A 72,089-nucleotide genomic window follows, 5' to 3' on the forward strand; every position below is an offset into this window, starting at 1 on the left:
TGATCATCGTAAGTGGTCTTCCTGGCGCGGCAAACTCCCGTAATGAGTTCATCATCCAGTTGGATAATTCTGCAACACTACCCGTAGCATTTCGATCGAAAGGCTACGAATGGGTGGTTGCCGAAGCATTGACAGGGTCAAACAGTTTTATTGGTGTTTCCATTGAATGAAGTATCTCGTAACTTCATTTCTTTTAAAAATATTTCAAAGATTGAATATATTCAAGTTTTAATTTATGGTCTCATCTATGGGATGACCTCTTGAATCTTATTATACTTTGAGCAGTAGTAGTTCAAATAGATTTCTAAAAATGGTATAAGTATAGTGAAGTAATTGGTAACTTCATCTTCTTTTAAACTTATATCCAGTAAGTAATTACCTTACACATGATAAAGGATTCTAGTAAGTATCCATTCAGATACTTGTATCATTGTTAACACTATATATTATCTTGCGAGCTGTAATGCTCACTCTTGCTTCATTTCTTCTTCACACAACAACAGTTAGGAAAATGGCCAGGCTCAAGCAGACTCAGCGCAAGAGCGTTGGAAGCACCCCGCGCCTTCCCGTTGAGATCGTAGCTGCTATAGCTGCAGAGGTAGATCTACCTGTAGATCAGACGTTCTACTTTTGGGAACCAAATATTGTATAATTATAACTTGTGGCAGATAATGGTAATTAACTATAAATTTATCAAGTAATCATTTTGGGTTGTAATAACTTTTAATTGTGGATTCAAGGACTTGTACCTATTTCAATTTCATCTCTGAGACTATGACGTGTGGTGGTGTGTGTTAGTGTGGGGTCACAGCTTGAGGTTGTTTATTATTAATTAAGTTAAGTGATAATTGTGGAAAGAAAGACCGTGACGACCCGGATCCCTGACCCCGGATCTGAGGGTGTTACAGAAATGGTATCAGAGCGAAGCATTATAAACCTCAGAGATGATGCGACGATATAATAACAAACTCACAAAGATAATAAGAACTCTTGCCAAGTTCATGGTCGGACTACTTAAAGTAGCGCTGACAGTTAAAACCCTTACGGGAACCCTTATAAGTATCATGAAAGTAACTTAGCTCGTTTAATGTGTAGGCGCATGAGATAGAGGACCCTGAGATGTTCGAGCGTGAGCATGATGAGGCACTGCTAGATGTTGAGGATCAGGAGGAGCCTGAGATGGAGGAGGATGAGGAGGACCCCTCAGAGGAGTCAGAGACAGAGGTCATTGCTATTTCAGATGAAGAGGACCCGGATGAGGTCCCAGTGGCTGAGGAGCATGTCGGAGCTATGGTAGTGTACACTGGTACCCCTTTACCCACACTTCCGGTGGTCAGAGCTCCTACCCCTCCACTACCATCCTGGAGCACCTATGATGACAGCTCAGAGACCCATACTCCCGAGCTTAGGCAGACCGAGGAGGCACCCCCAGCGGCTCCGGATTCACCACCTCTCGACCCTGCCCATAGGCAGTCTTTGTTAGCCCATGGCTATGTTCAGGATGTACTGAGGACCCGATTGGCTGTTACTGAGGCCCGGCTGGATGAGGCCAGGAGGGAGTTGGATGCGGAGAGGGCGGGTAGGCGTACCCGAGCTTATGAGACTAGGGCTGCTATACCCCGATCCTTGAGGAGGGAGCTGACGGGGATAGAGCTCACATCCCGAGCGAGACTCAGATCTCTCCAGGGGGACAGGCATGGTAGGATCTCCAAGCGGCAGGCTGACTATATCTTTCATCGTGCGATGGAAAGGGTATGGGAGCTGACCCGCTCCGGTGTGTGATTCAGGATTGACGATGGGATAGTCTAGTTGTCTAGTTAGTCGAGGCCTTAGTAAGAGCCAATTTTCCGGGATAGTTGACTTGTATATAGCATCCCTTTTTCTGACTAGACAGATAGACTCTTGTGTATCACTTTTGGGACAGATGGCTGTAGCACTGTTGTACTTTTGACCAAATCAAACTATGTATTTCTCGCATTATGTATATATTTGTTTCCTTTCAGTTCAGTTCCTTAGTGACGAGATCACTGTTTCTATCATTATTATTACTGCACTTCTTATTAGAACTGTCATAAAATAATAAAATTGCGAGATACATTCTCCCCATTATAGAATTGTGCAAGGCACAATGTTGTGTATGATTGTGGCCTAACGTTGAATTTCCCAATAATTTTTTTATTATTATCAGTATCATGCCGCCAAGAAAGATTGGAACTAGGGCGAACCCTGGATCTGAGGACCAGGGAAGCCATAACCAGGACGATAGGAACCAGGAACACAGTGAAGAGGAAGATGAGGATTATGTGGAACAGGATGACTCCCTGTATGAAGAGGAAGAGGAAACATATGATGTTGAGGGATTTGAGATAGAGACTGAAGAAGGAGAAACTGAGGTTGAGCAACCAGTACCAAACCCAGGCATGGATCCCATGGGCCAGTTCATGCAACTACTAAGGCAGAACTTGGAACGTCAACCCAACCCACCCCCTTAAGGAAATAACAATGATGTGGCAAACTCTTTCAGGGCTTTTAAGTCCCTTAAGCCCCCTGAGTTCCACGGATCAGCTGACCCAGTTGAGGCAAGGGCATGGTAAAAGGATATGGAGAAATCCTTTGAGATTTTGAGTACCGATGAGGCACAAAAGACTGTATTTGCTACCTACCTTCTGAAAGGAGAGGCTAACTACTGGTGGGAGGCCAAGAAAAACATGGAGACAGATGCTATCATAATCTGGGAGAGGTTCAGTCAGTTATTTCTGGGGAAGTATTTCCCGAGGTTTATGGAAAACCATATGGAGCTCAAGTTCTTGGAGCTAAAGCAGAATAACTTATCTGTAGCAGAGTACGAAGCAAAATTTACTGAGTTATCAAGGTTTGTGCCGGAGTTTGTGAGCACCGAGGAAAAGAAAGCTAGGAGTTTTCAGCAGGGACTGAAACCGTGGATTCAGAATAGGGTGGCAATCCTTGAACTTACGGATTATGCCACTCTGGTGCAAAAGGCAACAATTGTAGAAGCCGAAAGTGAACAGATGCAGAAGGAAAGAGAAAAGAAGGGAATAAAGAGGAAAAGTATGAGCATGGGTGGGGATTCAGCAGGAAGGAGCTTCCCAACTAGATTTAATCGAGGAGCAGTGTCCCTACCGGGAAAGAACACTGGGTTTAAGCGGCCAATGAGCGTGAATGTGAGCCAGAGCGGCCAGAAGTCAAGAATGTCCTATTCCAACCAGTCTCAACCCCCATTGCCAGCCTGTAACACTTGTGGAAGAATGCATTCTGGGAAGTGTAAGGGAAAGCCAGTAACCTGCTTTAAGTGTGGGCAAGTGGGCCACTATTCTCACAAATGCCCTTCGTCAGCCCCTGCCGTCATTCCAACCACCACTTGTCATCAGTCTGGACGCCCGGGTCATTGGAAGAGGGAATGCCCAATGAACAAACCAGCAGCTTCAAGAGCCAGCAGGGCTGCCTCCAATAAGCCACCTACTGCGAGGACTTTTAACATGACAGTCCAGGATGCTATGAAAGACTCAGATGTGATAGCAGGTACCCTTTCTCTAAATTCAGTCAGTGCAAACATTTTATTTGATTCAGGAGCAACTAAATCTTTTATATCAAGGGACTTTGCGCGTAAATTAAGACTTAAAGCTGAACCCTTGATAGCACCCTTACAAGTAGAAATAGCCAATCATGAAATTATTCCTGTTAACCAGATTCACTCAGCCTGTGAGATAGGCATAGGGGAACAATCTTTTAGTGTTGATCTGATCCCTTTTAAATTAGGGGAGTTTGATGTAATTTTGGGAATGGACTGGCTATCTAGCAATGATGCTCAGATAGACTGTAAGGGGAAGAAAGTTAAGTTAAATATCCCAGGAAAGAAAGAAGTTATATTTAGAGGAAAGAGGCAGACGCAGAAATTTTTGACTATGGCCCAGGCCAGAAGGATGCTACGAAAAGGAAATGAGGCCTACCTAGCCTATGTGGTGGACACGCAGAAGGAGGTGCCCAACTTATAAGATATTTCGGTAGTTAACGAATTTGAAGACGTATTCCCACAAGACCTTCCGGGATTACCACCCGATAGAGTGATTGAATTTGCTATTGAGTTGGCCCCAGGGACGGCGCCAGTTTCAAAAGCACCTTACCGGTTAGCCCCGTTAGAAATGAAGGAATTAGCTATCCAATTGCAGGAACTCTTGGATAAGGGTATGATAAGACCCAGTGTGTCTCCGTGGGGAGCACCAGTTTTATTTGTTAAGAAGAATGATGGGAGCATGAGGCTGTGCATCGACTATCGAGAGTTGAACAAGCTAACCATAAAGAACAGGTACCCATTACCTAGAATAGACGATCTGTTCGACCAGCTAAAGGATGCTGTTTATTTTTCCAAGATTGACCTGAGAACTGGATATCACCAACTAAAGATTAAACCCGAAGATATTTCCAAGACAGCGTTCCGTACCAGGTATGGGCATTATGAGTTCTTGGTAATGTCCTTTGGATTAACCAACACCCCAGCGGCTTTCATGGATTTAATGAATAGAGTATTTAAGAAGTACTTGGACAAGTGTGTGATAGTTTTTATCGATGATATTTTGATCTACTCAAGGACTGAGGCAGAACATGCAGAGCATTTGAGGATAGCTCTAGGAATACTCAGAGAGGAACAGTTGTATGCCAAATTCTCGAAGTGTGAATTCTGGCGGAATGAAGTACAGTTTTTAGGACATGTGATCAATAAAGAAGGAGTATTGATCGACCCCTCCAAGATAGAGGCGGTCTCAAATTGGGAAAGGCCAACCACACCCACAGAGGTAAGGAGTTTCATAGGATTGGCCGGCTACTATCGTAGATTTGTACAGGACTTTGCGAAGATCGCAGCCCCTTTGACACGACTTACTCGTAAGACAGAGAAGTTTGAATGGACGGAGAAATGCGAGAACAGTTTTCAGGAATTAAAGAAAATGTTGGTAACGGCCTCGGTGTTGGCATTGCCGGACGGAAAATGAGATTTTGTGATATATAGTGACGCGTCGCACAAAGGATTAGGGTGTGTGCTTATACAGCACGGTAAAGTGATTGCGTATGCATCAAGACAACTGAAGGAATATGAGATTAGATATCCTACCCATGATCTTGAGCTAGCGGCAATAGTTTTTGCCTTAAAAATTTGGAGGCACTACTTGTATGGAGAGAAGTGCGAGATTTTCACAGACCATAAGAGCCTCAAGTACATATTTACGCAGAAAGAGCTCAACATGCGCCAGAGGAGATGGTTAGAACTAATCAAGGACTATGATTGTGAGATTCTCTATCATCCGGGGAAAGCCAATGTGGTGGCTGACGCCCTTAGTAGAAAGGAAAGACTCAGAATGATAACGACTTTGGAAGAATTGATAAGGGATTTTGAGAGAATGGAAATAGAAGTAAAGGTAACCGGAACCGGAACTGAAAAGCTTTGTGAGATCTCAATGCAGCCAGAGTTATTGGAAAAGATCAGATTGTGCCAATAAAAAATAATGAATGAAGGCAGAGAGTCAATGACTGGAGAGGAGATCCATACTGAGAAAGATGATAAAGGGATAATGAGGTACTACTACCGGATTTGGGTTCTGAATGTTCAAGAGCTTAAAGATGAGATTTTGGATGAAAGACATAGTTCAAGGTATTCCATTCACCCGGGAAGCACCAAGATGTATAGGGATTTGAAGGAATATTACTGGTGGCCTGTAACTCCTTAGTTTTGATGATCACTACACAGCAAGCCATCATGTTGTTATTTGAGAATGTTTGCAGGATATAACAGCTTGATATCATTGCTGTTTAAGTATCATGACAGCAAGCTATCATAAGACAGTAATCTATTTCAGCAAGCTATGATCACGATTGTCAGAATAACAGCAAGCCAAGATGCACAGTCCAGATTCAACATGGAAGTCGAATTTCATGGAGATTTTATAGGATCTTCATATATATCAGTTGTAAGAACTTCTCTAATATAATAAACGTGCATTATATATATAGAGCTCAATTATAAATCGTTTTTAATCATTCAAATTGATTTCCTAAAGAATAGGAGTTTGTTTCTCTTTCAAACTCTTTCTCCTATCTTCTGATTAAAACGTTTTATCCTCTACAAAATAGAAGAGATAGTTTCTGTACGTTGGACATCTTTCTTTCTCTTCTATCTAACGTATACATGAACGTTGGAAAACCATCCCAATGATCTTACACGGTAGAATTGGATTCTAGCCGTTGTAATTTATTGAGGCTATTTTCAAACGTTAATGTATGGTTATATATATATATGGTTTCTTGCAGTTTTTATAAGAGACGAATTTGCAAGCAAGAACACATACAACTCCTAATCTTTATTGATTTCAAAATACTCTCGAGCTCTAAATATATACACGTGTTTTATCTTAGAGAGAGTCTATAGTTTGAGTTGTAAACTTTATCACTGATTTGTATTGTTCAAGTGTATTGATTAGTTGCTGGATAAGTTGGCTAGGGAAACAAAGGTTTAGTGGTACTTGCTAGAGGAGTTTGTACTACGAGGTAGTATAGTACTTAGAGAGCAGGTTCTTAAACAGGGTTTCAGCAAGCCATTATCAGCAGCTGGGATAAAGGGAGATATATTGTTGTATCTTGTAGTTGTAACCTTCATTGATCAATAATATATTCTCTTACCAAGTTGGTAAGGGACCAGGACGTAGACCATAGGGGCTTAGGGGTCGAACCTGGCTAAAATTCTTGTGTGTTCTATTTACTTTCCTGCACATTATTTTCTGCATTGCATTTAGTCATCTCAGCTTACTATCATTGTCAGATTATAGCTCAGTTGATAAAATCTCAGTAAGCTATTATCGGGTAAATTTTAAAAGTAATCCTAGTTAGTCATTATCACCTATTCACCCCCCCTCTAGGTGCAATTTCAGTTGGTATCAGAGCTTTGGTATACTAATCTTTCTGTAACAGGAATAGTATTTGATCAAAATGGCTGACAAACATCCCGAAGGAACCTCAGATTACCGAGCACCTCTCTTGCTTGGTACAGAAAACTATAACTGGTGGAAAGGTCGCATGGAAGTGTATCTATCCAGGGAGCCACTAGCTTTGAGAGTTGTTCAGAAGGGTCCTTTTGAGTTCAAGGACAAAGAAGGCAAAGTGAAAGACGTTGATGATCTCACAGAGGCTGAACTAATCAAATACAGCTTCAATGGAAAGGCTAGGAATTCTCTCATGAATGGGTTATGTCCTAGTGAATGTGATAAAGTCTTTTCATGCAAATCAGCTAAAGAGATATGGGATACTCTGGAATTGTATCACGAAGGATCCAAGAGTTTAAGAAAGGTGAAATTGAGTAAACTAATGAATGAGTTTGGAAATTTCAAGCTTCAAGACGGAGAAACTATTCGAGGAAGTCAAGCTAGATTCCAGATAAATCTGAATGCCTTAAAGCAGCTTGGCAAACATATCCCACAAGAGGAAATCAACATGAAGATACTTAGTGTTGTGCCATTTATCTATGAACCAAAGGTAACAGCTCTAGAATCCTCTCCAACTATAGATACTATGGATCAATTGGCTGTTTTTTGCAGAATTGGAACAATTTGAAAGCAAAATCAAGGAAAGCCAATCAAGTTCTATGCAAGCTCCAGTTGCTCAAATGAAGCAATTAGCTCTTCACACTAATGATAGCTTACTGGAATCTGAAGATGAGTCAGACGAAGAACTAGCTTTAATATCCAGGAAGATCAGAAAGATGATCGAGAAGAAGAACAAGCTGAAAAGAGATAAAGGCAGATTTTCCAACAACAAGAAGCCCAACAAGGATTCTAAAGAACAGACATGCTTTGAATGTGGAAAGCCAGGCCATTATAAGCGGGACTGCTACAAATTGAAGTCAAAACAGCAAACTGTCTTCAAGGATAAGAAGAAAGCTAAATCTCTAATGACTTGGAGTGATGATGACTCGGTTTCCAGTGATGATTCAAGTGGAGACATGGTCAATCTTGCCCTAGTTGGACTTGATGATGATTCTGTTCGAGGAAATTCAGAAAGTGGATACCTAGAAAGTGATTCAGAAGAAGATCAGAGTGAGGTAAACTCTTGTAAATATAATTTATCTTCTGAAAATATTGTTTTGGAACCACTAACCATGCAGGAATGTAAGAATGTATCTATGGGTGAATATTATTCTCTTAAAGCTGAAAATAGCAAGCTAAAAGAGAAGAATAATTATCTCAAGACTATGGTTCAAGATTTGATGAGCAAAGTAGATACTTGGATTGACAAGAAGGTACCTACACAAGCTGACAAAGTGGCTGAAATCAAGGATCTTCAAGCTAAAGTTAGTCATGTGGAAAACTTCAACAAAATTCTCCTCAAAAGAAACAAGACTCAATTAATGGAGATCACAGAGTTAAAGAAGGAGATTGAAGCAAGGGATGAATGTTTGGAGCTGTTCAAACTCAGAGAATCAATAGATGCAACACCTTCAAATCAAGCAGAAGAACCATCTCAGCAAGCTGAAATCATAAGTCAGCAAGCTGAAAAGATTGATCTGCTCACAAAGGAAGTGGAGGATCTGAAAAAGGGCATGGGATCGTTTGTTCAAGGAGAAGAAAGTCTCAAATCTATGATGAACAACACAAATATTCCATTGGTCAGAGAAGGAATTGGAATGAATGCAAACAAGAAGGACAAAGCTCTAAGATATGAAGGAAAACATGGCATACCCTATGATTATGCTATGCCTTGGAAGATATGCAACAGATGTCGAAAGAAAGGGCATCTTGAAAAACATTGCAAAGTTCAGAATGGACAAAAATCATACCATGGAGGAAACAAACAGAAAACAGTTTACTATGATCAGAATGGCAGAACAAAGACAGCTTACCATCATCAGGCTGGCAGAGTTAAATCACCTAGATTTATCCAAAAATGGATAAAGAAATCTGATTTACATGTTTTATATGTTTTATCTGCTAACCATGTCGGACCCAACAAACTTTTGGTACCAAAAGGTTGAGTTATTTTATTTGTTTTGTAGATGTGTCTTGCCGCTCGAGTCAAATCAACTCAATGGATTTTAGATAGCGGATGTACTAGACATATGAGTGGACACAAAGCACAATTATTGAGTCTTCAGATGAAAAAGGGTGGAAGAGTGACAATTGGTGATAGCAAAACTCTTCAAATCCTTGGAAAAGGTAAAATAGGTAATAAACACATTTCAATTGATAAAGTTCAATATGTTAAAGGCCTTAAATATAATCTGCTTAGCATAAGTCAGTTATATGATGATGGTCATACTGTTAACTTTGGTATTGATAAATGTATTATTACTATTGGTACTAACAAAGTCCCCCTAGTTGCTAGAAGGGAAGGAAATATATATATTTTGGACTTTGAGTTGCAGAAAACAGCTTGCTGTCTTGCTGCAATAGACACTGATCCTTATGTTTGGCATAGAAGATTGGGTCATGCTCACATGGACTTACTTAACAAGCTTTCAAAGAAGAAGCTAGTCAGAGGTTTACCCAAAATCAAGTATGTCAAGACTGAGGTGTGTTCGGCATGCCAATTAGGCAAGCAAATTAGAAGTACTCACAAAGCAAAGAAAATGGTATCTACTTCTAAACCCTTAGAACTTTTACATTTAGACTTATTTGGTCCAGAAGCTTATAAAAGTATAGGAGGTAAGCAATATGGTTTTGTAATTATTGATGATTATTCTCGTTTTACATGGGTATTGTTTCTTAGAACTAAAGATACTGCTTTTAATGAGTTTGAGAAACTAATTAAATTACTTGAGAATAAGCTCAATACAAAGCTTGTAGGAATAAGGAGTGATCGAGGTGGTGAATTCCAAAAAGACTTTGTTACTTATTGTGAAGAAAGAGGAATATCACATGAATTCTCGGCTCCAAGGACTCCACAACAAAATGGTGTGGTGGAACGCAAGAATAGGTCACTGCAAGAGACAGCAAGGACTTTGTTGCAAGAAAGCAAGTTACCTAGAAGTTTTTGGGCAGAAGCAGTCAACACAGCATGCTATGTTCTGAATAGAGTATTGATAAGACCTATTTTGGACAAGACTCCATATGAATTGCTCAAGAAAAAGTGGCCCAACATCAGTTACTTCAGAATCTTTGGCTCAAAGTGTTTTGTGCTCAAGACAATTGGTAATGATGGTAAATTTGATGCTAAATCTTATGAAGCTATTTTTCTTGGTTATTCTATGAATAGTAAAACCTATAGAGTTTATAATTTGTCTAAGCATATTGTTGAGGAATCTATAGATGTTATTTTTCAAGAACCTAACAATGATCTTCCAAGAGACGAGGAAGATGATGCAGGTGAAGCTGGACAACAGCAAGCTGAAACAGAGAAGGCTACTCCAAAACAGCAAGCTGAAATAGAGACTGATTCTGGAAAACAGCAAGCTGAAATTGAAACTGCCTCAGGAAATCAGCAAGCAGAACCTTCTACTCCAGTTGATGATGCAATTGTAAAGATGGCAAAGATGACTCTTGATGGTCCTAGAGGAAATAGAGCAAAGGATAAAATACCAATCTATGATGGTGAAGACTTAGCTCCTCCATCTAAGATAAGGAAGACTTCACATGAAGATATTGCAAAGCATTCATTGCCAAAAGCTACACGGACAGTGAAGAATCACCCTCCAGAACAGGTTATTGGTGATATTTCTGATGGTCTCAAGACAAGAAAAGGCACTGCAAACTTTTGTGCTTATGCTGTATTTTTAGCTCAAGAGGAACCCAAGAATGTCAAAGAAGCACTTGAAGATGAAAATTGGATCACGGCTATGCAAGAAGAACTCAATCAATTCGAACGATGTGATGTTTGGGAACTGGTCAAGCCACCAAAGGATGCTTCAATCATTGGTACAAAATGGATTTTCAAGAATAAAGTGGATGAATTTGGTACTGTTACTCGAAATAAAGCAAGGCTTGTAGCACAAGGGTACAACCAACAAGAAGGCATTGACTTTGATCAAACTTATGCTCCAGTAGCTAGATTGGAATCAATTAGGATGCTTCTTGCTTATGCATGCTTCAAGAAGATCAAGCTACATCAAATGGACGTCAAAAGTGCTTTTCTTGATGGATTTCTGGAAGAGGAAGTTTATGTCAAGCAACCCCCTGGTTTTGAACATGAACAACATCCGGACTATGTTTACAAGCTCAAGAAGGCATTATATGGCTTAAAGCAAGCACCAAGGGCTTGGTACAAGAGGCTTAGTAAGTTTTTGATCAAAAATGGCTTCATTCGAGGTAAAATTGATCCTACTTTATTTACTAAGCAAAATGGTAATGATATTTTGATTGTCCAGATATATGTAGATGATATAATCTTTGGATCCACTAATGATTCTATGTGTGAGTGGTTTTCTAAGTGTATGAGCAGTGAATTTGACATGAGCATGATGGGTGAGCTAAATTATTTCTTGGGGCTCCAAATTAAACAATCTAAAGATGGAATTTATGTGCATCAATCAAAATATGTCAAGAATTTGCTGACCAGATTTGGTTTTGACAATGTCAAGCCAAAATCTACTCCAATGAATCAAAATAGCAAGCTGACATCGGATGAAAAAGGTAAAGATGTTGATATCAAGAAGTATAGAGGTATGATTGGTAGTCTTTTATATCTTACTGCTTCTCGGCCATATATTATGTATAGTGTATGTGTTTGTGCTCGTTTTCAAGCTAAACCTAAGGAATCACACTTAAATGCAGTTAAAAGAATATTTCGATATTTAAGTGGGACTATTAATCTTGGGTTATTTTATCCTATTACAAGCATATTTGATCTTGTGGGGTATAGTGATGCTGACTATGCAGGTTGTCAAACTGATAGAAAGAGCACAAGTGGTGTTTGTACATATTTAGGACAAAGTCTCGTATCTTGGCAAAGTAAGAAACAAACTTCAGTTGCATTATCCACAGCAGAAGGTGAGTATTTGGCAGCTGGTAGCTGTTGCTCTCAAATTTTGTGGATGATTCAGACTCTACGAGATTTTGGAATCAAGTGTGGCAAAGTTCCAATCTATTGTGACAACACTAGCACCATCAAAATATCAAAGAATCCAGTTAATCACTCAAGAATAAAGCATATTGATGTTCGTCATCATTTCTTGAGAGATAATGCTGCCAAAGGTAAGATTGAATTAGTTTTTGTACCTACTGAATATCAATTGGCAGATATCTTTACAAAACCCCTTGGCGAAGCAAGATTTTCTACCATTCGAAGGGAACCTGGCATGTGCAGTGTATAATCGCAAGCTATCATTGGAAATTTGGTAATGTTGGCTTACTATCATTTTTAATGTTAGCTTACTATGATGGGTTATTAAAATGGCAATTTTGTGTTTAATGTAATTTTTTTAATTATGATATGTCATTATCTGTTTATTGTCGTTACTTGTTTGTGTGTCTTGATGCTTTATCTTATAATTCTGATCAGCCCTCAACCTGAATCTTTTTGATGCTTTAAGGGGGAGAAATTTAGGAGACTTATTTTATGCTTATGTTTATTTCTGTTTGGTTATTAAGACTATCTTCTGTTGACTTATGGTTAAGACTTTCTGTTGACTAGTTGGCTTATGTTTAATCTGTGGTTTGCTACTTGGTTTAAATTGTTTTGGTTTAAGACTTGGTTATGCTGATGCTTCTAATATTTGAAATATGTTTAATTGTTTTTACATTTAGAAGCTTATTATGCTAATTGTGATATCTTTAGTTTTATTTTATATTTTGAGATATGCATAGATTTAGGGGGAGTTTTATAATTCTCCTAAATGTGTGTAATCATCAAAAAGGGGGAGATTGTAACTCCTTAGTTTTGATGATCACAACACAGCAAGCCATCATGTTGTTATTTGAGAATGTTTGCAGGATATAACAGCTTGATATCATTGCTGTTTAAGTATCATGACAGCAAGCTATCATAAGACAGTAATCTATTTCAGCAAGCTATGATCACGATTGTCAGAATAACAGCAAGCCAAGATGCACAGTCCAGATTCAACAAGGAAGTCGAATTTCATGGAGATTTGATAGGATCTTCATATATATCAGTTGTAAGGACTTCTCTAATATAATAAACGTGCATTATATATATAGAGCTCAATTATAAATCGTTTTTAATCATTCAAATTGATTTCCTAAAGAATAGGAGTTTGTTTCTCTTTCAAACTCTTTCTCCTATCTTCTGATTAAAACATTTTATCCTCTACAAAATAGAAGAGATATTTTCTGTACGTTGGACATCTTTCTTTCTCTTCTATCTAACGTATACATGAACGTTGGAAAACCATCCCAACGATCTTACACGGTAGAATTGGATTCTAGCCGTTGTAATTTGTTGAGGCTGTTTTCAAACGTTAATGTATGGTTATATATATATATGGTTTCTTGCAGTTTTTATAAGAGACGAATTTGCAAGCAAGAACACATACAACTCCTGATCTTTATTGATTTCAAAATACTCTCGAGCTCTAAATATATACACGTGTTTTATCTTAGAGAGAGTCTATAGTTTGAGTTGTAAACTTTATCACTGATTTGTATTGTTCAAGTGTATTGATTAGTTGCTGGATAAGTTGGCTAGGGAAACAAGGGTTTAGTGGTACTTGCTAGAGGAGTTTGTACTACGGGGTAGTATAGTACTTAGAGAGCAGGTTCTTAAACAGGGTTTCAGCAAGCCATTATCAGCAGCTGGGATAAAGGGAGATATATTGTTGTATCTTGTAGTTGTAACCTTCATTGATCAATAATATATTCTCTTACCAAGTTGGTAAGGGACCAGGATGTAGACCATAGGGGCTTAGGGGTCGAACCTGGCTAAAATTCTTGTGTGTTCTATTTACTTTCCTGCACATTATTTTCTGCATTGCATTTAGTCATCTCAGCTTACTATCATTGTCAGATTATAGCTCAGTTGATAAAATCTCAGTAAGCTATTATCGGGTAAATTTTAAAAGTAATCCTAGTTAGCCATTATCACCTATTCACCCCCCCCCTCTAGGTGCAATTTCATGGCCCAACATGAAGAGGGATGCAGCAGAATGGGTAAGCAAATGTTTGACTTGCCAAAGAGTAAAGGCAGAGCACCAGAGACCCAGTGGACTTTTACGACCCCTGGAGATTCCCGAATGGAAATGGGAACAGATAGCGATGGATTTTGTTGTAGGTTTGCCAAGGACGAAAGCCAACCATGACGCCATATGGGTAATTATAGACCGACTGACAAAGTCAGCTCATTTCATTCCTATCAATGAGAGATACACAGTCGATAGACTGGTGGACATTTACCTTAAGGAAATAGTGACGCGACATGGAGTCCCAGCGTCCATTGTCTCAGACCGAGACCCCAGATTCAACTTCAGATTTTGGAGGAGCTTTCAAGAATGTGCGGGGACCAAGTTAAATATGAGTACCGCGTACCATCCCCAGACGGATGGGCAGAGTGAAAGGACCATCCAGACACTAGAGGATATGTTGAGAGTCTGTGCAATAGACTTTAAAGGAAGTTGGGATGATCACTTGCCGTTGATCGAGTTTTCTTATAACAATAGCTTTCATGCTAGCATCGGAATGCCGCCTTATGAGGCCCTGTACGGAAGAAGGTGTCGATCTCCCTTATACTGGGATGAAATAGGGGAGCGGAAGATGCTCGGACCCGAAGTGGTCCAAAGGACCAAAGACATAGTGGATCTTATCAGAGGGCGGCTTGTAGCAGCCCAAGACAGACAGAAGAAATATGCAGACCTAGCCCGAAAGGACAAGGAATATGAAGTAGGGGACTTAGTAATGCTGAAGGTATCCCCTTAGAAGGGATTAATGAGGTTCGGAAAGAAAGGAAAACTAAGCCCAAGGTACATTGGACCTTTTGAGATATTAAGACGGATTGGGAAGTTGGCTTACGAGCTAGCCTTACCCCCAAACCTACACCAAGTTCATAATGTGTTCCATGTGTCAATGCTAAGGAAGTATCATCGGGATGCCAGACACATAGTGGAGTACGAGCAGGTGGATATGCAACCAGATCTGACTTACATGGAGAAGCCAGTAGGGATTATCGATAAGAAGGAGCAGGTGCTTCGGAACAAAGTAATCAAGCTAGTCAGAGTGCTATGGCAGAATCATAATGTGGAAGAATCAACTTGGGAACTAGAGAGCGCAATGCTAGAAAAGTACCCCCATTTGTTTCTATTTGATTCCGGGACGGAATCCTTTTAAGGAGGGGAGACTGTAATAACCCCCAAAATTTTGAACTTTTTATAACCCTTATGAATAGTGTTTTTGCTGATATTGCTGAATAAGAAAACTGTTCATGCCACACTACGTAGGGTTTCTTTTATGGATATTCTGAGATTTTATTAGTACTCTATATGGTATATAAGTGTATGTAAAGATTGTCAGAATCCAATTCCGAACACTTTGATTTTTCCCGGAAATCCACTAGATACGGAAAAAATTGAGCATAAGGTAAAAGGATAAAAAGGATTTAAATTCAAGGATTTTAATAGAGGATCATAAAAAGGAATATAATGTATTGAGAAAGGTTAAGGGAACCTAAGTAATAAGATCTCGGGTATGATCCCTCAAACGATAAACGAAAGCGAAAGTTAAGCGAACTGTATAACAGATCAGCGGTCATTAGGCAAACAATTAGGAAGTTAATCAAAGAGATAAGAGAGGATGATGTCACCCAACCAATGAGAAGAGGACAAAGAGGGGAGGATGACATCACATGATGACATAAGCATGACATAAGGGAAGGAGATGCAGTTGAATTAAAACCACACAAAGTTCAAGGCTAAAAAGGTAATTAACCAAAACAAAAACAAAACTACATCCACCAAGCCAAAACAAATCATTTCATCAAAACAAAAAAAATTCTATTTCTTTTCACCAAGAACTTGCTCTCGGCTTTTTCCCTTTTCAAGAAGCAAGATTTTCAAAATCCAAGTTCCAAGCTTCCTAAATTGGTAAGATAATTCTCTAGTACTCCTTATGCATAGTTATGGCTATCTTATGAGTTTAAGCCTCCAATTCATTCTCAATCTTCTCCAAGAAATCAATGAAGAAGACAATGAATAGTGATTTCAAGGTTTTTAACTTGATTTTTCTTGTTTTTCCTTTAAGATTCAAGCATCCCTAAGACTCCTCAAGGCTTCCTAAGGCTTCCTAGCTACTCACACCACTTCAAGGAAGGTATATCATCTCCAAACCCTAGCTTTACTTGGTATATTAGGATGATTTTGGTTGTTATGGTAATAGAGTAGCTTAATGATGGTTGGTTTAGAGTTGGGTTGGAATGGTGGTGAATGAAATGTTGAAATCTTAAGGTTTGGTTAAAGGATTTAGTATAGTTTAAATTCAAGTTTTAGGAACAAGTATAATTGTTAATAATGAGTTGATTGGGGCTGTTGTAATGTGATATGGATGGAATTTGATTGTATGAATGGATTGGGGTTGTTTGATGATTGAATTGGAATGGTATAAAATTTAGAAATCGCGTAAACATAGCCGTCGTAATGTCCGATTTACTTTAGACTGCTTTTGTACATAACATTAGGACCCGAGAACTCCCTGCTAGGTTTTGACCATTGCCATGTTTAGATAGCTCATGTTACGAGCTTCGTTTTGATATGTGGTTCATTTGATTCCGATGTACGGTTTAGGAGAAACGGCCGTTTAAGTAACGACGTTTCGCGAACGGACCATTACCCCTCGCCTTACTTTGAAACATAGGTTAAAGACCTTAAAGGGTTAATTAATGTATGAAACAATTATGTTAAGTGTGTTAGGCAGTTGGTAAGACACTCGCGAAGGAATTGCCTTAAAACTCGTAATGGTTAAATTATTAAAAATGGTGGAGCCGAGGGTACTCGAGTGACTTAAGAGAATCAGTAAGCGCAAAGCGAGCGTTAGAGTCTAATTTGGTTAAAGTATAGATTTACAAGTGACTTTGGTTTAATTCCAACTCACATTTTGTTTATAGGTTACCAGACTCGTCCCAAGCCATTAATCACCCCCAGTCGCTCAGGCAAGTTTTCTATCCGTTATACTGTTGTTGTGATGTATACACTTGTATATGCATTATCTTGTGATAGATGCATGATGGTTAAATTAGCAAATTCTTGCGATATATTGTAGCATGTGATATGGTACATATGCATGCCTGTTTCGTATTCTTTTCATATATATCTGTTGGTTCAGTTGATAATACATATGCTAGAGAATAGCGGTAATTTGCATATACCCTTAGTATAGGGACCCAAAGGTGAAAACATTTTCTAAAACCGGGAGTCGAGGATCCCGAGTAGATTTTATATATATATATATTTATATATATATGGTTATAGTTTTCAAAACTATTAATCGAATAAGGTTTATTCGATAACTTTATATTATTTAATGAATATTATTTCGAATATTCATTCGAGGGCTTATGACTCAGCTTATTTATTTATTGAATATTATTTCGAATATTCATTCGAGGGCTTATGACTCAGCTTATTTTATTTATTGAATATTATTTGAATATTCATTTGAGGATCTATGACTCCGATTATTTGCTGAGATATATTCTTTATTTTATTAAAGAATAAGGTGTCGATAATCAAACTCACTTTTGATTATTCAAATAAAGATAGTACTTTCGTATAGGTATATCTTTGGTTATTTAATATTCATTCCAAGTATAAGTTTTAAAACTTCTACTTCAATTATTTTTATAAAGATTATTCTTTATGGGAATATTATTTAAATAATAATATTCAGATATTTTCTAATATATTGGGACTGAATTATTTTGTTAAATCAGCATCACTCCAAACATTCTTAAAAATATTTTCGAGTCTTCAAAATGATTTTAAAGGTTAGGGCGGATCCCAAAACTCATTTTTATATTTAAGATCCTCCTTTCGAAGGGGATTTAAATACTCGCTCAAAACCTGAGGGATCCGGCTCTGTGGTGTGTTTTATATTCGCAACAAGGTTGCTGTCTTGATAAAAGAATTTTGATTACTTACCCAACACTCGGGAAGTAAAAATTCTTGGAACAAGTTAATCCATTAACAGGCGATAATATCGGTGAGTTTTCCTTTCCAACTAGATACGACTTCTTAGTGGAGCCGTATCAACAAGTTTCTACTTGGGGAAAGTGGGAACGAGCTTTACGTTTCAGAGTCATGGATTTCATCTGAACTAGGAGTGGCGTAAGTGGTCGAGTAGCGCCGGCCCAGCCTTATTATATTGGCCCAAATGGCCTGGAAGTTCCGCTGAGGCGGTCCATTCCTTAGGAGTTCAATGTTCGGTTGACAAGTAAATCCGACAGGTTCTCCTCTACATGTAGAAAATGGTAGGGTTGTACTACTACGACTGATCATCGTAAGTGGTCTTCCAGGCGCGGCAAACTCCCGTAATGAGTTCATCATCCAGTTGGATAATTCTGCAACACTACCCGTAGCATTTCGATCGAAAGGCTACGAATGGGTGGTTGCCGAAGCATTGACAGGGTCAAACAGTTTTATTGGTGTTTCCATTGAATAAAGTATCTCGTAACTTCATTTTTTTTAAAAATATTTCAAAGATTGAATATATTCAAGTTTTAATTTATGGTCTCATCTATGGGATGACCTCTTGAATCTTATTATACTTTGAGCAGTAGTAGTTCAAATAGAATTCTAAAAATGGTATAAGTATAGTGAAGTAATTGGTAACTTCATCTTCTTTTAAACTTATATCCAGTAAGTAATTACCTTACACATGATAAAGGATTCTAGTAAGTATCCATTCAGATACTTGTATCATTGTTAACACTATATATTATCTTGCGAGCTGTAATGCTCACTCTTGCTTCATTTCTTCTTCACACAACAACAGTTAGGAAAAATGGTCAGGCTCAAGCAGACCCAGCGCAAGAGCGTGGGAAGCACCCCGCGCCTTCCCGTTGAGATCGTAGCTGCTATAGCTGCAGAGGTAGATCTACCTGTAGATCAGACGTTCTACTTTTGGGAACCAAATATTGTATAATTATAACTTGTGGCAGATAATGGCAATTAACTGTAAATTTATCAAGTAATCATTTTGGGTTGTAATAACTTTTAATTGTGGATTCAAGGACTTGTACCTATTTCAATTTCATCTCTGAGACTATGACGTGTGGTAGTGTGTGTTAGTGTGGGGTCACAGCTTGAGGTTGTTTATTATTAATTAAGTTAAGTGATAATTGTGGAAAGAAAGACCGTGACGACCCGGATCCCTGACCCCGGATCTGGGGGTGTTACATCCTCCCTTCTTCGGGGTTGAGTCATTGTTTTGCTCAGTTCTAGGATATTTGTCATTTGCAATATATTCCAGATCGGTTTTCTGCTTATTGCCACAGCGTGCTCGTTACTTACTACGGTCTTCCTCATGCTCTCTTCTACCTTGATGTACTTCCCGACTCTATCTTGGAGTTGTAACATGCTTTCAGGGGGGCGCTTGGCCAAGGACATCTTGAAGAACTCATCCCTAGTTCCCTGTTGAAGTGCTATCATGGCTACCTTGTCATCAAGGTCTGGGACTTTTAAAGCTTCCTTTGTAAAATGATTCAAGTAGTCTCTCAAGGATTCCTTCGCTCTCTGCACAATGCTCATGAGGGATGCTGAACTTTTCTCATGCACTCTCCCGCTGATGAACTACTTAATAAAAGCCTGACTTAATTCTATGAAGGACCCAATAGAGTTTGGGGGCAAACGACTATACCATCTTTGAGCCATACCCGACAGGGTTTGAGGAAAAGCCCGACACTTAATAGCGTCATTCACGGGTTGCAACAACAGTGCATTGGAGAAGGTTTTGACTTGATTAGCGGGATCTCTTGCTCCATCATAAGCTTTGATAGTGGGCATCTTGAACTTTCTTGAGATGTGGGCATTCATTATCTCTTCAGTGAATGGTGGAGTGGGATCATCAGGATCTCCAAGGGGAAGAAGATTGCTTGGATCAGCTCTTGGGACTACAGTACTTCTTTGTGACGGACCATCCAGGTCTATGATTGGAGGAGGATTTCTCCCCCTAGGTGGTAATGGGAGTCTGGGAGCCTGGTGTGCCTCCAAGTCGCGCTTCAACCTTTGAATCTCTACCTCGTGCGCCTTAATTCTCTCCTGCACCTCTTGGGGATTCACCCCTCGGGTACTCCTAGGGCGTTGGTTGCTATCAGCCATTGGTTCTTTGCCAGCACGTCTCCTTCTTGGGGCCACTACATCGTCCGAAGATTCAGAATCTCTCTCAGTATAAGGATCAGAAAATTCCTGATCTTCCGGGATAGGAGCCAAACCTTGAATGTAAGGGGGTATTTGCCTCCGTGCTTCACTCCGTCCAGCATGCCCACTTCCTCCAACCTCGGGGTAAAGGGGAATCCCATAAGGGGGGGTTAGTAGTCACAATAGTTGAATACTCATACCCAATGGGTCGAGAATTCACAGGTGCGTGCAACTGCTGAAGTTGGGAATTCGTCCCTTGAGTAGCCGAGGGAATCGTCCCTTGTGGCTGAGGTTCGGTTGCCCCTACCTGGGCTCCTCCTTGGATAGTGGCATAGGTTGAATGCGGAGGTACCTCCATGGTTGACGAAATCGTTTGGGTTGTCCCCGCGGGTGTTCCTCCTTCAAGGGTGCTGCTTGTTCTCCGTATTCTCGCCATAGTTGTTGTTGCGTGTTCCCACAGACGGCGCCAAATGTTATGGATAAAAAACTTGAGTATATTAACTATTGTGTTTATTGCTAAGGTTCGGGAGCTCAAGGCCTTTAATGGCTTCTCTCGTGTTTCATGACTTAACTCTGCCTTTACGAGATGCCTACGTATCTCTGTGAATTAGAGAATCAAGCCAAAAAATGTAGTTCTGATTAGTGGGGTGAGACCCCTTATAGAGATGTTGGGAGTCCTTGAATTGGACTTGGGTTAGGAGACTTGGTGGACAAGTCTCTGAATTAGAATGGACTTTGGAAACCTAGGAAGTAGGAAGCTGATTTCTTATCTCATGAGGTTCTTTGGAGGCCAATCTACAAGGATTTATATCCCCATCAGAACTCATCTTAATAGCTGTTTTTCTCCCTTATTAATTAGTTACGAAATTAATTGATATTCAGGGTTTTGGGCCTTCTTTGTTCCATCAGGCCTGATCTGGTCCATCAGGCCTGATCAATGTGTTAACCTTTTTGGTCTGAATGTCATACATCTTCTTATTGGGTCTTGCAGCCCCAATCATGTGTAATTAATGCAATACTAATTACATAATCAGTATTTATTTACTCCCTATTAACTGCTTCAAATAGAAGGGACAAATATTGGACAAAAACTCAGGATAAATGCCCAAGATAATGTTGGACCACAGACTCAAAGCAAAGGCCCAAGATGTCTTAATTATAAATAATTAGATAGTATTTAGACAGCTCATTTGTAAAAGTTGGACAATTGAATAAAGAAAAAGATTTTCTTAAATATTATTCTTGTATATTTGATAGATATTCGAGTATATCAGTTTAATTGACAGGTTAAGTTAATTGTGTGCTATTTTTTATCAGTGCGTGTAAAGTTGAAATTTGATGATGATTGTGTTTTAACAAAAGGAGCAATGTGTTTGGTTTAATCGAGGAAATTGATAAAGGATTGAGGAATTATTGAATTAAAATGCGATATTACCTTGATTGTGTGCTACTATACACACTTTTCCAGTGAGCTTATATTTTGGATAGCAAGCGCAAGTCCAACAACTCCCTTAAACATGCTCTTAACTCCAAATATAAGAAATGTGACAAAAAAATGCACTCCAACAGTGTCTTAGTGGTTCCTTATATCACTAAGACAACTTTCTCATGCCTTATCTTTAAGGAATAACAAGTTATCCCTTATTTCATTTTTGTCAATAAAAAGTTATTTCTCTCTCTTCTTTTAAGTTCTTTTCTCTCTCTTCCTTTCATATCTCATTCAAATTTATTATTATTATAATAATAAGGAATGAAAATAAGAATCATTGTTGGAATTCAAATTCAAAACCATGTCTTAAATCACTAAGAATTAATATTTTATAATATTTATAAGGAACTTGTTAAGATAGTGTATGTTTAGCGTAAAATAAAAAGGATGAAAAGCCCAGGCCCACGTGAAAGTATGTTTAAAATAAAACCCAACGCATTTTGAGCCCAAAACAAAACAAAACATAAGAAAAAAACCAAAAGAATCACCCCTCTGATCCTCTTTTGTAAATCTCAAGTAAGAATATTATACAGTCACACTGTAATTCACACACAATCACAATCAGAGATGGCCGAACAATCAGAGAAAGTTGAACAATCGGAATCAGAAAAGAAATGGTGCGTAGTAACAGGAGGCAGAGGCTTCGCAGCACGACACTTGGTAGAAATGCTCATCCGTTTCGATATGTTCTGTGTTCGTATCGCTGATTTAGGTCCTCAGATTAGTCTAGATCCTTCTGAACACACCGGTGTCCTAGGTCAAGCGTTTCAATCTGGCCGCGCTACTTATATCTCCTGTGATCTTCGCCATAAATCGCAGGTCTCTAAAGGTCTATCTCTATCCCCCATTCCCTTCTTCATTTTTCGACTGTTTTATATATGTTTAATTGACAAGTTAAATTACTTGCTGTGTTGTTTATTAATGTGCATAATTTTCAAAATTTCATGATGATTGTGGGATACTGGTTTATCGAAAAAGGAATGAGGCAATGTGTTAGCTTATAATCGAGCAAACTCATAAAGGATTGCAAATTATTGAGTTAATGTTATTACTTGATTCTGTGCTATACGCACTTTTACAGTGGCTTATATTTTGGATTGGATTGTATTTCACTTGTTCACGTAGATTATAAAAGGTTACTAAGATTCAAAGTAGTTGCTGATCATAGCTCATGTACGGGTATGATATTGGATGAGGATAATTTGTGTAACCAGTATTATATATATTTTGTCGGATTATAAAAATACATGTTAAGTTTGCCACTTCAACATTAAGCACTGGCTAATGCTTTCTATCTATTAAAGTCTCAATATTAGGAGGTCTTCTTCTGTTTCAGTAGGGCGGGATAATATCTTTTGCTGGATGATTTTGATTTTATGTATTGCTTGTATTAGGAACCTATAAACTATGTTATGCTCACAAATCACAATGAAATTCTTCTCACCAATCAGTTTATCTATTGGCAACTTTTGTAGCATCTCTTTTCATCATTGCATCTAATATTGGTTCAGTTACACATATATGTATGAGATTGATAATTATACTCATTCTTGCGGCTTTTCTAGATAAAAGTTGCCAAAAGTGATATGGATGAGAGAGAATATTTTTTTTTTACAATAGTTCAATGCTTGACACTTGAGAGAATGCTTTTATCCGAGTTGTTATGAAGGACTTTACCTTCGGCCAAACTTTACTTTATCTATATAATTTCATGACCTTATAATTTTTTCCCCCATATTGTCTATATCTCACAAAGTTTGACTATATCTACAGCTTGTGAAGGTGCTGAGGTCGTGTTCCATATGGCTGCTCCTGATTCCTCCATAAATAACCACAAACTCCATCAATCAGTTAATGTACAAGGTTAAACACCAACTTAGCACTTCGTAGGGTGTTTTAAGTATTGATCCTTTTGCAGGCTTTCTCTTTTGACTTTCTCTCATCAAGTTTAGATTTCCCTACTAAATTAAGGTTAACACTTACAGGCACGGTGAACGTAATTGAAGCTTGTGTTGAGTTAAAAGTAAAGAGACTTATTTACACAAGCTCTCCCAGTGTCGTCTTTGATGGAGTACATGGAATTTTTAATGGCGACGAATCACTTCCCTATCCAGTCAAGGTAACTGACTGCATCAAATTTCTTTCTGAAAAGCCTTCACTAGAGAATAATAATATTATATACATATTCTATGTTGTTGGTACTGATTGTTACCAGTTGCAATTTGTTATATTGTATTTTTATTTCCTTTTCTTGCATAATTTTGTAAAATTGTTGGCATAATTGTAACTAATCATATTCTGTGTTTTTTAGTAAGTAGTCTTAATTTCTTTATTTTGATTTGATTGCAACAAATGACAGCAACATAGTATGGTATCAATATCGAAATTTGCTAGTGCTCTTATTTTGATTGGAACTAGATGTATGTATATAATAGTTTCAAGAACATACTAATGTGAATTATACTGTCCAGCACAATGATTCATACTCTGCAACTAAAGCTGATGGAGAGGCACTAGTTATCAAGGCCAATGGTGTTAATGGGCTCCTGACATGCTGTATCCGTCCTAGCAGCATTTTTGGTCCTGGTGACAAGTTACTTGTTCCATCTTTAGTTAATGCTGCAAGGGCTGGGAAATCAAAGGTATTCTTTTTTCCTTTTGGGATGTAATTTCATATCTGATTTATTTTGTGCTTGTTGAGCTAGTTTTCAAATTCTTGATGTAAAGATGTAAAAAATATAGATTTTTTCGTGATGTTATAGTTCTTAAGTGTCCTTTTTGCCCATTTTTATGTTCAAGCCTTTTGGAGTTTTCGGTTGATATCATCAGGTAGGAAGATAATACTTCTTTTTTATTTGTTGCTGAATATCGTAGTCAAGTTGCTAAAATAATAGCTTTGAAAGTGGAAGTTTTATTAACATATGGAGTCTGTATGTTACGGCACTCTGGATAGTAAATTAATTTTGTGCAGCCATAATCAGTATAGCTGTGTAACAAATTAACAATGGCATTAGACTGACTTCTGACATCATATATAACTGGACATCCAAATTTTTTAAGCATCACAAAGGTATGCTTGGCGAGGCTTGACACTTACCGATCAAAATTTACAGAATGTGCAAAGTAAGAGTTTGGGGGGGGAGAGAATTCTCCACAAATGTACAACTGGAAACTATATGGCAAAGTGATTTTTTATTCATACATATGTACACACTATATAATAATGTAATTTCTGTAACTATTTGTACAAATCATTTATATAGAAAATATTTTAATTACGATTTACGTAAGAGTCCCCATCATATTTTGAAAAACTTAAATTTTGGTTGACATCATATTCAACTAACTATTTGGACAACAGTCATTGCTTTTTTAGGCCTGATACTTGCTGATCAAAATATGGTAGTATACAGTGTGTGCGCGTTTCTTGGCCATATATTTGTATGGTGTTTTAGGCAATGGTCTAATAAATGTGTGTTACTTCTGAATGATTTCAGTTACAATCTCACTCTTAATGTTTTTTGGGACCGCATTATGTTAATGCTACCTTTCTTTTGTTGTACATTGCATCAACAGTTCATTATTGGCGATGGCAACAATTTGTATGATTTTACTTATGTTGAAAATGTGGCACATGCACACATATGTGCTGAACGAGCTTTAGCGTCCAATGGACCAGTTGCACATAAAGCTGCAGGCCAGGTAATATTCCTTTTGTATTATCATGTTTATATTTTATAAATCTTCCATGGGGTAATGATTGTAGTATTGGAGTGTTTGTATTAAGCTGTCACATTTCAAGTGCCAGGTAAGATGATGTTTCCATTTTTTTAAATTCAAAATAATGGCTTCTGGTGTTCCTGAATGCCTGATAATATATATCTTGGATATTTATATGCTCATTAGTCCTAAGTCCGATGAGGTAAAACTTGCTTTTCTTTGGTCATTCTGTTTTCTATATCCATCCTATAGTTTCATGCAAGACTGACCATCATCTTCTGATAAGAGTAATTGGTTGAAACTTGGTGAGCTCCTAAAGGAGAATCGACATGCTTATCAAGCTTCAGAAGAAATATTGACATCAGATGCTTGCATTCTGAGTGACTAGTTTGATTGTGTTTTGCAGGCATACTTTATCACCAATATGGAGCCTATCAAGTTTTGGGACTTTTTGTCGCTAATTCTTGTCGGACTGGGCTATGAAAGGTACCATAATTCCCCCTTTTCTTTTTCGTTACTAAATTCTTTTTCGGGTCAGCTCAGCCTACCTCCGATAAGGATACATAACCTATAAATGAAATAGCGGAGGGTTTCTATCTGAGCTGACCCGAGGTCTATGGATGTACACTAGTTAGATAGATGCCAGCCTTTTTGTTGTTAAAAATTACAAATTTGGATTTAACTGCAATAGGATGTTATGTTAACATAACCAATTTTAAGTTAGCAACGGAATGAATCATCCTCAGTGACCGATAAACATAGTTTACATCAATAGGCGTTTTAGCAACTGCCTTTCACTCAGTAATTGAGACTAATCCTTGCCCTTGGCAGCCAAATAGTTTTTCCACCGCAGAGAATGACCTTAAGAACATATTTAGTGTCGTTTTGTTTGAGTATTGTGGAGAATAAATGCACATGAGTTCTTGTCTTTTTTACAAACATTATCCCAACTTATATTTGTTTTACATACAATAAATTCGCTCTAGTTCAAAAAAAACAACGGTGCTTCACATTTTGGCCTTAGCAGCAGCACGATCAATTTTTATTTTGAATTCAAAAGTACCAAGCAAATTTGTAATGTCAAGTAGACACAAAATGACTAACTTATAATATGATTTGCATTAATATATTGAAGTTACTTGTATGAGAAGTCTTAATTCATAGAACTTATACTTATTTGTAGCTATTGATCAAGATGTAATTTTCTTAGCCTAATTTTTTTTTTATCTATTCCGCTATTAAACAAGCTCATCAGACCTATATGATATTCTTGATGGTATATATTTTTTTGTGTTTGATAAAGTATGCTATTGGTGTGCAGCTGTTGTAATTAATTACTCTTGATAAAGTTTAATTTTCATATGTGATTAATGAATATAATTAGCAAATTTAGGATTGAGCCTTCTGTCTCCTTGTGTTGCTTGCTCTTTACAAGAACTTATAGTGTATATGGTGTTTACTTCTTTTCAAGTAAAATAGAATTCCCCTATGAAACATATCTACAGGTTGGTACAGTTTGCATTAGGAAAAGTAACCATATCGTGGTACACCAATGTTTTCCTCATTTCCAATTTAAGAGGCACCCTATGTGTTCCCTTTTTTCTGGCTTTATTCTAATTTCCGATAGTCTTCAGGTCAAGAATTGAAGTTCATATCATGATGCCAATTGCACCTATAGTGGAGGCAATATGTCTTTGTATCTCTGTCCTGATTTTCTGTAGTCTGCAGGCCTAGAATTAAAGTTCCTGTATCTATCATGATGCCAATTGCACATGTAGTGGAGCTAATATATACTGTATTAGCACCCTATGGGATGAAGGTTCCGCAATTGACGCCCTCAAGAGTCAGACTCCTCAGTTGCAACAGGACGTTTGATTGCTCAAAAGCAAATGATCGACTTGGCTACTCACCAGTTGTGCCACTTCAGGTCTCTCCATTTTTTGTAACATAAATTGGTCATCTGACACTAATCATTAATCTTCCTCCAAAAACTTGTTTATTTAGTATTTTCAGTTATGAGAGTTGGTTATTTTTTGATTGGTTTATCTCAAATTTTAGAAGTTTTTAAGAAAGAGTAACTGTCTTGTTTGACCGGAAGAAATACGAAAGATTTTCTTGACCTAAGCACATTTAGTGGATGCTTGTTTCTTCCTTTGAAGAATCTTTTTTGAGTTTTGCTAACATGAAGTTAGTTTTTTGCAGGAGGGTCTTACTAAGACTATTGACTCATACTCTCACTTGCGGGCTGAACTGTATCGTCGTAGGGATGGTCCATCAAAAGCTTCGATATATCTCGGCAGCGGAAGGGGTATATATAATCATATTCTTCTAGTCACCTACTTTCCTACATATGAATTTGGCCCTGCTGTTACCTACAGTATACAGCATCTATGAGTTAAATATTGCAATCTTCTATGACCTGTTTATGGTAGTTGATTTTGGACTATTATTGTTTAATTGGTAAATTTCATTCTGGATTCAGACTTTTATTGTCTGTTGGAGTGGACTGGACTGTCTACCACCTTGTGAGTGGGATGTCTTCCACCTTCTGAGTGGGACCATGTGCCAAACTAAATTACATCAAGTACTATCAGTTCTCTTAGGTAGATATTTAGTTAATAAGACCAGTTAAATTATATGAAGTACTAATTTTACATTTACTTAACTGCTAGTGAAAACTAGATTTGGAGGAAATGTTATTGATGTACATCCAGATTGTTATAAATATATCGGTGGTGGATTTTAGATAGGAAGAATATTTAGCTGCATCGTCACAGAACTCAATGTGTGTAGATTGTGATTGAACTCACTTGTTAAAGTTGTTTCATTCTATGCATAGAATAGTATAAATAGGATCAATGTATAAGCTGTAATTTTATTGAAACCAATAAATTTTTTATAGGCACCCAAATAAATAATAATTATTTGTGACATTGCTATTACAGTTTCTGACATACTTCTGTGGAGGGATAAAAGGCAGACACTCGCAACTATATTAGTTTTGTCTGCCATCTACTTCAACTTTGTAGCATCTGGGTATACCATGATTACTGCAGTTTCCAAATTTCTTGCGATGGCGTCCATCTTATTATTCCTCCATGGGAGATCACCAAGAAAAATGTATGTAGCTGATCTCTCTCTCTCTCTCTCTCTCTCTCTCACACACACACACACACACACACACACACACACAAACACTCAAGCACACTCATGCACACATAAATACACACATTTCTCTCTCTCTCACACACACACAGAGACACATGCACACGCACACGCACACGCGCACACACATTGTAATATATATATTTGTACAGCAACAAGAGGCTACAGCAGAAATACAAATTGCTATTTATTTAAAATTATTAATTAGTCAGGCATAATCTATAGCTTATTGGATTTGGCACTACCTATACGGGTTTGAATCATTCTGCTTGTATCAATCGGATCAGACAAATAAAGATGACTGCTCACTTGGGATTTGTCATAAGCAGTATTGTCTAATGTCAGGTTGGAAGAATTATAACCACAGTTTCAAAATCTAATTCTTGTGGTGCAGATTGGGATATACAATTGAGAAGGTTCCGGATTCAAATTTTAGTTTGTCAAAAGAAACATCACATAAAGTTGCTTTATCAATGGCTTCTTCGTGGAATTATGCAGTGAATGGTTTAAAATCCCTTTGCTGTGGGAATGACTGGTTTTTGTATTTTAAGGTACTTGTGCTTAACTTGCAGTAACTTCTTTGTTTTTCTTGATGATGTGCTCTTTGAACGATTGATTTTGTTTTTAAACATGTCTCCTACCTTGTTAAATAAATTGTTTTCTATGATAACTGGAAAGGTGCCATGTGTTCTTCCATGGCCTTGTTATCTTGTATGGATCTTCTAGTCTCATTCTTTGATGCATTTTTATGGCTGTTGAAACAGGTGGTTTTCTCTCTATTACTACTGGACTGCCTTGGAGCTCTTTCTCTACGAAGATTGTTTACCCTAGGTGTCTCTCTCTCTCCCTCGCGCCCTCCCCCTCCCTCGGTTTGGGTGTTTGTTCCTCTTCTGCTCGACCGCCCCAGATTCATGGACGTCCCAATACATCTCTCCCTCCCTCATCCCTCCCTCCCTCCCCAACCCTCTCTCTCTCTCTCTCTCTCTCTCTCTCTCTCTCTCTCTCCCTCTCTCATCTCCCTCTCCCTCGGTTGGGGTGTTTGTTCCTCCTCTCCTCGGCCCCCCAGAATCATGGACGTCCCAATATATCAAGTTGTCTTACCACCTTCAAACTTAAGAAACACATTGTTCCCAACATATTTTAAACCCCCCCCCCTCCCCGAGTGTGTGTTTTCCTTCCCTCAACCACCCTAGAGTCGTGGACATCCCAATACACATTAACTTGTCTTACCACCTTCAAAATTTAGAAACACTTTTTTTCCAACATTTTTAATCTCTCTCTCTCTGTACCCCTCATTTTGGTTTAAACTTTTTATACTGCTCATTTTGGACAGAGATCATGACCTTTTAATAATTATCAAAAGATTATCGTAAAATGTTCCCTGGTGCTTAATGTTGTTTTGTTTGATTGCAGTACTTCCCTTTATGTTTGTCGCTTTCATCATATATGAGAAAAAGGAGGAAGAAATTGATAGTTTTGTCCTAAGCATAATCTCCATCGGATCCAGATTAAAATCTGATGCTGAGAGAAATATAAATATCAAAACAAACACCAAAAGTGAGTGATCTCCAACAGTCCTGACATAAAATTGAAGAGATTTTCTCAACTTCAAGCAGAGTATTTTTCGGACTATCGACTAGAGCTGGTGGCTTGACTGACTGTAACAGAGATGCTCTTTAAATGAATTCAGAGCACTGATTCGTGCTTTTTTCACCACTAACAGGCAAACGAAATTGTTCAGGACAATGATTTTGTAGCTGCATTATTAGTCAAGCACGAATGTAATCTTGTTTCACAATTTACAAGCCGTGCCATTAAATTTGTTCTATTAATTTGATTTGGGTGTTCGTGACTAAATTGTATGAGCTTTCTAATAGATTTTTTTACTAAACCAAATATTTTTCTGGCAGCACACGAATTTTCCCTTCTTAGATCGGAGGCAGAGGCATAAAATGTTTTTAATTCAATTTTTTTTGTCTTTTAATTCAATTTAGTATATTGGAACTAGCAAGGATTAATCTTCTATTGGTGAAAACTTGACATTTAGGATAATTGGGTTTTACCGTCTAAAAAGTCTATTTTTAATAGGGAAAATGAATTTTTTTGACACTTTTTGTGTGTTCGGAAACTTACCACTTAATTATAATTTTTTTTGTTTTACTAACATTATGGTTCAGATTTTTTTCAGTCACTAACGTTCGGTTTGGTTTGAATTTGATTATTAGTATTTTTTCAATTTTCTACAGCATTATTAAAATATAGTAATAATCAGTACAAAAAGTGTTATTTGTATCTGAGTTTGCTAGATGCATACGAAGGAGTCGTATAATGTCTGAATTATATACATATGATATAGGAAGGACGCGTATTATTTTAAAAATCTGATCAAAACAGATGTATATATACATTGTAAACAGGACACATATTATTTTAAAAATCTGATCAAAACAGATGTATATATATATTGTAAACAGACGCATAAAGTAAGTTCATATACGTCTTTTACTTTTTAGGTGAGTACTAAGCTCAAAACCAAAATTATAAGGAAGAGGCATCCCAATCCGTACTAAAATTATTAGGAAATAAAAAAATAAAAAATTCAATATAATCAAATTAGCAAACTGATCATAAAGTACTAATAACATTAAAATATTAAAATGTACATATCAATATTTTACTAAAAGACACTTTCAAAAACCAAATGAAATCACTAATCACAACTCCTTCATACAACTTTTATCGACCCAAAATCAAAAATATAAACCTATCCACTCTAATAGAATTGTAAAACATGTATATATATAAACACAAAAAAAAAGAATAATATTGTAATAATGTAAATTTGATATTAAATCAAACAGCTCTCACAACATATTTTTCTTACAAATATAGTTTTATAACTTGTTTTTAAGATTTTTTTTTATATATAAAAATTTAAATGTTAAATTATTATTCAGAAGAATTTTTTTTAGAATAATTCATGAAACTACATCTTTTACGAGTTTTAAAATGTTTGTCAAACTCTCATTACCAAGGTAAACGTCTTGGGATACACATGGAGTATTATATATAAAGATATAGACGTATATCAAATTATTAAAATATTACAGACTACCACTATATTTTAATAATCCTACAAAAAATTGGCATGCTAATAATTAAATACGCACCTAACGTTTGTGATTAAAAACAAATATGAACTTATTATTAGTGAGCAAAAGAAAAAAAATAATAGTTGAATGATAACTTCCTAAAAACACGATAAGTTAGGTGACGAAAAAATCCATTTTCTTTTTTTAATAAATATGAACGAGATTGGGGAAATGAAATGAAAGTCTTTTTTTAATAATTGCATGTTTGGTAACACCCGATCTCAACTTAAAGGACTTAAACATCATTTATAATTTTAGTAAATTATGCAGATAGGATGAAACACGCATTTCTCTAAATAAATATTGAAAGGGTTACTTTTCCCGTTTGATTACCATATTATTTCCTTAAGTATTGTAATTCAATATTTTGAATTTTTTAATCATGTCTTTATAATTTATATTCATGTATGAAATTATTAGATTAAAATTTTGAATTTTATATTTAAAAAATTATAATTTATCAATACACCATAAACTTATAAGTAAAAGTAATCAAATAAATCGTGATTGGCAGCACTTATATATATTAGTTTCTAATTTTTTTTATCAAATTTTATAAATTGAAAATCTACGTAAATAATAAAAAAAATAACATATATATATATAGTATAAGTCAAATAAGCCGCGAAGCAACAACCATATGGATCTATTAGAATTTGTTTAATTTGTTTCTTATCTCGATTAGAGATGGCAATGGGGTCGGTCGAAACGGGTTTATCAAAAACCAAACCCGAACCCGATTATTTTTGTCAAACCCGAACCCGAACTCGGAAAAACCCGAACCACCAAACCTGAACCCGAACCCATCGGGTTCTGTTTGGATTCGGGTTTGTAGATCACTATCAAATTGCACATTAATTTGCACAAACTCTAGTGAAAAATTACTAGAATTTGGTTTGAGCAAAGTGCTCATAAATATGATGATATTGAAATTTTTGGGATTGAATTAGAGGGTTTTCAGAAGACAATGGATAATATACCTCTATGAATAAAATTGTTAGTGAAATAATGCAACAATCTTGACCTTTAGTATATTTGTAATGAAAATGCTGCTAAAAAAATATTTAAACAACTTTAATGCAATAGTTTGTAAAAAGTATAATTTTTTAGTACTAATATTAGTAATATATTATATTATATATTATATTATTACTTATAAAATATTATTTATATATTAACACCAGTTTCGGATCGGGTTCGGGTTCGAGTCGGAACGGAACGGGTTTCAGGTTTTCGGGTCGGGTTCGAAACGGTATGCCTTAAAACCAAATACGACCCCGACCCGAAAATGGTTCGGGTTTAAAAATCAAACCCGAACCCGAATCCAAACTCGAAATATTCGAGTTCGGTAAAACCCGATCGGATCGATACAGATGGGGTATCTATCGATTCGGTACAAATTGTCATCCCTAATCTCGATCGGCTGGACTATAGCATTCTAAGCAAGTGTTTTGAAACTCCCCCAGTTAATTGTTTACAAAGTGCCAGTCCAATTCAATTTTTAAAATCTAATTAATCGTATTACATTTTTTTATCGTCGTATATAAAAAATCTTATTAAAATTCAAATACTATATTCCTTTTAATATGAATTATTATAGAATTTATGGTTTAATAAAATATAAAGTATAAGTTAAAATTACCAAACACACCACCAAAAATTATCCAAACACCTAAATGATTTATAAAAATATTTTTAATTTTGTGTAATTTTATTTTAACCAGAGATCATTATAATTTTATTTTTTTAGCCCATATCAATAATATAATTTTATTTTCGTCAAGATTAATATTGTATATTATATAGTTTTATCCCGAAATAATTATTCTTGTTTTTAAATTTTCTCTTTTTAAAAAAAATTGAAATTCATGTATTAAAATTTTTAATTCATGCAATTTATAATTTGCATTTTAATTTTATTTTAATATATATATAACGTATAAATTACCCCCTCCGTTCCCTTTAATTCTTCACGAGGATCGAATCCAGTATCTGAAAAGACAAAGGATAAATTTTTAACCAATCCTCTTGTGCTCGTGTACTATTGATTCATTATAATTGCATTCATTATAATTGCAACTTCTGCGAACATGGCAGAGGACACTGTCAGTCATGTTCATTCTTCTCTTTACAACATTTTTTCGTAAGTAGTTACTCACTGCTTCCGTAAAAATATTTTTTTTATTGAACACGTTTACCAATACACTCTTTTAATTATTAATATCTTTAATTTTATATTAATATTAAATATAAAAATTTCATTATATTAAATTACTTATAAATACAAATCCAATAACAGCCTGTTTGGATAGCCACATTTCATTTAAAATACTGTATTTGACTCAAATTTATTGTTTGGATAGGTGAGGGATTTAGATTTGGATTTGGCCCAAATTCTACCCATTTAAAAATAAAGCCCATATGAGTGAATTTCAAATAACAATTTTAGGTATGTCATTCCAAATGAAAAACAGCCCAAATATTGGATCGGACGACTCAACAGTCACTCAACGGTCTCTCTCGATCGATTGAATCTCTCTCGATCTCTCAACCTCTTATCTCTCTCTTCACACATAATCCATCAACGAACATGAGGTATGGTACAGCCGTTTGTGAATCTATACATATAACAACAAATTGATTCAATATACATACATACAAATATTTATTGATTTCAATTTTTTCTTACACGCAAAAGAATTGATCAGATCTATATATTTTTATTTGGAAAATAATTGATTTTATTGGTTCTTTTTGCAGTTCAAAAGAGAAATCAGCTCAAGGGTTAGTATATTACACATTTTCCTCTTTATATTCACTCTTTATTTGTGCGTGTTATTGCTGCCTTTTTACTGTTGAAATAGTTAGTTTTAATTGAGTACCTCTTTGCTTGTTAGCGTAGCTCGATTAATTTGATAATTGTTTATTTTTTCTAACTGCAAACACAGAAAATTTCATGTCTCTAACGTTTTACAAAAACGTCCAAGGGGTAATGTTGACAATGATGAGGATATGGAATTTATTATGTTGGTCGTAGGTTTTATTCAAGTCGTAGTGACAGCATCTTATGGCCAAAATTATAGGTTAAAGGAGTTAACATGGAATGCTTATGATCGTTCTCAAATTAGAGCTACTTGGATGAACACCTTAAAAATTGACAGGAGATGCCGTGATGAATTGCGTCTTGATATACCTCGATTTGAGAAGTTGTGTCACCTTTTAGAAACTAGGGGAGGGTTAGTAACTACAAAACATGTCACTGTAAAAGAAGTTATGGTTTTATTTCTTCACATCCTTGCCCATGATTTGAAAAATAGAACCATACAAGCTCTTTTTGCACGTTCTGGAGAGACAGTGAGTCGACAATTTCATATAGTACTTGGATCATTACTCAAGCTCGGGAAGGATTACATAAAGAAAGTAGACCATTCCACTAGTTATGTTGATGATAATCAGTGGAAGTGGTTTGAGGTAATCTAAAAGTCAATTTCTATTCATGTAGGTAAAATTTAAGGTGTCCATTATTAAATAAGAACTATATTTAGGGTGCTGTTGGAGCTCTTGATGGGACACATATCAAAATGACTGTCCCTGTCGAGGACCGGCCACGCTATCGAGATAGAAAAGGAGATATTAGCACTAATGTTCTAGCTACTTGTGATCCAGATTTATGTTTCACGTATGTTTTGCCTGGGTGGGAAGGGTCGGCATCAGATCCTCGTGTACTCCGCGATGCACTTCGTAGACCAAATGGTCTAAAAGTGCCTAAAAGTAAGAATTTGTTCATGCTTTGAATTTGGTTAGACACTTTTAGAAAATGTAATATTTAAAATGCTTTAATTATGTGATGCAGATAAGTATTTTCTTGCGGATTTGGGTTTTTCAAATAGTGAAGGATTCCTAACTCCTTACAAACATACTCGATATCATTTGAATTTATGGCATGGAAACACTCCCACAAATTACAAAGAACTTTTTAACTTGAGGCACTCTTCCGCTCGTAATTGCATTGAAAGGGCTTTTGGGTTGTTGAAGAAGCGTTGGGCTATATTGAGGGATGCTAGCTTTTATCCCAAAAAAATTCAAATCAGAATTGTTAGATATATTTGATAATGTCATGGCTAATATGTTTTATGTTTAGATTTCAGATCTTATTTGAACAGAACAAATCAGTACTTAACTGATCAGTACTTATACTGGAAGTCAGAACTTAAGAGATATCAGTACTTATGTTATCAGGAGATAGATATCAGAACTTAAGTGCTGAAGGACGATCAGATAAGGACAGTAGCTGATTAAAGTTAAGAAGATCAAGATAAACATAAGAAGAGATATGCATGAAGAAGGAATTCCGTGAAGAATGGAATACTTGGAATAGAAGATATCTGATTGATATATTTTAGGAAGCAGAATTATATTCCATATCAATTAGCGAATATCTTGTAACTGTGTAGTATATAAACACAGACATAGGGTTTACACTATAAGTGTTATCATTATCGAGAATATTATTTAATATAACTCTAGCAGCTCTCGTGATATTTTGTTCATCACTGAGAGATAACAGTTCCAGATTGTAACAGAGGTTATTGTTTAAATAAAGTTTGTTTTCTGTTACATAAGTTCTTGAAGTTTGATTTGATTGTAATAAACACTGTATTCACCCCCTCTACAGTGAAAGTGTGACCTAACAAGTGGTATCAGAGCTATCTGTTAACACACATACAGTTAAAGATCCAAACACAATCATGTCTGACACAGAAACTCCAACTAAGCCTACCAAAACTGAGGAATCATCAAAGACATCAATTCAGAGTCGATATGAGACTATCAGAGTTCCCATATTGAGACCATCTGAATATCCCATATGGAAGGTAAGGATGACCATGTTTCTGGAAGCAACAGATCCAGAATACCTTGATAGAATCAAGGAAGGGCCTCACAAACCTACCAAGCTCGCTGTTGTAGTTGCAGGTGAAGCAGCAATGACCGTACCAAAGGAAAAGAATGATTACACTGCTGAAGATATATCATCTATTGCTAAGGATGCCAAGGTACGTCACTTATTGCATAGTGCCATTGATAATGTAATGTCAAACAGGGTAATCAACTGCAAGACTGCTAAGGAGATATGGGATGCACTGGAGACAAGGTGTCAAGGAACTGAAACAGTTAAGAAGAACAGGAAGACAATACTCACTCAAGAGTATGAACACTTTGACTCTAGGACTAATGAGTCATTGACTGATGTATATGATAGATTTGTCAAACTCTTGAATGACTTGTCATTAGTAAATAAGGAGTATGATCTTGAAGATACAAACCTCAAATTCCTGTTAGCTCTTCCTGAATGTTGGGATTTGAAGGCAACAACAATAAGAGACAACTACAATCTTGATGAAACAACTCTTGATGAAATCTATGGAATGCTCAAGACTCATGAACTTGAGATGGAACAAAGAAGCAAGAGGAAAGGAGGAAAGTCAAGGACAGTTGCTCTCAAGGTTGAAGAGGAATCCCCCAAACCACCTTCCTCAAAGAAAGATAAGGATTCTGAAAGCTTGCCTGAAACTGATGCTGATGAGGAGATGATGAAGCTGTGTGCTCTTATGGTGAAAGGAATCACAAAGATTGCATACAGGAAGTTCAGGAAGGGAAAGAAGTTTTCCAGGAAAGGCATAAGTTCTGATAAGAAGAATTTCAGAAGATCTGAAGGAAGAGGAGGAAAGTCTGACAGAGGAGATTACGCTAATGTTAAATGTTATAATTGTGGTGAGAAAGGCCACATATCTCCTGATTGCAAGAAGACCAAGAATGACAAAGGCAAAGCTCTTGTCACAAAGCAGAAAAGCTGGACAGACACCTCAGACTCTGAAAGTGAGGAGAACTATGCATTGATGGCAAATGCTGATAAATCAAGTTCTGAGAGCAGTTCTGAAGCTGCTGAAACAAAGGTACCTCAGACTACTTATGCTTTTCATACTGATGATATTAATGAGTTGAGAAGATATCTTAAAACCATGTTTGTTAGTTATAGAGATCAAACTTTAACATGTGAAAGATTAACTTCTGAAAATCTTGCTTTTAGGAAAAGAAATGATTTCTTAGAAAAAGAGTTAGTCATGCTTCATCAAACTCAGCAGGATAGAGATGATGCTTTTTATGTTAGGGATGAAGTGCTAAAAATGAATGAATCTCTAAAAACTGAGTTAGAAAAGGAGAGAGAGATTATCAGAACTTGGACTAACTCTGGCAAAACAACTCAAAATTTGCTAAGCAGTGAAAACTGGAAAGAGGGCTTAGGCTATGGAGAAAATAAAAAAGGAACTGTAGAAATTAAGCCTGTTGATAAGCAAAAGCCGAAGTTAAAACCTGTTAAGTTTGTAACTGAAAAATCCGAAAATGAGAAATCAGAAGTTAAAAAGAAATTAGCTTCTGACAAACTAAAACAGGAAAAGACAGCTGAAGTTAACATAGGCTTAATGACAAAGAAGCAGCTTAAGCATAAGCTGAAAGATGTTAAGAATGCAAACAAGGTAAAATCACCTAAGAAAAACAGGAATGGAAAGGAAGGTGTGAATAAAAGCAATAACTATAAATCTGTTCCTGATGCTCCTAGGAAAGCATGTCATAACTGTGGAAGTTCTAACCATCTGGCTTCTTTTTGCAGGAAGAATAAGAATATTAACTCCTTATCTACAAAGTCAGGAGTTAAGAGTCAGTCTGTTAGATACAAACCACAAAATCCTTGTTTTCATTGTGGTAGTTTATGGCATTCCATTTATACTTGTAAGGAATATCATAGTTTGTACTATGATTATTATCAAATAAAACCTTCTTTAAAGAAAGTTTATGTTGTTCCTTCTAGTATAAGTTCTGATAAGAAAACTGTTAACATAAAATCTGATGTTAAATCCGCTGCAAATGTTAACAAACCTAAAAAGGCCAAAGGATCCAAGCAAGTCTGGGTCCTTAAAACTAATAATTAGTGGTCTTTTTGATTGCAGGGCAACAGGAAAAATATTTTAGTTCTGGACAGTGGATGTTCAGGACATATGACTGGAAATAAAGCCCTGCTATCAGACTTTGTGGAGAAAGCTGGCCCAAGTGTTTCTTATGGAGATGGCAACATTGGAAAAACTTTGGGATATGGCAATATCAATCTTGGGAATGTCATTATTAAAGATGTAGCTCTGGTCTCAGGACTTAAACACAACTTACTGAGTATAAGTCAAATCTGTGACAGAGGTTATCATGTTGATTTCTTTGCAGAACATTGTGAAATAGTTAGTAAATCTAAAGGAAAAATTGTTCTGAAGGGATTCAGGCGTGGTAACATTTATGAAGCTAAGCTTTCAACAAGTTCTGATGGTTCTGCAATCTGTTTAGTGAGTAGAGCCTCAACTGAAGAAAGCTGGAATTGGCACAAGAAACTCTCTCATTTAAACTTCAACAAGATAAATGAACTGATCAAGAAAGATCTTGTGAGAGGACTGCCAAAATCAGTGTTTGTTCCTGATGGTCTTTGTGACTCATGTCAGAAGGCTAAACAAAGAAAATCTTCGTTCAAGAGCAAGACTGAATCATCAATTCTTGAGCCTTATTATCTGCTTCATGTTGATCTATTTGGTCCAGTGAATGTCATGTCTATTGCAAAGAAGAAATATGCGTTGGTCATAGTAGATGAGTTCACCAGATACACATGGGTGTATTTCTTGCACACAAAAAGTGAAACTGCATCTATCCTGATTGATCATGTCAAACATCTGGATAAATTGATCAAAGATTCTGTGAAAATTTTGAGGAGTGATAATGGCACTGAATTCAAGAATTTGATAATGGAAGAGTTCTGCAAAAATCATGGAATAAAGCAGGAATTTTCTGCTCCTGGAACTCCACAGCAAAATGGAGTTGTTGAAAGGAAGAATAGAACTCTAATTGAAGCTGCACGAACAATGCTTGAAGAAGCAAAGCTTCCAACCTATTTCTGGGCTGAAGCTGTGCAGACTGCTTGTTTTACTCAAAATACAACACTCATTAACAAGCATGGAAAAACACCATATGAGATGGTGAAGAACAAGAAGCCAAATCTCAAATACTTTCATGTATTTGGATGTAAGTGTTTTGTTCTCAAGACTCATCCTGAACAGCTATCCAAGTTTGATCTAAAAGCTGATGAGGGAATCTTTGTAGGATATCCACTTTCTACAAAAGCCTTCAGAGTCTATAATTTGAGAACAAAAGTGGTCATGGAATCTATCAATGTCTCTTTTGATGACAAGAAGATCACTGGACTTGAAGATTGCATTGATCATGATAAGCTGAGATTTGAAAATGAAGATTCATATTCTGATATCTCAAGTCCTGACAGTCTAAGTCCTGATACTGTAAATTCTGATGGATTAAACTCTGATGTTATTGAAACTGTGGTGACTACGTCAAAGGAAGATGCACCAATACAGGGGGAGCATACTCAAGATATTATCACATCTCAAGAAGCATCAGAACATACATCTGGCTCTTCAAATTCTGATTCGTCAAGTTCTGATAAGCCAAGTACTGACAGTGCTGAAAATCTAAATACTGAAGGATCCAACTCAGAGAGCATAGTTTCAGGGGGAGCATCAGAAAATGAAACCGAAGACAGCATGAATCATGGGGGAGCATCAGAAAATGAAACCGAAGACAGCATGAATCATGGGGGAGCATCCAGTTCTAGAGAAAATCTTCCATCTGCAAGGAAGTGGACAAAATCACATACACCTGATTTAATAATTGGAAATCCTGAGGCAGGTGTCAGAACTAGAACAGGTACTTCTAATGAATGTCTTTACAATTCTTTTCTCTCTCAGTCTGAGCCAAAGAAAGTGGAAGAAGCTCTTCAAGATGCTGATTGGGTGCAAGCAATGCAGGAAGAGTTGAATGAATTTGAAAGAAACAAAGTCTGGACCTTAGTGCCAAGACCCAAGAATAGATCGGTTGTTGGTACAAAGTGGGTATTCAGAAACAAAACTGACAGTGATGGCATAATTGTAAGGAACAAGGCAAGGCTGGTTGCAAAAGGATATTCTCAACAGGAGGGAATTGACTATGATGAAACATTTGCTCCAGTTGCTAGGTTAGAAGCCATAAGGATATTCATGGCTTATGCTGCTCACAAAAAGTTTACTGTCTTTCAAATGGATGTGAAAAGTGCTTTTCTCAATGGAGAATTGGAAGAGGAAGTATATGTTGAACAACCTCCAGGCTTTGTAGATTCCAAACATCCAGATTATGTCTACAGGCTTGATAAAGCACTTTATGGACTTAAGCAAGCTCCTAGAGCATGGTATGAGACTTTAGCTCAGTTTCTTCTGGAAAGTGGATTCAACAGAGGAACTATTGACAAAACATTGTTCTATCTCAACCATGGCAAGGACTTACTTCTGATCCAGATTTATGTTGATGATATTATTTTTGGGTCTCCAAATGACAAACTTTGCAAAAAGTTTGCCAACCTAATGCAGTCAAGATATCAGATGAGTATGATGGGAGAATTTAGTTATTTTCTGGGCCTTCAAGTCAAGCAGAGTGAAGAAGGAACTTTTATTTGTCAATCTAAGTACACCAGAAACTTGCTGAAGAAATTTGGAATGCAAGACTGTTCAAGTGCATCCACTCCCATGGCCACTGCAACAAAACTGGATAAGGATACTGGTAATTCAGTAGATATTACTGATTACAGAGGTATGATTGGCTCACTTCTCTATCTAACTGCTAGTAGACCAGATATCATGTTTGCTACCTGTCTTTGTGCAAGATTTCAAGCAGATCCAAGAGAACCTCACTTAACAGCTGTAAAAAGAATCTTTAAGTATCTTAAAGGAACAGCTGATCTAGGATTATGGTATCCTAGAGAATCAGATTTTAAATTAATAGGTTACTCAGATGCAGATTTTGCAGGTTGCAAAATTGACAGGAAAAGCACAAGTGGTAGTTGCCAATTTCTTGGAGGCAGGTTGGTTTCTTGGTATAGCAAGAAACAAAAGTTAATTTCCACATCAACTGCAGAAGCAGAGTATATTGCTGCAGGAAGCTGCTGTGCACAGATTCTCTGGATGAAGAATCAGTTACTAGATTATGGGTTAACGTATTTCAAAATCCCTATTTACTGTGATAATCAAAGTGCTATTGCTATGACAGGTAATCCAGTTCAACACTCTATGACAAAGCACATCAGCATCAGGTACCATTTCATCAGGGAACATGTGGATGAAGGTACAGTGGAATTGCATTTTGTTCCCACAGATCAACAAGTAGCAGATATCTTCACAAAACCACTGTGTGAAGCTACCTTTTCAAAATTGGTAAATGAACTTGGAATGATTTCAGGTTCTTTCTCTAAATCTGCTTAAACTTGTTCTATGTTATCAGACTTTATGATCAGTATTTACAGAATTAATCTCTTTGTATATTCTGTGCATTAATTGATAAATGTCTTTAAGTACTGACTGTTGTCTGATATATGTTTCTAAACTCTGATAAGTGATATGTCTGTTTCAGTAACTATTCTATCCTATGAGGATAACTGTGCTAGATACTGACCTACTAGTCTTCAATAAACAAATGATCCCATGAAAGAAGTAATTATTTCTGTGGAAATCTTATGACACAAGCAAATTCTGATAACTGAGCTTAGTTAAGTTTACTTTGTATATCTTATTACTAAGTCCCAAATTAGAATAATGCTACTCATCTGTTTAAGTTCTGATTCTAGTAAAACTGCTGAATGTACTAAGTGCTGATAAACCTCACTTATCAAAAGAAAAAGAAAAGAATCAAAGAATAATATCAGGTACTCCTTTGAGATCTAGAGTAAAAATGTGAATGGGACGACCCAAGTGCATTGCTGGTATTAAGTAAATATGCATTAGAAAAGCAAAATATTTTCTTGGTGACTTTTCACACTCTATGATTACTGGAGAAATACTCTGATAATAGCATAAATTCTGATAAACAGTCGTGACTCACTTACACTGAGAAGCCTCTGTAAAATAGAATTTCAAAAGATGCATAAAATTAGCACAAAAACAGTTGAGGTGGACTCATGCATGAACTCATTTATCAGTAGGTTTCAGGATAATGACAGTTCTTTAGCAAAATTTTAATTATGACTTATTTCTAAGATGTACTGAAGTAGATCAGACTTTACTCTTTGTCTGTTATTTAGCTTAATGCACACACACATCACTCCATATGAATGATGAAATTTCTGTGGTGGTCTATGTTATTTTAGATAAACAGTCATTGTGTCACTTCTGCACAAATTCTGAGGACAAGTTCTAGTTACACGTTCTGATGATTAAGTTCTGACGTTCATAACTAAGAACTTGTATGAGTATTTACTAAGATAGATATTCCTTGTTCGAGTTAAGACATTATGTTCTGATGACTGTTAAGTTCTGGTATAGGTCTAAGTTCTGATTTTTCAGTCTAACCCTTTACTTGACTTATCTGTGAGTAAAATTTGGTAACAGTCTCAGATTAATTTCGAAATGTTGAAGTGGAAGATTAATAGTCTATGGTTAAAACATAATGGCACTCGTCCTTGAACAGTTCACTCTTGTTATATGTGCCCATTCCTTTTCAATGACTGTTATTCTTTTTCAAAGTCTAGGGAGACGAGGTAGAATTAATTCTACCTGTCAGCATTAAATATCTTTGTGTCTCTTGGCATTCTCTTGCCTATATATGCAGCCACTTCACATTAGTCTTCTCATCACACTTGTATCACAAATTCAGTCTTGTTTTTCATTTACTATCACAAATGGCTGAATTTGGCTGGTTCTACAATTACGGTGATGAGACTGTGCATGTCTTTTTGAATGGAATTTCAACTCCCTACCCTATCACCAACATCCCTCACAATCTCTGGATTCAATTTCCAGAGGTTATCAAACGTGATCTGGTGGCCGTTCGAAGAGACCTTCACCTTCGTCGTATCCGTCAGCAAGAGCGAATCATTCGACTCGCTATCTTGTTTGTCGAAGATAGGAAGAGGAGGATGACTTAATCTCATCTTCTTCCTGTTCTTCTTCATCCTCAGCTTTGTCAGGCTTCTTAGCTAGGACTAAAGCTGTTGACGTTAGGATTAGAAGCTTAGGGAAAATCTTGTATTGATGTAATTTCTATTTCATATATGTATTGACTTGATATATTAATGAAAACTGTTTTTACTTCAAGATTTTGTCTCTGAGTTATTTTATCTGTGTTGTTAAATCCTGCTTGATATTCTGATGACCATTTAAATTTTGTCTTTATTTAAGTTCTGATTCTTTGTCAGCACTTATTCATCGAAATTATCTAGGTCATTTTTAACATGATTCATTTTCAGAATATTAATGTTGCAGTGAAAAATAATTCAATCAGTGCTAACGGTTTTAATTTTGAATTAAAACTGTGTCTCTTGATAACTGAAATGGTTTTTCCTTGAAACAAGGCAACTGGGTAAGTAATCATTCCTGTTTTCTCGAGCCCAGTAACTATCCGTTATTACTGCATGTCTGACAGGTGTCCAACGGTAACATTTTTTTCAGAGTATAAGAACAACAGAGAGAAGATTTCCTTAATCTTTTATTTTCTTTATACTTTATCTCTCTTCTTACTTTTACTCTCTTTCTCATTCTTTCTCACGTTGGTTTTTCATACAGACATTATCTCAAACACCTAACAGGCATACTTGAATTTCAATATTTTTTCACATGGCACCAAAGGATTTAATCATTGATGGAGCAAAGTTTGTTCCAAACAACTATGCTGCAATTCTTGATCATGCTGAAGCTCCATCTGAATTGCATTTTGTGCAAGATCTTCTTGCACATAGTGAGGTTGGGTACGCCTTAACTCAGCCTGAATTATTTTCAAGTCAACAAGTTCTGCGGTTCTGGAGGACTGGAGTTTATGATGATGGTGGTAAACGAGGAACTCCCAGTATTATCTTCCAAGTGGGTGATTCTTCCTATGTAGTCACTCCTGGTACAGTACGAAGAGCATTACATCTTCCAGAAGATTGTACTTTCTCTATACCAGAGGAATCAGAACTTCGGGGGTTAATGACTGATTTGGGATATGAAAAGAGTCTGACGAAACTTGGACAGTTGAAACGGGCTAATATCAGAAGAGAATGGAGTTTCTTCTTCGATTGCATCACCAAGGCTTTTGGCAACAAGTGTTCAAATTTTGATGCCATCCCAATTCTGAGTCAGCACATCGGGTATGCTATTATCCATCAAACTCATTTTGATTTTGCAACTGGAATAATTGGTTTTATTGGGGATAGGATGACAGAGGATCGAGATGTTGTTTATTTTGCTAGATTCTGTCAACTTATTTATACGTATTGTACTGCTGAACCCCAGTTAGTCAGCACTCAAACCCCACCTTTTAAGGTTGCAAAAAGGTACTTTAACGACCTGATAAATGCTGACACAAAGAAATCAATGGTGAGACAATTACAGATTCCTCAGTCTGTGAAACAGATTCTGGTAAATGCTGATCCAGCTACTTACAAATCTGTTTACTCAAATGTTAAACCAACTCACCATAACCAAAATCCATCAACCTCAGTTCCTACCTCTCATTCTACTCAACCTACCCTCAGAACTTATCTCAAATCCTATCTCTCCACTTCACAGAATGCTCAACCTTCTTCTTCAGCACCTACTGTGAAGCCTACATCCTCTAAGCCAAAGAGAACAAAGACTGTTCCTCAAACATCTCAGAAGAAGAGGAGGATTACTTTGAGAGATGAATCAGATTCTGAGGTTCAGATTCCATCTTCAGAACCTATGACTGATGAAGCTGATAAGGCAACTTCTCAGAAGGATTCTGCAATTGGGGGTTCTAGGCTTCTCAAGAGGCTTCGACGTATGACGGTTCCTGCAACTCCCAAGGAATCCAAATCAACAAGAAAGTACAAGAAACAGAGGGCACAGAGGCCAGTTTCAGATGATGAGGAGGAAGCAGCTAAGGAAGGGGATCAGGAATCTCTGATCTCACAAGACAAGGAATTTGCTCCAGTCACTTCTTCTCCATCAACTCCATCTCAGGAACCTGTATCTGACAAGGCTAATTCACCTTCTATATCTCTTGTTGATCCAGGCACAAGTGCTGAAATTGATATTCAGAACTTGGTTGTGCCTGAAATACTTTTCTTAGAAGCTCCAACAGCAAATAATCCTTCCACAACACCTGTTACTGATGCTGTTCAAACTCCTGAGTTATCACTAACACCTTCTCTGCATCAAGATGATGATCAGATTTTAGGTGAGCATCAGGATATGGCTGTTGATCAGAACTTAGTATCAGATCAGCAATTAGAGGATGTTGAAGCCTCCATTGCTACTCATACAGTTGTCTTATCAGAAGATACTGATTCTTTAAGTTCTGATGCTGCAAATGTTGGAGATACTGGTGAAGCTGCTACAACTGTAGATGCTGATGCAGCAGGTCCTTCAGGACATACTCCTCCACTGACTCTTCCTAAGTCTGAACTGCTAAAGGAGTTTGTTATCAGGGATACACCAGTACCTTGGAGTGAAACTCCTGCAGGTCAGGAGTGGACTAAGGAATGGAACTCAGTTTCATGTGTTCCAAATGCTTTACATCTTGCTGAGCACTTGACTAAAGCTAATGAAATGTTACATTCTGATGATTTTAAAATTCAGCTTAGAGTCACTGCATTGAGTACTAAACATCTACAAGGTCTTCATTCCAACACTCATGCAGAGCTACACAAGATTCAGGAGAACTTTATTAAACAGGAACAAGTTTGGAAACTTGATAAGAAAAAGTTCTTCCAACCTACCATTGACAGGGTTGCTTATATTGAGAAAACTCAAGAGAAGCAACAAGCTCAGATTGATCAAATTCTGACAAATCAAGCTTCTCAGCAATCGCAACTTACTGAAATCCAGACCTCAGTGGAACTACTTATCTCTCTTTTATTACCTGCTGATGCCAAAAAGGGGGAGAAGGTAATTAAGTCCAAATGCAAAACCAACAAGTCACTGCAAGGAAAGGATGATGGAAAAGATGACCAAGGAAACTCTGGAATGGGTAGTGGTCATAGTCAAGGTAGAAGGTTTACATCAAGACAAGCTAGTCACAGAACAAGTTCTGATACTGGGAAAAGAATAAGTTCTGCTGCTGGTAAAAGGATAAGTTCTGATGAACTTCTAGATCTTGATGAGGAAATGTCAAGACAGTTATTTCTTCAAGAAAATCCAGGGATGGACTTGGAAAGTTTAAAGGAAGAAGAAGCCAGACTTAAATCAGAGAAAGTCACATCTAAATCTGAAGCTTCTGGTAAAAAGTTACTTCCAAAACCTAAAGGCATTGTGATCAAAGAAAGGATACATACTGAAGAAACTTTGGCTAGATCACAACCACAGATAGATCCAAGATCCAAAGGTAAAGAAAAGGTTGGTGAACCTATCAAGCCTTATGTACCTCCTGAGGAAGAAGAAATTACTGATGGAAAAGATAATCTTGCTCTGACTTCAAGAAAAGTTCTTAAAACAACCTCTGACATGGCTCAAGTTGTTCAGAGTCAAGAAATTGTAAGTTCTGATATTCAGAAGAAGCAAGTAACCTCTGACAGTGCTCAAGTTAACTTGATATCAGAAAATAAATCTAAAACACTCCTACCAGGATTCACTAAAGCAAAACAGACTCAATCTTTGAAGACTATTTCAAGTGGTTTTGAAGCAAGAGTAGTTACTGGAAAGGAAGCTAGAGATAAAACTGGATTGGGAAGTGCTGATGAAAGAAGAGTACACAACACTACCGATGATCCAACTTCCTTGAGTGAACCAGGTATTGGAGCAACTCCTGAGAGATTGAATCAACTAGAATCTGTACAGATGGTTTACCATACCTACTTGAAAGAATACATCATGTTGTATTTCATGACAGATGGTAGGGTTTATCATATAAGACAAAATGCCATTCCGTTGAAGTATTTTGAAGAATTGGAGCATGTATTGTTCTTACTTCAAGTGGATGACAGAATAACAGAGACTGCTGCAAACTACTTAAAGGAACAGATTCAGAGACAGAAAAGACTTTATTCTGTTAAGTCTGACAGCAGATATGTTCCAAAGTACAGAAATCACAATGGTGATATTGTTGATATGAAGCCTAATACTGCACAGATCAGAACATATCTTGGTATTAAGGGGCTTGAATTCAATCTAGAGTCTAATAAAGCTTATGTCATAAGACTAGATCGGGAGTTGAGAAAAGCAAAGATTAATGATCTCGGAGCTGCAATATTTCAAACTGGTGAAGATACTGCAGAGCTTAAAGATGTCAAACGGAGAATGATTGATGAACTCAGATATGCTGAGAAATGTTTGTTGAAGAATTATCTCAGAACAACTCCTGACATCAGAGAGATCAGAAAATGATGAAGCCAAGTCGAAGATCTACAACTGCTTAAATTCTGATATTTATACAGATTGAAGTTGTTATCAGAAGTTGAATTGGTAAAAACTTTAAGGACTGTAAGTTGTAGTTATCTTGTCTATTTCTCATGCATTTGTACTTAATGTTTTTGACATCATCAAATATCTGTTAAACTTGTATATTTTGTTAATTTACAAGTTGGGGGAGATTGTTAGATATATTTGATAATGTCATGGCTAATATGTTTTATGTTTAGATTTCAGATCTTATTTGAACAGAACAAATCAGTACTTAACTGATCAGTACTTATACTGGAAGTCAGAACTTAAGAGATATCAGTACTTATGTTATCAGGAGATAGATATCAGAACTTAAGTGCTGAAGGACGATCAGATAAGGACAGTAGCTGATTAAAGTTAAGAAGATCAAGATAAACATAAGAAGAGATATGCATGAAGAAGGAATTCCGTGAAGAATGGAATACTTGGAATAGAAGATATCTGATTGATATATTTTAGGAAGCAGAATTATATTCCATATCAATTAGCGAATATCTTGTAACTGTGTAGTATATAAACACAGACATAGGGTTTACACTATAAGTGTTATCATTATCGAGAATATTATTTAATATAACTCTAGCAGCTCTCGTGATATTTTGTTCATCACTGAGAGATAACAGTTCCAGATTGTAACAGAGGTTATTGTTTAAATAAAGTTTGTTTTCTGTTACATAAGTTCTTGAAGTTTGATTTGATTGTAATAAACACTGTATTCACCCCCTCTACAGTGAAAGTGTGACCTAACAAGAATTATCAATGCTTGTTTTATTCTTCATAACTTTTTTAGGGAAGAAAAAATGGAAGAAAGAAACTTTATGCAAGAAGTAGAAAGAGACTTGTTAAGATCGGAAAACATTGATGAAGAAGACGAGGAAAATGACTACATTTCAACTGCACGATCAACAAATGAATGGAACGAGTTTAGGGATGATCTAGCCAAGAAAATGTTTGAAGAATATGTATCACGAAGGACTTGAGCTATATAAAACTTAGTTTATCTATCTATTCTGCTTTCTTTCTGGACTATAAATAACTTGTTTGTTTAATTTTGTATGAACTTGTGTAGTTTTTAAGAGGTTTCTGAATGGACAAGTTGACGAGTTCGAGATGCTGAAAAGTTTACCGGATGATAAAAAATTGGGATGGATCTTGTTGCTTATTAATGATTAGTTTGTTTAAACATAGATTGTGTTAAAAAAATTCTGTAGATGATTGTTTATTGATGGATTTTAAATATCTAATTTGAAATGAAATTCTAGTTTTTGCCAAACAGGATTATGAATTTGAAATTCAGGATTTGAAATTCTTATAATTACCAAACAAGTTATTTGAATTTAAAATTTCGGAATTCAATTCTAGCAATTGAATTTCAATATTTTAAATGAAATTCGCGTTTCCAAACGCAATCTAAAATCACTCACTCATGGCAAATCCAACAGTGCAAAAAGTCAAAATGGGAAACTCATTTTGGGTCGGAGGGTCAAAATGAGAAACTCATTTTGTGACGGAGGGAGTAACGGTTAACCAGTCCCCGCCTAATGGCAAATCCAACAGTGATCCAAATATCCAAATTTGGGGCAGATTACCCCAAATTTCATTTCAACAGTGATCTAAATGGTGATCCAAATTTGGATCAGTGAACAGTAGTGATCCAAATTTGAATCACTTGGTTTAATATAAAATAATGATTTTGTTATTTGTAGTTTATGAAATTTTAAATTAATTTTTGATTATTTAATTATATAATTAATAATAGAATATAATTAATAGTTAACAAAATTTGTTTTTAAAATAAAACTTAAAATAATGAGAAAATATTATTTCATTAGAATTTAAAAATAACAAATAAAGAAATACATATTACACTTAGAGATGCATTAATTGAATATTTGTGGGAAGAATGTACTAATTCGGAAAATTAGTGTATATTAACTGTATTGTCAGAAATCCGGGTACCTCACTATTAGTCCACGCTTGTAGCCGCATATTGTCAGAAATATAAAATCCAAATTTGGGGCAGATTATATCAATTTTTTTTCCCAACAGTGATCCAAATTTGAATCACTTGGTTTAATATAAAATAATAGTTTTATTATTTATAGTTTTTATTATTTTAAATTAATTTTTGATTTTTAATTATATAACAACAAAATTTATTTTTAAACTAAAACTTGAAATACTGAGAAAACATGATTTTATTAAAATTTAAATAAAAGTATCTGGAAGAGTCAAAATTACCGGACCCAAAAGTTGAGACTATTCCGATTGATGAATTTACTCGATTCCAAGAATTCATAAACCTTTTAAAAAAAATAAAAAATAAAGAGACACATATTACCCTTAGAGATGCATTAATTGATTATTTGTGGGAAGTAGTGTGTATCAATAATATTTTGTATGTTAATTATTGCAATGAATGTGTTTTTCGTGAATTAAATGCATAATTTTAATATTTTTATGTATATTAATTTTTTTTATTTAATTAATTTATGAAATTTTATAAAAATTGTTAATAATGGTTAAACTATAAATTTAAGATAAAATTGTTTAATATGACATTTATATATTATTATATGTGAAAAGTCATTTGAATCAAATATTTAAATCAAAGAATTGTTCAAAAATTTAAATCAGTATTTAATCAGTTGATGATCTAAATTTGAATTTTTGAATAACCGTTGGAGATGACATTATGCCCATACTTCCCATCTCTTAAACTTCTTGCTTTTCACTGTATTTTCTTCTCATTTTTATGGGAACATGTGCTTGATCAATGATCATCATCATCTCCATATTCTTCACCCTCTTTTACACTTTTACTGTGTTGTGCAACTTGTGTTGCACCTTTTCTCTGCCTTTATATTTCGATCTATACAAATACATGAAGTATATCGAAAATCGCAACTGAATTTTAAATCAGAAAATCAAATTTCTTCATTCTTAAATGTAGTATTGCTGATAAGAATCTGTAAAGATTTTAATTTAGATCCTGAATAAAATTGAATTATTGATGAAAGATTTATTGATTACCCTAAATATGAGCCATATTTATTTGAGGAACAATATTTTGTATTGATACTTATTTTTCTAATCTTTTACAAGTAGGTCAAATATGCTCTATTTATAGGGAGTTCCAAGTGGTCTTTTTCCCTTATAATTGGGTCTCTATTGGACTATCTATTACAAACTTATATCCTACAGTCCTATTTATGATCTTTACTTTAATCCTTTATTCTCAGGCCCAATATTTATCCCCCGCGAACATTGTTATAACATTTTTAGATTTACTGCTTCAGTTCCTAATTATGACCTGCACAAGGGTATAAAAAAGTAAACAGAAAAATAAAATGTTAAAATTTTATCTATTTTTTAAATGTCGCGTTTTTGTTAGATATATGCATGTGTTTTTATTCGTTCTTCCCTCTTTTATTATTTTATTATCACTATATAATTATATATGTAGGTAAGGCAGGAGTATGTAAAAATAGTAATGCAAGATGTGTTGATTTAAATATGAGAAGTCTTTTCATCTTCCTTCTCTTTTATCAAACGGGCGCTATAGTGTTTTTAAAAGGTTGTATCTTCTCACCGGCCTCTCCACTTCTCCTGTAAGTTCTTTTCAATCTAATTGTTTTTGTTTTAGTTAAACCTTTAAAGTCATAGATTTAAGTTCTAAATTACATTCTCCATCTTTGAATCTTGAGTGTTTGAGTTGCTTACATGATTGTTTAATCACGCATGCCTTTTTAAAGAAGGTGGAGGCCTCGCTGGTCGAAGGAACAAAAAGATGCGAGGCTCTAGAGGCTGAGGTTACCGCCCTTCGTGAAAAGAGTGAGTCTTTGGAAACAGAAAATTTGAAATTGAAGTTGGAAGTAGGAAATGGGGTCGAGGAGATAACTGGTTATGTAATAATATCGTTATTAATCCAATTTTGTGTATGAAGTGGGAGATTTGGTTTTACTATCTACTTGTTATTTCCTTTTTAGGCTAAGATGTCTCTTCTCCTTCTTTTTATCATCATGTCGTTCTTTGGTGACATAGGATGTTTTGATTCGCTGATCTCTTGTTATTTTCAGACTTAAAACTTACTCATAAGCAATATTTTCCAGTAATAAAATAAAACGGAAAGATTTTTGTTTTGACGGGAATCTCATATCAACTCCTTTTCATTAAAACTAAATTTTATAGTCTACATTGACTTTCTTATTTTCATTCCCCCAACTTAAATAACTTAACTACTGAAAATATTTCTTCAAATGGATAGCGTTCCAAGCTTTCTTGATTGGTGTTCCCTCAAGTGTCTACAGACGATAGGTTCCCGGCGCCACGACCCCCGTTACCTGATAAGGTCCTTCCCATGGGGCTTTAAACTTTCCCGTGATGGCGGGCTGTGAAGCTGCCGACTCTCGAAGAACTAGATCCCCAACAAGAAACTGCTTAACCTTTACTTTTTTGTTGAAATAAGCTGATGTGCGCGCTTGCTGCTGGAGGACTCTCATTGCTGCCTCATCCCTGATTTCTTCCATAAGAACATTGTGAAGTTGGATTCCTTCTTGCGAGGCTTCGGAATCAAAATATTCGACCCTTGGTGAGTTGAGAGACACTTCAACAGGTGAAACTGCTTCCAAGCCAAAAGCCATTTTAAAAGGGGATATGCCTGTTGCACTCCTAGGGGTCGTTCTATAGGACCAGAGAACATTTGGTAACTCATCGACCCATGGCCTTGGAAGTTCATCGACCCTTTTCTTGAGACCTTGTAAAATTATCTGATTAGAAACTTCAACCTATCCATTGGCCTGGGATATGCCACCGAGAATTTGAGGTAATTGATCTTAAGTTGTGAAAGTGTTTCGACAAACTTTTCTCCTACAAATTGGGTTCCATTGTCAGTGACCACGATTCTTGGTACCCCGAACTTGTATACAATGTGCTCCATCCGAAATTCAATCATCTCCTTCTCTCGAATCTTAGCCAGGGGTCGGGCTTCTATCCACTTTGTTGCGTAGTCAACAGCCACGACGATGTATTGAACTTGATTTTTGGATTTTGGGAAGGGACCCACGATGTCTATACCCTATTGATAGAAAGGAGAAGGGTTGACAACCGGGATCATTTTCACCGAAGGCTGATGAGATACTGCTCCATATATTTGACATGATTTATATTTTCGCACAAAATCTTTGCAGTCTCTTCGCATCGTGGGCCAAAACAAACCCTGTCTCATTATTTTAAGAGCTAAGTTCTTTATACCTAAATGATCGCCGCAAATTCATGTATAGACTTTAACTATCGAGGTGTGGGACTCTTCTGGTCCCAAGCATCGGAGTAGCGGCTCCACAAGACCCCGTCGATATAATTTGTTTTCTAGCACACAATAATTTTTTTCTTGTATGATATGGCTCTATCTTCACCCTTTTCTAGTGGCAACTTGTTCTGCAAGATGTATTCCAAAATAGGTTGACGGCAATCTGCAATGTAGGAGATCTCATTAACTTTCAGCATGTCAGGGTGTGGAGTATCCATATCAACAGAGGGAACACTTCGCTCCTCGACCTAAATCGCCTCTGTCGTTGCAACAAAGGACGATGCTAATTTGGACAAGGCGTCGGCCCATTGATTGTCTTCCCTGCAAATGTTCTTGATTGTCCATGACGATATTTTTTTAGCAGAGACATGTCCAGACTTAAATATGTCGACATTTGATCATCGTGTACCTTAAACTCACCTTGTAACTGTTTGGCGACAAGTTGAGAATCGCCAAATATTTCTAAGATTTTCACTTCCAACTCGATCGCTAGGCGTAGCCTGCTAACAAAGCTTCGTACTCGGCAATATTGTTTGTTACCGGAAATGAGAACTTCAAAGCTTGTTGTATTTTGAAGCCCTCTGGACTGATTAAAATCACGCATGTGCCCCCTGATGTTGCTCTTGAGGATCCGTCGATGTAAAGAGTCCAAGCCTTCTGTGGGAATGATGTTTCCTCAGTTATAGGATTGTCAAATTTACATTCTATAACAAAAATCTGATAGGATTTGGGACTTCATTGCACTCCGGGGTAGATATTCGATGTGAAATTGGCTAAGTTCCACCGTCCAAGCGGCGAGACGCCCTGTCATATCCGGCTTGTGCAAGATGCGCTTCGAGGGTTGGTCAGTCATAACCTTTATAAAACGGCCTTGGAAATAGTGACGGAGCTTCCTGCTTGCTATAATGAGGGCATAAACTAGTTTCTCCACATGTGGATAACGAGTTTCTGCATCTTTCAGAGTATGGCTGACATAGTAAACTGGGGCTTCACGCCCCTCGACATCTTTGACCAGAACGAAGGTTACCGACCCATCGGAGGCTGAGATGTATACTTTTAAAGTTTCACGAGGTAGTGCTCTTGCTAAAACCGGTGAGCTTGTTAAGAAAGTTTTCAGCGCTTTAAAGCTTTCTTTATACTGATCATCCCATATTAACTTCTTGTTCTTTGAAGCCTCTTTGATAACCTTGAAAAAATGACTGCATTTTTTAGAGGCCTGTGGTATGAACCGCCGAAGGGCCACTATACATCCAGTGAGATGCTAAACCTCTTTGATGGTCGAAGGGTCTTTCATTTCAAAAATGGCTTTTATTTGCGAGGGGTCAGCCTCGGTCCCCCGTTGGGAGACAAGAAATCCCAAGAATTTTCCAGATGTTAGGCCAAAAGAACACTTTAACGGATTCAATCACATGTTATTACGACGAACATTTTCAAAGGTCTCTCAAACATCGATGGTATGACCGCTTGAAAATTTCGATTTTGTTATCATATCGTCGACATACACCTCGAGGTTCGGACCCAACTGATTTTTAAATATTTCATCCATCATGCGCTGAAATGTTGCACCGACATTGATTAAACCAAAAGGCATGTTCCGATTGCGAAGACACCTTGATGTGTGATAAACGCCGTTTGTTCCCAATCTTGATCATTCATCCTGATTTGGTTGTAACCTGAGAACGCGTCCATGAAAGATAACAGTTCATGACCAACCGTTGCGTCGATAAGTTGATCTATATTCGGCAAATGATAATAATCCTTAGGGCATGCTCTGTTAAGGTCAGAGTAATCGACACACATTCTCCATTACTTTTCTTCACCAGGACAACATTATCAATCTAAGTAGGAAATTTCACAGGCTCGATGAAACGGGCAACTAACAGTTGATCAAGCTCTTCATCGATAGCTCGACGTTTTTCTTCTGAGAATGTGCGCTTCTTTTGTCTGACAAGATTTTTTTGGCAGTCGACATGCAAGGAGTGTCTCGCTACGTCGGTTGGAATTCCAGGCATGTCGGATGCTGACCATGCAAATATGTCTGAGAACTCTCGAAGCAACCTTGTTAATTCATCTTTTATCCGAGGACTCAAATCTTTTCCCATTTTAACTGTTTTTCCAGGGGAATTCTCATATATCGCCACATCGATCGTTTTATCGACAGGTGAGAATGAGGGATCCCTGGGAATGTCGATGATGCTATTGGGGTCTATCTGAACGACTTTGTTGACAGATTGAGAATTGTTATATTGCTTCTTATGCACGACGGTAGTGAAGTAGCATTGTCTTGACACCGTTTGGTCACCACACATCTCTCCCACTCCAAACTCAGTCGGGAATTTCATCTTCAAATGAGGAATCGACGTAGTGGCTTCCAATGCCGAGATTGTCGTTTGACCTAGTATGGCATTGTGGCTTGAGTTTGTACTTATTACGTGAAACTTAACTATCTTCCAAACTTGGCAAGGCATCATGCTGAAAAGCCCCGACAAGTCAATTGTTCCGACCACTTTTACCTCATTACCCTTGAAGCCATAAAGAAGCGAAGGGGTATTTTCTAGCTTTCTATCCTCTGTATCCATTCACGCTAAGGCGTGATGATAGAGGATGTCGATGGAACTACCATTATCGACAAGGATCTTTTTTACTGTGTTACTGCTGATTTTGGCGATGATAACCAGCACATCTTGATGACCTCGTATGATGTTTGGAGCATAATCCTCGTCCAAGAAGGATATGACGAGAGATGGAGATGGTTTGTATCTCCTAGGACATTGAGGATTAACGTTACACACCTCTCGAGCGTATGACTTACGAGAGTTGTTTGACATGCCTCCAGAGGCGTAAACCCCGAAAATTACATCGACTACTATGTCATCTTGTCTTTGATGAGTCTGACCCTGTCCTTCAATATAATGGACGAAATGGCCTTTTCTGATTTTGGATTCAATGAGATTGCTTAGTTGGTAGCATTGCTTTGTAGTGTGTCAGGTTCTGTCTTTAAAATTGCCAAAATCGTTGCTTTATTGACAGTGAGTTTGGTAAACTCTTTATCTTTTCTGTCACGGGGCTGCCATTTTCGATCTGAAATAGACCGTCGTTGGTATTCCTGATCTCTCGGAGTTCGATGTTCTTCCTTTCCACCATCTCTTCTCGATGGCGAACGTCGAGGGGATTTAGAGTTATATCTTCACGATCTCGGGGTCCGGGGACTATGAGTTCTTGACCTGTCATACTTGTAGGTAGAGCGTCGCGAAGATCTTATACTACCCACTGTTTCTTGGAGTGTCATTCGGTGTTCAACAATTTGAAATTCCGCATGAAGATGTTGGGGATGTTTTTCTATGAGTTCTTCTAGTAAAATGTTGTGTCGGCTTCCATCAATGCCTGCTGCTAAATAATTCACCGCCAAAGGCTCTTTTAGGTCTGTTATCTTAGATATAGCTTGAGAAAATGACCTAAATAGCTTCTCAGGGATTCGGCAGGCCTTTGACGCATCGTAATCAAAGATGCCGTGATTTTGCCCCCTTTGTAGTTGCTTGAAAATCTTGTCTGAAATTTAGTCTTCAATGTAGTCCAAGAGTCGATTGACCTAGATGGGAGATTGTTATACCAAGTAGGGTTGTGTCCTGTAAGCATGTAGAGAAGAATTGGCAACGGGCGACTTCTGAGTGTCTGTAAAATGCCATTCGACCGTCAAAGGTGTTAAGGAATCCCGATGGGTAGGTTGATCCATCAAATTGGTCGAGTGTCGGAGTTTTCAGAGGCCTGTCTATCTTAGCTTTTTCAATGCTTCGAGAGAGAGGGCTTTCCACCGGGGCTTCGAATCTTGATTAAGTTCAAACTAGATCACGCAACTGAGCCATATCTTCCTGCATTTTCAGGAACTCATCCTGTGATATCGAGTCTGTTGACATCGACCTTTGCGGGGTTTCCCATGAAGAGATTGTCTTGGGGTGTCGGGGTCTTGAATATATAGACTCAATAGAAACCTCCTCTTCATCATAATAGTAATCCTCATCATTGATAAGTGGTATTTTATACCACTTAGAATGTCTTATAATAGCTTAAATTGGTGTCTTGAAATCAAGTATTTTGTGTATTTGATGCGTTTTTCTTGTGTTTGTGCATTTCAGGGTATTAGTTGCATTTCGGGAGAGAATTCATCAATAATAAGCCTTGACATGTGTTCAGCATTGCAAGTGGGAAGATAGGAGCAGAATGCAGCGAAGAATCAGAGCAAAATAGATCATTTTTCCAGAAGAGGTCTGAGCGCCCGCTCAGCTCTGCTGAGCGGCCGCGCAGGAAGCTGAGCGCCCGCTTAGGAAAGCTGAGCGGCCGCGCAGGGTCGTAATTTTAGATTTATTATTTTAGACTTCTATTTCTGTTTGGCTTCCAACTTCTGAGCTATCTGGGTTTTATGGGACTCCTATATAAGTAGATTTCAGAGACGTTTCACAGAGGTTGGATCGTAGTATTAATCAAGGAGCGAAGGAGATAAGGAAGAAGACCGTTTTAGCACACCACAACGAAGAGGAAGCATATTTTCTTGTGATTCTTTATTTTGTTGTAACGTTGGATGCTAGTTTTCTTTACTTTAAACCTATTTACTCCTGTGATGTACTCTAATTTAATATAAGTAGTTTTAGTTATTATTCTCTTGTGTTTATTTATCATGTTTTCACCCATGATGACGATGAGTGCTGGCATGGGCTAATCGTGATCATGGGGTCGTAACGGATTTACTATGGAATTCTTTAGTTAGTTGTTTAATACCTTAGTGTGTGATGATTGTATGATATCTAGTATTGGTTGTGCGTATTCGTCTTATGTGTGTCGCGAACATATAAGATAGGGTGTTAATCTCTTGTGAAGCGACGGTGGATCTTGAGATTTAGAACTTGCCATGCTAGCATAGGTTCATGTATGAATATGCATGATTAGTGGGTAACTCTAACCGTTTTATTCTCCCTGTGTAATCAAAAGGAATAACTTGTGCTTAAATCATTATGTTGTCAATTTCTGTAGACATATAGGGACTCAACATAATTGATGCCTATTCAACTTCTATCTTAATTGTGGATGTTTGGTAGAATGGTATTAGTACAATGAAAGTTGGCTTTTATCAGTTTAGTGTTATTCGATTAATATCATCACTGTTGCATGCTAAGGGTAATAACAATAGCTATTGAAGGAAGTAGTAATGAAGTTGTGATCTCATGAGTGTTTTAATCTTGTTAATTCGAGTGTTAAATAAGTGCTTAATTATAGTAGTTAATTTTAGTTAATAATTAGTTAATCAACTCTAAGTGTTATTGTCTTAACATTGAGAAGTAATCATACATTGGTGAGTGAGTTTAATTGAACATAATTAGTCTGAGTCTCGGTGGGAACGAACTAGAAAGTATTCTATATTACTTGCGAACGCGTATACTTGCGTGTATTATTAGCGCGTGTTTTCGCCCTAACAAGTTTTTGGCGCCGCTGCCGGGGACTCGGCGTATTTGTTTAGTTTATGTACTTACCATCATTGGTCATTAGGATTCAGTGATTAAGATGTGTGTACTTATTATTTCCGGTTGTGTTTCAGGTACTTTAGCGACCGTTTATGCAAACTCGTTCTCGTACTCGCAAGAGGACTTTAGATACAGCTGAGGAGACAGACGAAGTTCTTGATATTCCGGAGAAGATATATTTTGAAGATTCGGATTCAGGAAGTGAGCAGAAAGAACCATTAATAATGGGTGATCGTATTGTTCCGGCAGATCCAGTTCTTATGGACTTTTCTCGGCCCAAAATTGATGACATTCAGTCAAGCATCCTGCATCCGGCTATTCAGGCTAACACATTTGAAATCAAGCCGGACACTATTCTGATGGTGCAGAATTCTGTTTCTTTCGGAGGTGCTGCGACTGAAGACCCCAACATGCACATAAGGAATTTTGTCGAGATCCGCAGTACTTTCAAATACAATGGTGTGACTGATGAGGCTATCAAGCTGAGGCTTTTCCCATTCTCTCTGAGGGATAAAGCTAAGGACTGGTTACATTCTGAACCAGCTGGGTCCATCACTACTTGGCAAGATCTTGCGTAAAAGTTTCTGGTGAAGTTTTATCCAATGGCGAAGACTGCGGCTATGAGAAGTGCTCTTACTCAGTTTGCGCAATAACCTACAGAATCTATGTGCGTAGCTTGGGAGCACTACAAGGAGATGTTGAGAAAGTGTCCACATCATGGAATGCCTGATTGGATGTTGATCACTAGTTTCTATAATGGTTTTGGGGCCCAATCTCGGCCCATGCTCGATGCAGCAGCTGGAGGCGCCTTGTGGGCCAAAAGCTATACTGAGGCTTATAATCTTATTGAGACTATGGCTACAAATGAGCATCAAAACCCAACTCAAAGGATGATGCCTGGGAAAGTAGCAGGTATTCTGGAAGGCGATGCAACCACAGCTATTGCAGCGCAGCTCCAAGCGCTGTCTATGAAGGTCGATTCTCTAGCCACCTATGGGGTCAATCAGATAGGTATGGTCTGTGAGCTTTGTGCAGGTTCTCATGCTACGGATCAGTGTTCTCTTGTTAACGAATCTGTTCAGTACGTGAACAATTATCCGCGACAACAGCAGCCTGTGCCAGCTACTTATCATCCTAATTACAGAAATCATCCAAATTTCAGCTGGAGTAATAATCAAAATGCTATTCAGCAACCATATCAGCAAGGCGTGAGTAAACAGTTCAATCCACCTGGATTCCAGCAAACACAGCATTATGCTCAAAGGCAATCATATCCTCAACAGGGAGGTGCAGCTGCACCCACTAGTGCTGATTTTGAGGAACTTAAGCTGTTGTGCAAGAGTCAGGCGGTTTCTATCAAGACCTTGGAAAATCAAATTGGTCAAATAGCCAATGCAGTGCTTAATCGCCAACCTGACACACTTCACAGTGACACTGAAGTGCCAGGCAGGAAGGAAGCTAAAGAGCAAGTCAAGGTTATTACCTTAAGGTCTGGAAAAGTTGTTGATGCTGAAAAAGCAAAAGAAGGAGAAGCTGAAGTTGGTAATGAAGAAGCTAAGCAAAAGGAGAAAACGACGGAACCAAGGAAGATTACTGTTGAACACACTCTTCCTGAGGGTAATACAAGAGAGAAACAACTCTATCCTCCACCACCTTTCCCTAAGAGATTGCAACAACAAAAGCTGGATAAGCAGTTCGGTAAGTTTCTGGAGGTGTTCAAGAAACTCCACATCAATATACCTTTCGCTGAGGCTTTGGAGCAAATGTCTAGTTATGCGAGATTCATGAAGAGTATTCTTTCAAGGAAGGTGAAACTGGATGACCTTGAGATCGTTGCTCTAACGGAAGAATACAGTGCTGTGCTGCAGCAAAAGTTACCTCCAAAGCTTAAAGATCCAGGTAGCTTCAACATTCCTTGCACCATTGGCAAGTTGTCTTTTGACAAATGCCTTTGTGATTTGGGAGCAAGCATCAATCTGATGTCGTTGTCGATCTTCACAAAGTTAAACTTGCCTGATCCAAAGCCCACCTACATGTCTCTACAATTGGCTGATCGTTCTATTACTTACCCACGAGGCATAGTGGAGGATGTGCTAGTAAAGGTGGATAAGCTCTTCTTTCCTGCAGACTTTGTTATTCTGGATTTCGAGGAAGATAAGAAGATTCTCATAATCTTGGGAAGACCTTTCTTGGCTACTAGCCGTACCTTGATAGATGTGCAGAAAGGTGAACTTACAATGCGGGTGCAGGATCAGGATGTGACATTCAATGTATTCAAAGCAATGAAATTCCCTACAGAAGACGAGGAGTGCTTAAAAGTGGATTTGATTGATTCTGCGATTACTTCAGAACTTGATCATATGCTAATATCTGATGCATTAGAGAAGGCCTTAGTGGGGGATTTTGACAGTGATGATGAGGATGGCAATGAGCAACTACAATATCTTAATGCTTCTCCTTGGAGGCGAAAGCTAGACATGCTGTTTGAATCTCTTGGTGCTTCTGACCTCAAAAATGCTGAAGGAAAGCTCAAACCATCTATTGAGGAAGCACCTTTCTTGGAGCTTAAGCCATTGCCTGAACACTTGAGGTATGCTTTTTTAGGTGATGCATCTACTTTACCTGTTATTATTGCATCTGACCTTTCAGGTAGTGAGGAGGACAAGCTCTTAAGGATTTTGAGAGAATTCAAATCGGCTATCGGATGGACTATAACAGACATCAAAGGGATCAGCCCTTTATATTGCATGCATAAGATTATGCTAGCGGAGGGTAGTAAGCCGACGGTTGAGCAACAACGCAGACTTAATCCTATCATGAAAGAAGTGGTGAAGAAAGAAATTCTGAAGTGGCTAGATGCAGGAATCATTTATCCTATTTCTGACAGTTCTTGGGTGAGCCCCGTGCAATGTGTACCTAAGAAAGGAGGTAATACTGTGGTCGCAAATGAGAAGAACGAGCTCATCCCCACTCGAACAGTCACAGGATGGAGAGTATGCATGGATTACAGAAAGTTGAACAAGGCCACAAGGAAGGATCACTTCCCGCTTCCGTTTATTGATCAGATGCTTGACAGGTTGGCCGGTCATGAGTATTATTGTCTTCTGGATGGCTATTCAGGGTATAATCAGATTTGTATTGCACCAGAGGATCAAGAAAAGACTACCTTCACTTGTCCATTTGGCACGTTTGCTTTTCGGAGAGTTTCGTTTGGATTATATGGCGCACCGGCCACTTTTCAGAGATGTATGATGGCTATATTCTCTGACATGATTGGAAATAATGTCGAGGTGTTCATGGATGACTTCTCCGTCTTTGGACATTCGTATGATGAATGTTTGAATAATCTTCGTGCAGTACTCAAAAGGTGCGTGGAAACTAATTTGGTGCTCAATTGGGAAAAATGTGGCATTATTCTTGGGCATAAGGTCTCTAGCAAGGGTCTTGAGGTGGACAAAGCCAAGGTGGGAGTCATTGAAAATCTTTCACCACCTATTTCTGTGAAAGGAATCCGTAGTTTTCTTGGTCATGCGGGTTTTTATCGGCGTTTCATCAAGGACTTTTCGAAGATATCTAAGCCACTGTGCAACTTGCTTGAGAAGGATGTGCCTTTCAAATTTGATGATAACTGCTTAACGACATTCGAGACTCTTAAGAAGAGTTTGATAACTGCACCAGTTATTACAACACCTGATTGGACAGAGCCTTTTGAGATGATGTGTGATGCGAGTGATTATGCGGTGGGCGCAGTTCTTGGGCAGCGCAAGAATAATCTTTTTCATGTGGTCTACTATGCTAGCAAGACCTTAAATGGGGCCCAAATGAACTACACCACTACTGAAAAGGAGCTATTGGCTATAGTCTTTGGTTTCGAAAAATTTCGATCTTATTTGCTTGGGAGAAAGGTGACAGTGTTCACTGATCATGCGGCCATTCGCTATTTGGTTTCCAAGAAGGATTCGAAGCCGAGACTCATTCGTTGGGTGCTCTTGCTACAGGAATTTGAGTTAGAGATCAAGGATCGAAAAGGTACTGAGAATCAAGTAGCTGACCATCTCTTTAGATTGGAGAATCCCGAGTCTACTTCACATGATAAGACATTGATCAACGAATCTTTTCCGGATGAGCAGTTGTTCGCAGTTCAGGAGGAAGAGCCATGGTTCGCAGATATTGTGAATTATCTTGTCATCAATATAATGCCTCCTAACTTGACCACAGCTCAAAAGAAGAAGTTTCGGCATGAGGTGAAGTGGTATATGTGGGATGAATCGTATTTGTTTAGACAGGGAGCTGACCAGATCATCAGGAGATGTATCCCATTCTGTGAGACGGAGGGGATATTATGAGACTGCCACTCCACAGTTTATGGTGGACACTATGGTGGTGAGAAGACGACAACTCGTATTTTGCAAGCAAGTTTTTTCTGTCCTACTTTGTTTAAGGATGCTCATCAGTTCGTTTTAAGGTGTGATCATTGCCAAAGAGTGGGAAATCTTACGAGAAAGGATGAGATGTCGTTAAATGTGATGCTTGAAGTCGAGGTCTTTGATGTTTGGGGAATCAATTTCATGGGGCCTTTTGTTTCGTCCTGCAATAATCAGTACATCTTGCTGGCAGTCGATTATGTCTCAAAATGGGTAGAAGTCAAAGCTCTACCGATGAATGATGCAAAGGCAGTGTTGAATTTTCTTCATAAGCAGATTTTCACAAGGTTTGGAATGCCATGAGTAATCATAAGTGATGAAGGGTCACATTTCTGCAACCGTAAGTTTACGTCTATGATGCAGGGCTACAATGTGAACCATCGAGTTGCTACTGCCTATCATCCGCAAACAAATGGTCAAGCGGAAGTGTCTAATAGAGAGATCAAGCGCATTTTAGAGAATGTTGTTTGTCCGTCAAGGAAGGATTGGTCTTTAAAGCTCGATGAAGCTGTTTGGGCTTACAGAACAGCATATAAGACTCCACTTGGGATGTCCCCGTTTCAACTTGTGTATGGTAAGGGATGTCATTTACCTGCGGAGCTTGAGCATAAGGCCTATTGGGCGTTGGAGAAGTTGAACCTGGATCTAGATACAGCTGGAAAGAAGCGAATGCTTCAGCTTAATGAACTTGATGAATTTCGACTCCAAGCGTACGAGAATAACAAAATGTACAAGGAAAAAGTGAAAAGGTGGCACGATAGGAAGCTACATCCTAAGTTATTCGTGCCGGGGCAACAAGTTCTCTTATTCAATTCTCGTCTCCGACTTTTTCCTAGGAAGTTGAAATCAAGATGGTCGGGACCTTTTATTGTCAAAACTGAGTTTCCACATGGAGCGGTGGAGATTTTTGAGAATGATCCGGACCAAGCATTCAAGGTTAATGGTCAGCGGTTGAAGCACTACTATGGGGACACGACAAACCGGGAAGTGGTTAGTGCCGTTTTATTGTCAACTTGAGGAAGGTACGCATCGTCAAGCTAATGACAAAAAAGAAGCGCTTCGTGGGAGGCAACCCAAGATTTGTTGTTACAGGAACCCTTAAATGTTAATAACCTATCCAAAACCACAAAAAAATCAGAAAAACGGAGCCTGGAAAAAAAATTTCCAGAAGCCCCCTGAGCGCCCGCTCAGGGGTCGACTGGAAGAATTTTTTTAGTCCAAATAAAAAACCAAAAAAAAGCTGAAAAACAAAAAAAATAAAACACAAACCCATTACCCACGACCTATTTCCCCATTACCCCATGATTTTAACCCTCAAACCCACTCCTAATCAATTTTTACCCTAATCCCTACCCTATATATACATACACCTATCCCATATATCCCCCATACACTTTCAAACCTTAAACTCTCTCCCAAACCCAAAAACACAAATCTCAAACACTTTTACTCAGTTTCGATGGCACCCAAGAGAGCAAGGACTATTGATAGCAGCAGCACTGTCCCTACTGTTGATTCTTCGAGGGGTACTGCTGCGAGGCCTCGTTTGAATGATAGGGCTGCTGAGGAGGAGTATACTAGGCTTCTAGGGAAGCCAATTTTGAAGGAGAGGGGATTTTTACCATCAGGGAGGGATGGTGAGTTGTTGCCTATGATTGCTGAGAAGGGGTGGATAGCTTTCTGTGAGTCTCCTGAAGCAGTGCCGATGAGCGTGGTTCGCGAGTTCTATGCGAACGCGAAGGCCGAGAAGAATGGATATTCTATGGTCTGGGGGATGACGGTTGATTATAACCCTACGGCGATTCGCCGTGTGATTGGACAACGACAGAGGAAACCCACGGAGGAGAACTGGAACGAGAAGACTGCTGAGGATTTTGACTTGGATTTGATTTGTGCCACTCTCTGTAGGCCGGGCACAGTTTGGACCTTCAATATTGGAACTAACGAGTATCGTCACTTTTCGGCGATCGCGATGAATAGGTATGCCCGTGCATGGAATGCTTTTATTTGTGCTAATATTCTGCCCACTTCACATGCACATGAGGTCACAGTTGAGAGAGCGCAGTTGTTGTGGGGAATTTTGAATGAGGAGTACTATGTGGACCTTAGTGAGTTCATCTACCTAGGAATTCTGAAGTTTTTGAGGGGAGCTAAGCACATGAACATCCCTTATGCATCCACGGTTACCAAGCTTTACCGAGCGGTGGGAGTTCAGTGGCCGTCTCATGAGCAGTTACAGTTGTCGGCCGCTCCTATTGATTCCGGGACTCTGCATGCGATGCAGGAGTGGACCGGTGGTGAGCCCGAGGAGCATGGGCTGAGTTATCATCTTCCAGGAGGGCGTCCAGCACGAGGTGCTACCATGGCGAGGCCAGGGCGAGATGAGGCTGGTTCTTCTAGAGCTCAGGAGGGTGCTGGGATGGCTGATGCCCAGTATAGGAGGCTGTCACGGAGGATGGACGCTATGTACGAGACACAGAGCAGGTTTGCTCAGGAGCTCACCCTTGCACTTGAGACTGCTTTTCGAGGCTTTGGAGCTGACATCCAGTGGCCAGTTTTTGGTGAGGACTCTGCATATCCGCCTCCTGATACACCACCCTCTGAGGGTGATGATGATGATGATCTCTCCGAGTAGGTATACCCCGTGTTCCTTTCTACTACCTTCACTGGGGACAGTGAAGATTTTAAGTTTGGGGGTGGTAGTTAAGGAATATTTTGTGTGTGTGTCATATAATTGCATGTTCATGATAATTTAGTTCATATAATTGCATAATTTTTGCCATATAGTTTTATTTATTTATTATTTATAGCTTTATTTATTTATCATATCATGTAGCTCATGCATTTACCATGATCCCTTTTGCGCTGATTTACCAATTGATTTGTGATGTTGAGGCGAGTGAAGTGATAGCGTTAAAGTGATGTTGAGTCATGTAGGGTGATATGCATGCTATAAACACTTGTAATTTCACTAAGTCTTAGAGAATGCTTAAGGACTAGATTGTTGTTATGGTTTGGTGGTTATCGAGGTTAATCTATTGATTATGCTTAAAATTTTATAATAGGTTCTTAGTGATAAAAGGCATGAAAAGAAAAAAAAATGGAGTGAAAAATGGAATTCATTGCTAATTGTGGCTAGGCGTCAAATGGCTAGTAGCCGGCTCGTATGTTTATGCGAGTAGTCTAGGCTTGAGCAAGATGGAGCGAAACGCACTTGCTCAGAAAGTTTAAAAAAAAGAGAAAAAAAATAGAAAAAAAAAAGAAAAAAAATAATAAAGAGTATGCATAATTGATCAAGAGTGGGCTCTTTGGTATTCGAGTTATTAAGTTCTTAGGGGACTTTGTGCCTAGTGACCTAAGGCTTTTATAGTCTGGGATCCGCTAACCTAACGCTCGTTACATGGATGCCATTGTATACGTCTTTTGTGGACCTCACTCATTGCACGGTCAAATAAGCATTTGAATAAAAGCATGATTCCGTAATAAGCTCTATAATCTTGAAGTGTTATAAGTCACTTTGTGCCTAGAATTTTTATTCTTTGTATAATCATGCGATTGCCTTGATGATAGTTGAGTCATGATAATTGATCTAGTTTCGAAGCATATCTGTTAAGCATCTGCACACACCACGTTTCTGGCTGTATGTTAGTTTGTATAATTCGATTGATCTTTATTCGCCTAATTGCATTTGTTGAGATGTCGTAAGTTGGTTGGTTTGGTCGTAGTAAGGGGGATCGCTGCATTTCATATAGATTGCATTCATGCATGTTTTTATTTTATTTTGAGTCTGTGACGCTTGAGGACAAACATCGATTTAAGTTTGGGGGTGTGATAAGTGGCATTTTATACCACTTAGAACGTCTTATAATAGCTTAAATTGGTGTCTTGAAATCAAGTATTTTGTGTATTTGATGCGTTTTTCTAGTGTTTGTGCATTTCAGGGTATTAGTTGCATTTCGGGAGAGAATTCATCAATAATAAGCCTTGGCATGTGTTCAGCATTGCAAGTGGGAAGATAGGAGCAGATTGCAGTGAAGAAACGGAGCAAAACAGATCATTTTTCCAGAAGGGGTCTGAGCGTCCGCTCAGCTCTGCTGAGCGGCCGCGCAGGAAGCTGAGCGCCCGCTCAGGAAAGCTGAGCGGCCGCGCAGGGTCGTAATTTCAGATTTATTATTTTAGACAGCTGAGCGGCCGCGCAGGGTCGTAATTTCAGATTTATTATTTTAGACTTCTATTTCTGTTTGGCTTCCAACTTCTGAGCTATCTGGGTTTTATGGGACTCCTATATAAGTAGATTTCAGAGATGTTTCACAGAGGTTGGACGTAGTATTAATCAAGGAGTGAAGGAGATAAGGAAGAAGATCGTTTTAGCACACCGCAACGAAGAGGAAGCATATTTTCTTGTGATTCTTTATTTCGTTGTAACGTTGGATGCTGGTTTTCTTTACTTTGAACCTATTTACTCCTGTGACGTACTCTGGTTTAATATAAGTAGTTTTAGTTATTATTCTCTTGTGTTTATTTATCATGTTTTCATATGAACCCATGATGACGATGAGTGCTAACATGGGCTAATCGTGATCATGGGGTCGTAACGGATTTACTATGAAATTCTTTAGTTAATTGTTTAATACCTTAGTGTGTGATGATTGTATGATATCTAGTATTGGTTGTGCGTATTCGTCTTATATGCGTTGCGAACATATAAGATAGGGTGTTAATCTCTTGTGAAGCGACGGTGGATCTTGAGATTTAGAACTTGCCATGCTAGCATAGGTTCATGTATGAATATGCATGATTAGTGGGTAACTCTAACCGTTTTATTCTCCCTGTGTAATCAAAAGGAATAACTTGTGCTTAAATCGCTATGTTGTCAATTTCTGTAGACATACAGGGACTCAACATAATTGATGCCTATTCAACTTCTATCTTAATTGTGGATGTTTGGTAGAATGGTATTAGTACAATGAAAGTTGACTTTTATCAGTTTAGTGTTATTCGATTAATATCATCATTGTTGCATGCTAAGGGTAATAACAATAGCTATTGAAGGAAGTAGTAATGACGTTGTGATCTCATGAGTGTTTTAATATTGTTAATTTGAGTGTTAAATAAGTGCTTAATTATAGTAGTTAATTGTAGTTAATAATTAGTTAATCAACTCTAAGTGTTATTGTCTTAACATTGAGAAGTAATCATACATTGGTGAGTGAGTTTAATTGAACATAATTAGTCTGAGTCTCCGTGGGAACGAACTAGAAAGTATTCTATATTACTTGCGAACGCGTATACTTGCGTGTGTTATTAGCGCATGTTTTTGCCCCAACAATCATCCTCCGAAAGCTCCACATAACCGAGTTCCTCATCACCACCTTCCTTAATCGATGCATATTTTAACTCATGCTGCAAACGTTGAATTTCTCTTATTTTCTCCAGCTTCGCCTCTAGTCTTTTGGTTTCAGTCTCTAACATCTTAACTCCTCATCCGAACCTTCCACACCCTCTATCTCTTACTCTCGTAAGAGCTTCTTCTACTTCAACTTTTGTAAATGCAATCGAGCATCACTGGAGAGCACCTGCTTTCCCTTTTCTATTAAAACACGAGAACGAGTATCCTTAACGATTCTCCTCTTACATTTGACTGGTGGTCTCTGCGCCTGAGAGCCCTCAAGTGGGGGGTTTTCCTCTACCGGAAACAAGCGTCTTGGCTTGAGGGTCAACGGTGTTTTATCTTTTTCTGCTGGAGCTTCCTGTTCTGATTTGTGAACAGTTTGGATTTCAGTCGTGTTTCCACATTTCTCTGGATCTGCTTCTTCAATAATCATGTTGGAGTATCAAATTTAAGAGTTCCTTCTAGCGCCAAATGATGACCCTAAATATGAGTCATGTTTATGTGAGGAACAATACTCTTTATTGATACTTATTTTTCCAACTTTTACAAGTAGGGCAAATATGCTTTATTTATAGGGAGTCCCAAATGTATTTTTCCCCTTACAATTGGTCCTCTATTGGGCTATCTATTACAAATTTATATCCTAGAGTCCTATTTATGATCTTTATTTCTTTTCCTTTATTCTCAGGCCAACATTTACAATTATAAATTTTAAGTTTCATTTGAACAAAGTCGTGACTCCTGATAATCCCATGCATCCGCCAACAGTTCCACAACAAAAATGACATAACATGCTCGACAAAATCTTGATCTAGTTCATATTAAAAGATTTAATTATAATTAGAATTAACCCTCATAAAGTATGACACATCCACATCAACTATATGTTTTTTTGCTAAGTTCTTTTTAAACATTTTGTTAACATTTCTTCCAATATTGTCCTTCAGGGTATAATATCTGTAATCATATATTTTAAGAATAATATTTTTCGTCAATAATTTTTTTGTTATTTTAATTTATCAAATAATTTGAAATATATAAAAATTATATTGAATTGCTTATTAAAAAAATAGAAAACACAGGATTAGTCATTTTATTGATATATTTAGTAATGGATATTTACTTGATATCCTATTAACTTCATTAACTTTATATGCAATTTTTGATTCTTGATAAATTCTTTCAATTTTTACAATTTTTACATAAATAATATGATAAAAGAATATATACAATATTAAGTAATTTCAAATCATTTATCAGAAAGCAAAAATATATGATAAAAAATGACTAAATCGTTAAAGTTTACAATACTCATAGTTGAAAAGTAAAAATATATCATTAGAAGGTTAATTGAAAAAAAACCAGCTAAAGAGTTGAAGTGTATAAAATTTATAATTAAGGGACAAAAATTTACAGTTTTTTTTATTTATATATTACTATATTTTAAGAGACAACATGATAAGCCTAATAAAAATGTATAGCCAGGAGGAGGGAATCTGTAAAGATTCATGGTCATCAACAGCTAAAAGGTAAAAAACCACAAGGACTCATGGATGTTCTGTGTAGGCCTTTTTTCAAATTAATTTCTACAACTCAATGTATACACATAAAATGAAGTACTATACTTCTACATTTTTCAGTCAATCTCACTCCATGTTCCCTCCCATTTTGATTTATAAAACACACACACACGCACAAAGAAGACTTTACCTATGCTCGCCTACCGCTTGCTTCTTTAGATTCTCATCATACTAAGCATGCTTTCTTCATTCTTTTTTCCCTACCTACCATTAATCCTTAATTTTGTTTTTAATCAATAAAGAATACTCTTATATATATATATATATATATATATATATGCTCTTTGACCCAAATGGAGTTCTTTCCAGTTGGCAACTCAACAGAAATAGTTGGTCATAGGTATGGAGTGAAATGCACTTCCAACAGAGTCACTGAACTCGATCTTGGCAGATGTATCTTGCTGGCACCATCTCTTTTTCTCCATTGGCATCACTGGATATGCTAACTCTCCTAACCTTCTGCAAATATGTTTACTGTAAGTTTAACATCTTTGCTCCAACTCGCATATGGACTTCAACACCTTGGTCTCTCTTCAATTGGGATGGCATGGCAGGCCTAATTCCAGACAATTTTCTTATAAACTTCCCCAATCTCATGTCTATAAATCTATTTAACATTAATTTAACCGGTTTATTACCCAAAAATAATCTTGTTGAATTCTGAGAACCTGCAGTTTCTTGATTTCTCCACAAAAAAATATCACAGGATCAATTTCAGATTTGAAAACCTGAGACATGATATACGTTGTTTCATCTTGATTTGTTTAGGAACAGATCAGCGGATTCAGTTCCTTCATCACTTTCAAATTGTATAAATCTCAAAAGTTCGAATTTGTCTTACAATTTAATGACTGGGAGCATACCACAGTCTTTTTGGTTATCTTCACAGCTTACAAAGACTAGATATATCTCAATAATCATCTTACAGGATGGATTTCATCCAAATTAGGTGCGTAGAGTCTCAATATTACATTTTGTGAAAAGTGAAAACGAGATTATTATACAGGAACATTTTGTGAAAAGTGAAAACGAGCTTTTTCTTAACGAGCTTAGTATAAAGGATTTCTAGACTTTCCTATCAAAAACTTCTTGAAATTATATGTCAACATAATTATGATATCGCTCCCCCTAGCTGTAACTCAATAACTTTTGTTATGCAGGACAGAATAATCAGGCCTACTTACCAAGTAATATCGTGAAATAGATTTTCCAAACAATCACTGAAATTAATATAGAACAAAAACAAACTTAAGACTAAAAAGTTCACAAGATTTATTAACAATGGAACTGGACGATAAAAACAATCATCCAATGGTTCTGCAGAATTATAAATTTGTACGACCGAGATCTAATTCCTATATATAAAGGATGTGTGTGTTGGAGTCCCTCCCAGAATAAAATCCTGCCTACTAAGTTTATAAGAGTACATATATAATCATGCATCGCAGAGTTAATAAATTTAAGAGTAATTTGCAACAACTCATCTCCTCTATTATACAGGAAAAAAACTTTATACGGGAAATCCCAAATGCACCAACTGTGAATTAATATGCA

At 37.3% G+C, this 72,089-nt stretch overlaps 3 protein-coding genes across 3 annotated transcripts in view; 1 reads left to right on the plus strand and 2 right to left on the minus strand.

The window, feature by feature from the left end:
* The first annotated feature begins 22,240 nt into the window (after positions 1-22,240).
* On the plus strand, positions 22,241-30,573 carry LOC141671986 (3beta-hydroxysteroid-dehydrogenase/decarboxylase-like). The gene is made up of 12 exons (XM_074478461.1): positions 22,241-22,605; positions 23,550-23,639; positions 23,762-23,895; positions 24,248-24,418; positions 25,353-25,478; positions 25,903-25,982; positions 27,225-27,423; positions 27,699-27,804; positions 28,442-28,616; positions 29,056-29,212; positions 29,426-29,492; positions 30,075-30,573. The coding sequence occupies exons 1-12, from the start codon at positions 22,344-22,346 to the stop codon at positions 30,224-30,226; spliced, it is 1,719 nt and encodes a 572-aa protein (XP_074334562.1). The 5' UTR covers positions 22,241-22,343; the 3' UTR covers positions 30,227-30,573.
* Positions 30,574-51,613: 21,040 nt separating this feature from the next.
* On the minus strand, positions 51,614-52,961 carry LOC141673931 (uncharacterized). Its single transcript, XM_074480659.1, has 2 exons — positions 52,662-52,961; positions 51,614-51,631 (listed from the first exon to the last, which is right to left on the minus strand). The coding sequence occupies exons 1-2, from the start codon at positions 52,959-52,961 to the stop codon at positions 51,614-51,616; spliced, it is 318 nt and encodes a 105-aa protein (XP_074336760.1).
* Positions 52,962-71,783: 18,822 nt separating this feature from the next.
* The window catches only part of LOC141671948 (tyrosine--tRNA ligase, chloroplastic/mitochondrial-like), a 1,891-nt gene continuing 1,585 nt past the window's right edge, over positions 71,784-72,089 (minus strand). Inside the window, exon 1 of the mRNA XM_074478406.1 lies at positions 71,784-72,089. This exon is cut by the window's right edge and continues 1,585 nt beyond it. The gene's annotated coding sequence lies outside the window, so the exon portion shown is untranslated.

The sequence above is a fragment of the Apium graveolens genome, chromosome 7 (assembly GCF_009905375.1).
Source record: "Apium graveolens cultivar Ventura chromosome 7, ASM990537v1, whole genome shotgun sequence".
Taxonomy (NCBI): domain Eukaryota; kingdom Viridiplantae; phylum Streptophyta; class Magnoliopsida; order Apiales; family Apiaceae; genus Apium; species Apium graveolens.

Excerpts from the sequence above, each read along its gene's own strand:
- LOC141671986 (XM_074478461.1), top strand. The coding sequence starts at position 22,344 with ATGGCCGAACAATCAGAGAAAGTTGAACAATCGGAATCAGAAAAGAAA. Across the intron at positions 23,896-24,247 it reads CACTTCCCTATCCAGTCAAG|CACAATGATTCATACTCTGC; the intron begins GTAACTGACTGC and ends TATACTGTCCAG. Across the intron at positions 24,419-25,352 it reads CAAGGGCTGGGAAATCAAAG|TTCATTATTGGCGATGGCAA; the intron begins GTATTCTTTTTT and ends TTGCATCAACAG.
- LOC141673931 (XM_074480659.1), bottom strand. The coding sequence starts at position 52,961 with ATGGCTTTTGGCTTGGAAGCAGTTTCACCTGTTGAAGTGTCTCTCAAC.